The following is a 64,774-nucleotide window of genomic DNA, read 5'->3' as shown; positions in this document are numbered from 1 at the left end:
GTTAAATAATTAGATTCAAAAAATTAGTAATAATAATTTTAAAATTTTACTTACAAAAATTATAAAAAAAAAGCTCTAGCGCCAAGGCTCTTTCTGTCTATTAGATTTACAATCCTTTGCTTGGTGCCTGGTACTTTTCCAACACTTTATACAACTTCCCCTATATTTTGGAGGTATTTGGTGACAATTTACTAGCCAATGTGGGCCATAGCAATATAAACAAAAAATTTTTGATGAATCACCTGTTTTTGTAATTTTAAAAATTTTTATATAATAAGTCATTAGATAATTTATAAACTTTAATTTCGTATTAAATTAATAAATACTAGACTGGTGTAATGGTTGTAGTGGTTGTTGTTGTGATTGTTGTGGTTGTTTGTGCTTGGCAGCCGTTGTTACTAATAATAAATATAATGGAAATTTTTATATTAATAACTAAATTAATAGGACGTTTTTTCTCGAAAGTGAATTGTTAAAAATTTCTTACTAATATTGTAATATGAGATAACGAAGAAATATATTTATCTGTTTCATAACTAAAAAATATATTTAAAATTATATTTAGGAATTTCTTTTTATTTATATTTTTATATTAATTATTTTACTTACGAATCATTCTTTTTAAGTTGCGTCAACAGTAAGTTTATAAATTTCCTTTATTCCATCTTTATAAACTTGACTTGCGATCTTTTGAGCTTCTAACAACAATATCTTATTTTTATCAGTTTTTTCAATTTTTTCATCTTCGTGACGAAACGTCCTACTTTTTTCAGGTTTTTCAATATTAGGTTCATGGTTTTTTTTGTACATTTTAATAGAAATAAAAAAATGTAGGAAAAAAAATAAAAAACACGTACATTTTATCTTTTTTAAAAAAAACCCTTATGAAAAAAAGAAAAAAAAATTGATGTTAAAATGTTAAATTGGAGAATAAACCATTATTTTATAATATTTTTTAGAAAATCATGACGTTATAATTGATAATCTAAAGATTAAGAGCATGATAAACTTAGCTATATAAATCAATAAATAATGCTTTCTAGTAACCAAAAATGAATATCAGACAGTACCACATGAAAATACATCAGGTATCTATATATAATCTTGCGCAATTAGAAATCAAATCGGATACCTAATATGTTGTTAATATGCATATATATATACCCGATATGTATCTAATTGGTTACCAGGTGTCCGATATCTAAATTATTAGTTACCAATATGTTATATAATACCCGATATGTGTATGATTTTTTAATTTAAATAATATTTTGAAATTACATGTTTGTTAATTAAAATTTTGTTCTAATTAATCTATTTCGATATTTTTTATAAGCTTATAATAAATAAAATATAACAAAATACATTGTTTTGCTAAATGTTAGCTAATATTTGGTTTTATGCAGATCAAATCAGATTAGATCTGTTCGATCTAAAGTTTAATCATTCAATTTATTATATAATCCAATAAAGTAAACTTATTTAAGACTAGATTATAACAAGTATTACATAAAAAAAAGAATTATTTTGATTTATGTTTCTTATTTTTTTTTTGATTTGACCTTTTTTGGTTTTTTTTTTCTTTTTTTTTACTAGAATTTGTTCTGTTTTGAATTTCTTCTTCATTATTATTTTCATCTTCAATATCATTATCACTATTATGCTTGATCATCAGTATTATAGTCATATACTGGAATATTGACATTTGAATAGTTAAATTGTTCAAGTGCATCCTGATTAAGGCACCAACTTGGTACACCTATGGGTGGCACGTTAGATGTATTGTATCTTGATTGACTTGATTGAGCTCTTTTACATTTTAAAGTTAATGGTTTCTTTTTTAATAATTCAACTGTTGGATCAATTCGGTCGTGTAATAATCTCAAAAGCTTAAATAAATAAATTATTATTAATATTTTTAATAAATAAAACAAATAAAATAAAAATTATACATACTGCAGGAGAACGCCACCATTTATTATGAATGTATATTGATGATGACTTTGTTTTATAGCTTCCTCAATAATTTCATCATCTTCAACTACTGCAGATTGCATAATAGGCCATTCTTCCTCAGGATCAGTTTCTTCCCACTCTTCTGAGAGGTAACCTGAATCCTTAAGAATCTTTACTAGATCCTCTTCTGGATATCTGAGAATATATTTATTTTTATTCTCTATTAAGTAATTTGTTGCGTGCGCCCTTCTTTTTTTCTTCTAATAATGTAATTATAAAATGCATTAAAGTTAACTAAATTTCTATTTCATATTAATTAAATATTTACTTACCTCTTGCATTCTTGAATTTTTACTTGATCTTCTCTTGTTTTGTTTAACTCTTTCATCTCCTTGATTTTTGATATTACTTGTACGATGTCTAGAACGCCACCGTCCATACAACATTTTTAATAATTTTCTATTCGTAATGCTGTATTTTTTATTTACAATCTTATATAGAGGTGGCAGTAGCTTCGTAACTATATTCTCCTTTTGTTCGACCCAAGTTAGTTTCTCGTCTATTTTATAGATATCTTTTAGTTCTGAGTCGACCCATATAAACACTTCTTGCTATAGAATAATAGGCAAACATAAATAAAATAAAAAAAATCAGAAATAATAAATAAATTATAATAAATAATACTTGCTTTAATCATTTTATATGATGATGAAGACGAAGATAAAGAGGAAGAGGAAGAGGAAGAAGAAGTAGAAGAGGAAGAGGAAGTGGAAGAAGAAGAAGAATTAGATTCCCGATCACTATCCATTATTACTTATATATTTTAGTTGAAATATAAAATTTTGATTGAGAAGAGGAGAAAAGGGTTTGTGTAAATTTATATTGATTTCAGAATCATAAAGACACGAAAAACATGAATACGCAAATGTTATGATAGGATGCGTGAATAAGAATTAAACGCGAACTGATTCTAATCTAAAAAAAGAATTAAACGCGAACTAATTCTAATCTAAAAAAGAATTAAACGCGAACTGATTCTAATCTAAAAAAAGAATTAAACGTGAACTAATTTTAATCTAAAAAAGAATTAAACGTGAATCTGATTTTAAAAGAAAACGTGACCCTGAAAGAATTGAATGTGTAACTGGATTTCAAAAGGTGTTGAACGCGAACCCTGATTTTGAAAAATAAGCTTCATTTAAGTAATTGTAACTTTAACTTTCTTGACACTTACATTTTAATAAATATATTTTAATAAAATGAATAATAAAAAAAGTAAAACCTCTACCTCTACCTCTGTGTCTGATTTAGTAAAACCCAAAAAAACTAAAATTGAAACCTCTGTGTCTGATTTAATAAAATCAAAAAAAAGTAAAGTTAAATCATCTGCCTCTGTATCCTATTTAATAAAATCTAAAATGGATAATTCAATAAAATCTAAAAAACCAAAGATGGTCGATTTGATAAAATCCAAAAAAAGGTACCTGTATCCATGTCTTTGTATTCGTTGTAATGGCACAAAGGTTGATTTTCGCATTCAAGAAAATCACACAAAGGAGAAAAATTTATGGAACTTAGAGAATGCTAGAAAAAATCAGGCAGATACTATTATAGCGAGAAAACAAAGAAAATCCATCATTATTCAAGATGCAAACCCTACAAAAAAGCGAAAAAGGGCATTAAGTCCTAATCCTAATTCTTTCCAACAAAATAATGTCTTTGATCTTTTCAATGAAGAAACTGATTCATCCCAATCAAATAATAATGAAAAACATACATACATTATTTTCATCATCACCATCATTGCCAAATCCTTCTTATTTTCATATTCCAGCACCTGATGAAAATAAGGATAATGATGAATATATATATTACAATAAAGAAAAAGAAGAAAATGATGAATATATATATTACAATGAAGAAGAAGAAGAAAATGATGAATATATATATTACAATGAAGAAGAAGAAGAAAATGATGATGATGAGGATGATAGTGATAATGATGGTGATGAGAATGACGGTGATAAGGATAATGGTGATGAAAATAATGGTGCTGAGAATAATGATGGTGAAGATGAAGGTGATTATAATGAAGAAGAAGATGATGATAATGATGGAAATGATGAGGAGGAGAAGGATGATATAGAAGAATTTTTTGCATCTCCTGAATTTGATAATGATAAAGTATTTGTAATGGAAAGCTTAAGTGATTCTATTAATACTGAGATTATAATATGGTTATTTAAATTTCAACAAAGATTTCGATTACCTGATGTGGCACTTGAAGCATTAATAAAATTCTTACATATTGTACTTACTCGTTTAAATAAATCACAATTTAAAAATTTTCCAGCATCCTTATATCTTGCAAAAAAAATATTAAATATCTTTCAACCAAAAATGCAGTTAACTGTATGTAACAATTGTCATAAATTATATAATGTTAAAAATATTGTTGAATACAAAGAAGAAGGAAAAACTGCTATTGCAAATTGCCTACATGAAGAATTTCCAAATAATCCAGTACCCAGTCGTCGTAATAAATGCAATAATCCACTTTCTATTCTTAAAAAAAGAGAAAGTGGAATAATTGCTGAACCTCGTATGATTTACCCTAAACCAAGTATTCGTCAACAATTAAGTATGTTATACCAACGACCTGGTTTTGAAGATATGCTAAAATTATCAGGAGTTCAAAGAGAAAGAGTTAATATCTATTCAGATATTTATGATGGTAATGTGTGGAAAACCTTTTCTTTTGATGGTAGTCCATTTTTTACATCAGAAACTGCCACAACCAATTTAGGTCTTCTTGTTAACCTTGACTGGTTTCAGCCATTTACATATACACAACACAGTACAGGTGCTATATATGCATCTATTTGTAACTTACCAAGATCAGAAAGGAATAAACCTGAAAATATTATATATTTGGGTTTTTTGCCAACTCCAAAAGAAGTGGGATTAGATCGTATTAATCATTATTTAGCCCCTATTGTAGACGAGCTTTTAGAGCTCTGGAGGGGCTGGAGAGTTCCAAAAACTTACCATTATCCTGATGGTCTAGACATTAAAGTTGCATTAATTGTTGGATCATCAGATATACCAGCCACACGAAAGTTGTTTGGACATGGATCTGCATTAACGAAATGCCATAGGTGTGAGAAACGTAGTGTTTATAGTGAAGAGTATAGAAAAAATCACTATGGAGGAGTTCATACCTATGAATTGAGTAACGCAGAATCACATAGAAAACATGCATATGAATGGTTGCAATGCAACTCAAAAAATTCTAGGGAAAATCATTTTAAAGAATATGGTATACGCTGGTCTGAATTGCTTCGTCTTCCATATATGGATCCCATACGTTTTGCTGTAGTAGATCCAATGCATTGCCTTTTTCTTGGTGTAGCAAAATGGATAATTAAATCTATTTTTGTGAGCCAGGGAAAATTAAGTATGGAACAACTTCGAGTGGCACAAAATAGAATGGATCATGTTAAATTACCTTTTGATATTGGTCGTATTCCTCCAAAAATTGCGATTGGAAGTGATGGATTTTCAAACTTAACTGCTGATCAATGGAAAACCTTTATTATGATTTATTCTACAGCTATCTTGTGGGATATGTTGGATGATAATGACAGAAAGATTTTAGGATATTTTGTTCGAGCATGTAATCTTTTGGTAACAAGAATTATTACTGAAGATGATTTAAAAGAAGCACAAGAGAGATTAAAAGATATGGCTTACCTTATAGAAAACACATATGGACCAGAATTCATAACAAGTAATATACATCTTTCGCTTCACATTCCTGATTGCTGTCGTGATTATGGTCCTATATATAGTTTTTGGCTTTTTCCATTTGAGAGACTTAACGAATATATAGGTAGGATACTTGATGATTTTGTTGTCTTCTGATATCTTTTTTTTTAAAAAAAAAATATAATCTATTATCTTTAGGATCATATCCCAATAGTAACCGAAAGATAGAACCTGAATTGATGAAAATTGTCCTTAAAAATACTTTAGTTAATTATCATCTAACATGTAAATGGACATCCGGCCTTTTAGATGAATCTCTTTGCTTTCTTGTAAAAAAAAAAGATGTAGGTAGTTTGGCACTTACAGCAGAAAGAGAAGAGTTACAATATTTCCTATCCATGAGACATAGCACATCTAAAATATATGGTACTGAAGCAATATCAGGTCAACTGCTTAAACCATCATATTTAAGAGTTGTTATTTCTTCAGAATTGCGAATGTTTCTATGTGAATGGTATGAAATGTTGTATGAGAAAGATCATGATGAAATATTAGGATTTATGGACTTACAAATTAACCAGCATGCAAGATTACAAATTGGCTCAGAAATATTTGGATCTGTAATTGCAGGTCGTCATGAAACAAATTCAACTATTCTTGCGAAATGGAAAGCATTTAGTGATGAAACAATTGACATATATCCAGGAGAGGTTCAATATTACTTTGAACATACACTTAGGTTACCTGAAGGGTCAAGAACTCATCTTTTGGCATATGTCAAATGGTATAAGAATGCACCTTCCTCTGATATTCGGTTTAAACATAGGTTTATAGAACCAGAATTATCGAAAACACTGAATTATGGAAGGGTGAATACTATGAGGAAGGTTGTGATTCACTAATAGCGGTTCATAGAATATTGTGTAGAGCCACAAAAATTAGAAATATTCGAGTTGGTAAACAAAATTATATATCAATAATGCCATTAAATAGAAAATTTAATTTATAAATATTAATTCCGGATTGAATGTTTTTTACAATTATACAAACAATAAAACGTGATGAAACATAATTGACTGAAAAATTCCTTAATAGTTAAACTTGAAACTAAAAATAGTTAGTCTTATTAGTCAACATGTACATCCCTCACATGCAGCACTATAACAGGTATGTCAAATATATCATTATACTGAAATTACTGATATTACTTTTCTTATAGTGGATAAGTATATATGTTGAGTTATACATAATTAGATAATTAGATCTTTTAATTTGATATTAATCTACACCGTAAATGGAACTTAATTCGATCTTAATTCGATCTTAATTTACGCCATTTTAGAATAGTATCAAACAATTAGACAAATGATTGATATACCGATATTACCGATATTTAATATACTGATATTCAATATACTGATATATTAATATAGGTGGTCGAATAAAGAAGTATCTATATTTTTTTAAACAATGACTTTATTAGTGCTGAGAATTATCGATATCTAGTGGCTTGAGTTTTCGCAATACGTTTCCTATATACATTGATACAAACTACACATCATCTTTCTCTTTACCTACAATACCTGCCAATTCTATTTTCTCACCATTACCAACTATTCGTCGCATCAAAATATTATTTGTCTTTCAACGTTCCAGATACGCGGTTATTCAAATTAGTCCACCCGTGGTTTGAAATCCCGTTTTCATTTATCAGCTCGTCCTGACTTCTTAGTTGTAATCCCTTTTTTAATTCATCTTCTATCCCGATTTGATATACTATTCATCATATCTTTTTCATTGGTGACGAATTTCATTCTTAATAACACCACATATCCTTCTTCAAAATCTTCAATTTGAGTTACTTTAAAGTATACCACCCCGTCAGGTCAGCATCATTTAATCTTATTACAACCATAACTTCCTTTATGATGTATTTTTGCGTTAAATGTTCGGTAGACTCATGGATGTAACAGATAATTGAGTTTTTGTTTTTAGTTTTAGTGGAATGTAATAAAAAATGAATAATCTAATGTTGTGAGTTTTATAGCTTTATTTTTTAAAGCTTCCAAATTCTAAATATTACGATTTGTTTATTTTGAAAGAAAAAAAAGGAGGAATGCGAAGCAATACAAATTTTTTCTCATGAAAAAAAAGTGGCTTCGCTATAATCACAAGGAGATGACAGTGAAAAAGAAATTTTACACATTTTTCATAAGTTTTTTTACAAAATCCCTATATCTCATATTTCCTTATAGAGAAATATGAAATTACCAAATCATCATCTTAAAAAAAATACATGTTAAATCTTACATCTTTATAAACAAAAAAAAAATATTTTTTCTAATAATTTACAGAGACGTTTATTTTTTTTAATGAAAAAGTAGTATGAAAAATGGGGAATTTAATTCTTTCTTAAAATGGTTCAGACTCTTATAATTTACAAGGAGTTGATTGCAAGAAAGAAAATTTTTTTTCTTTTTGCAATTTATAACTGGTTTAAATAATCGAAAACGATAATCCAAATTTTTTTTTACTTGTATAACAAACAAATAAAAATGAATTTTTTAAAAAAAAAAATTTTTTTTTTTATTTATAAGACCCATCTTCCCATGAGGAAGGGGCGATATAATTTAAGATTCAATCCAAATAGAAATCGAAAAGGAATAGGAATCTGAATCTGGATCTGAATCGATTACCATATTTTTTCCTATTTTGGCCAGGCAGATCCAACTAAAAAAGAATATACGTTGCAAGTGTTTTGAAGATCTTAACTCGAGAACTTTATGGGAACATATAAAAATAAAAATAATATAGAATCCTTTAATAAAATTCATAAAAGGTATTTGTAAAACATCTCACAGATTACAGAATAAGAAAAAGGCATTATACCTGACGTAATATGCCATAATAATTACAGCTACAAATTTCTTTTTTTTTTTTATTTTTAAATAGTAATGCATTTTTATTAATTATTTATTAGTAAAAATTACATAATTATATAAAAATACTTAGAACCTAATCCAAAAAAAAGATTAACTAAGTATTCTGTAACAAAATCTAAAAAAAATAAAAAATTTTAGTATATACTAAACTAAATGTATACCTTTTATTAATACATTTTAAGAGTAAAAATGAGGTAATTGTTTCTCATGATGTAATGTTTATCAATATCTATTATTATTTTTTTTTGGATAAAAATTATTTATAACTGATAAGGTGCAAATTCGATAAAAAAGAGAATAAGCTCTACTCTATAATCTATAATCGAATCGAGGATTAAGAATAAATTTATAAATCAAAAAAAATCATAATTTTATAATCTAAATCTATAATAAATAGAAGAATATAAATTTTTCGAAGTTAATTTGTCTAGTAAAATCTAACCAAAAAAGAATATACTGGGTAAGTGTTTCGATGATCATTTAGACACTACTCCATAGTAATTAACTTTATTCGTATACTGTAATACATTTTTACAAAGTACAAAACCAATACCAAATAGGAAGAAATCAGTAGCTGTTTTCTATACCAGAATAAAAAAATTTTTTTTTTAAATTTCGGTTTAAAAAAAAAACCGAAAAAAATAGATTTATTAAAAAAAAAAAATTTTTTATTTATTATTTTAATCGTCTTTTTAAGAGAATATACAAAATCTATAAAATAAATCTTTATTTAGTTTGGTAATACCATTACCTCCTTCCATACTAAAGCCATTACACATACAGTAACGTTGTACCGAATAGAAATTTCTACAGAAGAAACTTTATTAAATGGGAATGAAGATTATGAAATGGTTTTAAGAGCCGTAAATGTACTTAAATTTCAACTTGAACAAACAAAAGAAGATATCAAAAAATAAAAGATATAAAATAACGTGCTCTATCAGATCCGGAAATGTTTATTGAAAAATTGCGCGATGGGACCCATGAAAAAATTTCCGAACGCCAGTATATATTTGGTGTTCCACAAGTCGATTGGAAATATCATACCCGGCCTTCACAGTATAAGCCACCGCCACGTCCAGGGCGAGAAGTTTTCAAGTCATCGACAAGTGATGATAAAAAATCACCTGACCCCGCTGAATTTGTTCATAAAAAAGCTCAAGTTAAAGTTCTCCCAAATACGGTTTTGTCAACTCGTACTAAAAGGAAAACTAACCTAGTTTTTGATGATAACACACTTCCACAGAGCATTGGGTCAAATAAAAAAGGAAAACAGTCATTATATAGCACACCAGTTAAAAAAGAGGGGAGATAAGAAATGAATCAGCGAGTGCAGTTTCAAATAGATCAATGTTTAATACTCCTATTACTATTGCAAGCAGAGTTATTCACCTACTTTAACATCATCAAATCGAAGAAATAATAAAAAGAAATCTAGTGATCTCAAATTATCAGAAGGTTCGCCAAAAACGGGAAATTATAATATACCTTGGACGGATGAAGAACAACGTCGACTGGTAGAATTACTTGCGATTTAGAAAATTTCTGAAGCTTTAGAAACAAGAATACCGAAGCAGGTGGCTAGCAGGTTTGCGGCAGCAACAACAAAAAATTCATAACCAAAGAATAAAAAAACTGGGACCAAAATCGATATTACCTTCCGAAAAAAAACCTCGACATTTGAGGATATCTGGATTATCGTATTTGGAAGCTCGACCACCACCAACAGTTTATATGCCCGATGTTGATGATGAAAGTAGTATCAAGAATGTAATGATGTCAGTGGGTCACTAGGACAATGATATACAACAGATGTGTAATTTTATTACGGGACCAGTGCATTATGGTTTTTGTTGTGATGGATGTCATATGGATCCAATAATTGGAACACGATATCTTTTTAATGAATGTGATGAAAGTCTTGAAGTTGTTCTATGTGAAGAATGTTTTGTCGAAGAATCTTTTGAGAATAAATATCACTAGAAAACGCACAAGTTTACATTAATCACAAATCCTATAACACTACATATTGATAAAGATTATGTACCAGAAAATGTTGGAGAATATAATTATTTAGGTGTTGCACCTCCCTCTACATCGTAATATATTCTTACATCGTAATAACGTTTTTAAAAAAAAATTGTGCTATAATAGATGTGATTTTTAAAAAAAGAAAGAAAAAAAAAATTGTATCACGTAATCAGTTTGCCGATCGATCTTTTTTTTTCAATTCGATAAAAAAAGTCTAATAAAAAAAAATATCTTTACTTGAACCTGACTTCGTAAAGTATATTTTTTTTAAAAAAAAAGTGTTAACATTTCGTTATAAATGTTTTTTAATACACTTAGAAAAAAAAAAATAAAAAATTAAAAGAAAGTCTGGTTCATCATTTTATTAGGCAACTTCTTGGAATTAGACGAACTGACAGGTATGTAAGTAAGGTGACGTGCATGTGTTTTTTTTTAAAAAAAGTTTTTTTTAAAATTTTTCTCTTATTTTTTGTAGATATCGGTCCTTCGGCTTTGGACTTTAGATAGTCGTCGGGCTGGTAGTGTGCCTCGCTACGCTCATCCCACCTCGGCCTTGTGGCCTCGCAGTACCTACATCACCCCTCCGTGGGGTGGGAAATCCCTATACATCTGAAACAATATGAAACAAGATCTGAAACATAACAATATAAGCAAAAAAGGATAAAATAAGGGAAAAGAGAGGAAAATAAGAGAGAATCAGAGAGGGTGTTTCGATGTTTCAGATGTTTCGGCAATTTTGGTAAAAGTCAGGTGAAGATAACCCTCCCAGAAAAAGTTTTGATTTTACCCCCCCAGATCCGAAACTTCTGAAACATCTGAAACCGATTCAGGATTCCGTTCGTTTTCTTATTGGAGGCGATTGAGATAGCAAATCGAGTAAACAGATAGGTTAATAACCCCTAGAAGGACTGTAGAACCACAGGAGGGTAACCGGGTAGAAGCGCGGATCTTTGGAAAAAATATATTCGGCAATTGAAGATTAGGTAACTATAAGTAACATACAATGATAAACTTACACGCCGCCACTTCTCTTGCCGAAGACCTCGGGTTTGATCTTGTAGACATCTATGGAATCCGTAAATGGATCCAAATTCAGGCATCACCCCTCAATGACCCGGATATAGTAGCAGAGATGGTCAGAAACCTTCCGGTTAAAGAATTCGGAAAACATCTCAAGATTAACAGACTCTGGTATAACTGTTGTAAAGCCGAGTTGTGGAAGCGGCATAAAGAAGCCGAAGAGGTATACAAACAGGCAGTAGACTACTACAAAGAAGCCATTGACAATTTCAATGAAGCCGATCAGAAAAAATACACCAGGTTTGCAGGGATGGTAGTAATAGAAACCTCCTCCAGATGCGGCTTTATAACGCAAGAGTCCGACTGGGAAAAATGACTCAAATAACGTACAACATCCAATTGCTTAAGGAAGGTCGCACTCCTGACGACTCGGATGATGAATCAGATGATGGAAAGGTATCTCTCGATGACTCAGATGATGAGGAATACTTTTAAAAGGCGGTACTAATCCGTCTTCCTCTTTTTTGCCTCCTTAAGGCATTTATCAATACACTGCTTACACGTGTCATCAGAATCTAAGATTTTCTGCCCGAGTTTTTTGCATTGCCGATTGTACGCCGTCTGATGTCTTTTAGCCGCAGTTTCTTTTTTCTTCTCCTTGGTTTTCTTTTTGATAACCCAGTCTATCCCAGTAAAAGTATTCTTATGCATCCCACAAACTGTGCAATCACCATGCAGCCGGTAACGCCCATTTGTGGTCATATCTTGTATTTCACTAGCAGTCTCGGTTTCCTTCTTACACTTTAGGCAGTAAAATCGTGTCATTTTAAGATTTGAAGTCCGAAATCTTTCCTTTAATTTGTCGTAATATGTCGCAATTAGAGAATTACTACAAATACTACAATCTCTCCGGAGTACCAGCACGAATTCTAAAAGGTGAGGAGCACTACAACCTATACAAAAAGCCCCTAAAGGAAAAGTCATCAGAGCGTTCACGAGTAGTTGTATGGAAACCAAATGCGACGCATCAGGCAGATCTCGCAGAGATGCCAGTTGACCCCAAAGGATTCCACTATTTCCTCGTAGTGGTAGAAGTCGCGGGTAAACGAGTCGACGCAGAGCCCCTAAAGGATAAAACCGCAAATAGAGTTCTAAACGGGTTTGTCAAAATCTACAGAAGAAATCGCATTAAGCCACCAACACATCGAATAGAAACAGACTCCGGATCAGAATTCACCAATGATCAGGTACGTGATTTTTTCCTGAACAGCCTAGGGGTGATGAGATGCGGTTTGGAGAGCCTAAGACACAAACAGCAATCATACGCCGAACGAGCTATCCAAGCGATCCAGGAGCCTCTCCTAAAACGAATGGTGGCACAGGAGTTGAAGACCGGGGTGACATCCGTGGAATGGTCGAAGATTTCTGTGATGTAGTTAATAAAATAGATGAAATCTGGCAGAGAAATCCCCCGGACATTCCGACAGGGTCACCCAAAGTGTCAAAAAAGACGGAACTTCTCTCTGAAGGAACACATGTCCGAGTCAAGTTAGACGAACCTATTTCAGTACTCGGGAATAAACTCCATGGAAAATTTCGTACAGGTGACATAAGATGGAATCCCAATATCCGTGTCATCAAAAAAATGATCCTCTCACCCGAACAGCCTCCTACGTATCTTCTTGATGGACCACACGGGCGTCTAGGTGTATCCAGATGTGCGTACACCCGAAAAGAGTTGCAGATTGTTCCAGAAAATGAACATCCCCCACCGACTGAGTAAGAGTAAGGGGGCAACCTGAAAGATTTGTACGAGCGATACTCCGGCATCGCATCAAGGGTGGGCAAGACCAGTATCTAGTCAAGTGGGAACGATACCCAGATACCGAAGCCACTTGGGAACCCGCTGACCGGTTAGAGGAGGATGTCCCTGCCTTAATCCGCAAATTTTGGGAATAAAAAATAAATATTCCCTATTTTTTTGTCTCTCGATTCACGTCAGAAACTATCAGGGATAAAAACATTCTTCTCCATTTACAAGTAAGGGCGATATGTTCACGTGATTCACTGGACATCATAATTGTAACGTTTCAGACACGTCCGCTCAATCCAATCTCCCTATGCTTGTAATCGCTTAAAACCGCGAGATTCTCGAGTGATTACACAATCAGGTTAGTTTGATTGACACACCTTTTACCATGCCGAATGTCCTACCAGAACCCGGAGCGCCGGATATGTTATGTGTAATACTCTTGTCGATATCCAACCCTAATTCTTCAGCGGCTTTCCTCTGAATAAAAGACGCGTTAGCACAAGTGTCTGCTAAACACTGAATTGCTATCCCATTGACCTTCCCATCCAGCGCTAAAAGATCTTTAGTATTCTCCAAACGAGCTATGTCAATATCCATCGGGTCATCTTCCCTGATATCCTCTTCTTGTTTTTCCTCAACTAGGTCTTCCGGAATCTCCGTACTTTTACGAGCAGACTTTAATTCTTCCCGAAGAATCTCGCGGAGTAATTTTCTAAAATCTGCAGACCTTAATAAACTTAATGAATCATTTTTGGTGACGGCTTTTATAAGTGTGGGCTTACTACTAGTAACCTTCTTTGCAGGAATCTTAATAGGAGTCATTTTAACTGATTTTTTGGAACAGATTTAAGAAGTTTCGAGATACTTACACCCTTATCCGAGTTTACTTTTTTTTTGTACTTCGAACCGCACAAATCCAAAAACCACCTTCCTCATCGGGAACAATTTTCAAGTCATCAAAACTCGCGGTATTAGTATCAATATCCATAGCATCATCATTAAGATCGAGGTTTCTCATTGCTCGGGCTAATTCCAGATCATCGCGTCTATCTTTAGCCTTCTGAAGTCTCTTTGGAAATCTTTTAGACGTCTCATATCCCATAATAAGATCAATAACATGTTGATCATCCTCACTAGTCCACTCAGGGAAAGCATCAGGGTCACCAGGGTCATCACCAAAATTATGATCTACATAACCATCATCCCAATCAGGATCCCATGATCCTGAACAACGCGTGGCCGTGGCTTTGGCCGAACAGGTTTAATCTGTTGTCTATAGACCGGTGGTTTACGAACTGGCTTGATGCTTGTAATTGTTTAAATTGTGCTCTCGGAAATTCTTGGTAAGCCTCGCTTACGCCTCGAGCAATTCTTGTAATCGTTCTTGAGTAATAACGTCTGTCGACCTTTGTATTACAGCACCTTCGTGTGGAGTCACGGGATGAGTATGCCAGCCAATCCTCTCTTTTTAGCCTTTTCAATACCCTGACGCCTTTGTAATCCATAGAACATTTCACCCTTTCGTCGCTCGAAGATCACTCAATCTATCGATTAATATATTAAGAGGCGCCGCCCCGATTCTGGAAGCTTCAATAACGTTTTCCGGCAAAAGTCCTCTATAGAACTGGTCAGTAACCATAATTCGATTATATCCTACAATATCCCCAGCCCCTCTCAACTCGCTTATAGTAAGATCGAACAGGTTCACCTTGTTCCTGGTAAAGATTACTAAATCGTATCTAAAGTCTTTCTTCCACGACGGTTGGAAAATTTGTACGCATATGCATAAATGCTTGATCCAGGAGAATCCCCTGTAAGACTATTGGTTGATTCTGGACAGCAGCATTAAATGGACCTCCATGTATTTCCCAACCCATTAACGGGTTGATGAGTAGGACGTCCGCCCGCACGCCTCCACTGCTCTTCAACTTTAAAATTCGTTCTAACGATATCAGCGCGTGATGGGAAAAATGCATCTCCAACGGTTACCGCCGCATTACCTGCAACCCTTGAATATACATCAGCATCAGACTCGGGTAAGTAAGTACCAACATGTAATCCATTAGCAACCTCGCGAACAGCTAAAAGCTCTGAACGCTCGGCGAGTAGCACCAGCTCCACCATTTGCAGTAGCCACTAACCGAATATTCGAGAGTTCCCAATTTTTTCCAGTAAGTTCTGCATCAAACCACCTCGCCGCTTCATCTCTCATACAGCTACGAAGAACCCCCATCGCTCGCACCCGACCAGGAGGCGCACCGGCATCGTCCAATGGATCAATACCAACGGTATTAATATACCCTAAAAAGTTATCAATAAAAAGATTAAGATCTTCATCTTCCCGACCATGAAATATGGGGGCAGCTATACCAACGGCAGCCATATCGTATTTTGTGGATGGTTGAGAGGAGGTGGAGGAAGGTTCAATTGTCTAATCCGAAACCATTGTACTTGGATACTTGCAGAGCGGCTATTTGTTGGAAAAGTCGATTCCTAAGACGTCCCAATGTCCGAATTCCAAAAAGAACCCGATTATTGGCATATACAAGCCGATTTCGTGCCGCATCACGCCTCGCCTATAGCTCTATTACGTTCACCTATAGCTCTATTACGTTCTCCTCTCATAAGATTATATTGCTGCTGAAGACGACGATTAGTCGTCCGCATACCACCAAACTCACGTTCCAATTCAGCCAAATTAGCTTCTAAACTAGTAATAGTATCTTGTACGTTATTTAGCTCATCTTGTGTAAGACCTAACAAACCCGTTTGAACCTCGAGTTCATCTTGTAATTCATCACGTTCTTTTCGAGATCGATCACGTTCCGCTTTTTAATACATCGCGTTCTTCGTATGTTTCTCTACAGCGACGAATTAATAAATTAAGAGCACGTTTAAGACGATGGTTTGCATTTTGTACATCTCGATTAACAACCATGCGATCACTGACAGTTAAAAAATCTGTTAGATCCTTAATTACCGCAACTAATGGTATATTATTCATATCACGCAAATCCCTAGGAGGCGGTCCAGTAGGCTCTAAAGAAGTATAAATTGCAATTGGTGTCGACATCATATTTAAACTAAATTAGAATAAAATTCAAATGGATCTTTATGTATACAATTTGGACGAGTACACGACCGACTCGCAGTGACGAGTTTGCCCCATCAGTTTGGCCTTCCGTCTTGCCGTATGTATAAGTTCGAGTCGGCGGGTAAGACAACTATGATCATTAATTTGTTAACGGGAGACGTTAAGGCAAAGGAGGATGGCGAAAGGTACATATTATGTGATGCGGTAATTCTAGTTGGCAGATACCTCGATGAACCGAAGTGGGCAGTCGTACGTGATTTTTTTCAAAGAAGAAGAAATTCCGTTTACCGCAGTATCCCATAGTGAGATTCCAAATGTTAAGGACTTCAACTCCACCCAGGCTACTGTGGTAATCTTCGAGGATTTGATGGATGCGCCTAAAAAAACCCAGGATCTCATCACTGGATTTTTTACACACGGACGACACAAAAATATTTCATGTATTTATGTGGCCCAAAGATTCTTTACCATTCCCAAAACTATTCGTGAAAATGTGAATTATATTTCCCTACATGGAGGTCACGGAAGTTTGACCGATACTAAGAGGATCATCCGCCAGTATACAGAAGAATCGGAGTCACTAGCTCCAGTAATCGATGACCTTACTCTGCAACGCGAATTTATAGTATTTGATCTTAGAAGATCCAAGAGCGATCCGTTATCCATTCGGGTTAGATGGGATACTAGTCTCAGTTCGATCACCTGATCAATCTCAGTTCGATCCTAGTTCGAACTCAGTTCAATCCCCGTTCGATCCGAGTTTGAACCCAGTTCGATCAAAGTTTAGTCCTTATGGCCAGAAAGCTGTAGCTGAAGCAAAAAAGTCCTCCCAGCTAATTGAGTTTGCTCGGGAATATCCATCGCCTAAAGAGAGAAAACACCTCCTCGTATCTGGTATTATAGCTAAGAACGCAGATACCTGGATTAAGTACGTCTTTCGGGAAGCCTACGGACTATCTGGTAAAACCCTGGGATCAGACTTCCAAAAATTCTTAGCAAAAGTACGGGATAGGACCGCGAAGACTGAAATTCCAAAATCTGAGACCGTAAAGGAGTTATTCTCCCGATATGAAGTCCTGAAGTCTAGTCAAACTTTTGATAATAAAAATTAATAGAAGGCACGGTCCTTTTACAGATCTTTCTAAGGGTCATATGGACCGTCGAGCATTACGAGTAGGGATCAATAGTATTTTGTAAGAATCTGGTTGCTTTAGCAACCCATCTCGCGAAGTTCAAGTCCTAAGAATCATGGCACTTTTTACGTCCTTCAAAGTCAATCCGTAAAGATCCTAGCTTTCTTAATCCAATAAATTTCTATGCTCGAGAAGCAAAGTTCTTAGTCATCGGATTTCTTACATGATTTACATAGTTCTCATAGAATGTAGTAAAGGGTTCGTCAATACCATCCGTATGTATTCCGTAAGAACTGATATAAGGCAATTTCCCCAATCGTCACATCCAATGGCTATAAGTCGCCTGCCCACTCGTATCCTCGTATGAATCTCCGTCCATAATTTTCATATCCAGTCTTTGTGTGAATAATTGCGTAAAATCCACATTACTTGCCCGACGAATAATCTGGACCAACTTATCCCTGGCAAGTCCCAAGGCGTCAGTAAAGGTTCACTCTCGTCACCAATCTTCTTTATAATCTGTCTATACAACACGCTGGATAATCCTCTATAGCGCCGCTTTTGCAGTAGACACCTACGCTTCGACACTGGTTTATTACGATTGATGTTGACATGGCTATCTTTCTTTGATTATTCGCTCACTTAAAAGATCCTTCACAATCTTTTATATATTGTTATCTTTAAATACCTGTCATTTGTAGAAAAAAAAAATAACTGGCATACATGATCAACTGTTGGAAGACCTGAGACCGGAGCAGACTGACCATTGTGAAGCGCAGTCCTCGCACAACTTGTCCGTTAAGTCATTGGGCTTACAGGTACGAGACATTCCCTACACAACTCAATACGTTCTCCTGTGTTTCGAAGTACGGTCCTCCAAAGTCAGGACGACCTAGCGACCGGATAAGCGTGTCCCGTTAGTCGTATCTTGCTGTAAAGATAAAATCATCATATTCATTTTGGTCAGCCCGAATAGCGGCCCTGATTTGTTGTATATCATTAAAAGTTAACCGCCGTCATCAAGATTTTCCCTCTATAAGCTCCTCCTCTTTCAGAATGAACAAGGTAGTAGTCCTCAACTACCTCGTAAGTCACTTTCAACCAGTCTATGATACGTTCTAGTACCGTGTCAATATAGCGTCCTGTATCTGTATTTAAATATTAAGGCTTGTTCCCGTGGAGTGCGGTACGGTTTGTTCACGGACAAGTCTTCCATCGATATAATCACGATTCCATAACTATTCGATTAAAGGTATCTCCACCAACACGGATTGGACGTCCGGTTATAGGATTAGTTATATAAGTGAAAGACATGCCTTTTTCCGTACGTGTCTACATACCTAATTGTTATCTTCAATTTACAATAACCAAGCGACATCGTCACGCTCCTCATTACGAAACACGATGGCTACTCCGACGATAGTGTTACGTGGTCATCAGTCCTCGTCGCGAAACACGAGGATACCTGACGATAAGGTTACGTGGTCAGTCCTTGTCGCGAAACACGAGGATACCTGATGAATAAAATATTGATATCGGGCTCGTAACGCATTCATTTAAAAATCCATGGATTATATTACGTAAAATGTGAATTGAGCCATGCCACGCGATAATTTAACAAATGTGTAGAGTGTCACGCATTTCATGCGGTACGTAGATCATTTCTTTTTTGGGCGATACCCGTTTCACAAAAAAAAAAATCGCTTTTGGTAAAAATGCGTTTGTAATCTTGTGTAACATAAATTTCCTTTTTCGGTAATCCGGGATTACGCGGTAATGCCGGCCGGATCTAAAAAATACGACTCTGCAGCAGAATTCCTACGAAAGTCAAGTACAAAATGCTTACTCCCGTTTGCTCCATTCATACCACTTCCAGTCCCCAAGGATCGCCTCCCCCACTCCATGCTCACTTAATGCACGCTCTAGCGGTTTCCTCTCTGTGTCCACGACCATCCCATTCCTAAGCATTTTCCATAATATAAAGCTGATCCCCAGCGGTCTATCCATTTTATAAGTCTTTTACATCTTCAAACGTTATCCAGTCAACATTCCCTTTTCGAATGGCTTTCCAAATAGCTCGGACATACCCGATCGTAGTTGGCATAATTTTTCCACTCCCCAGCGCTCAATAACTTCCTGCCACCACACTCTATCTACCTTACTCACTGCACAATAGCATCCGGGATCTTTGCGACAATGTTACCATTATTTCTACTGGTAATCGGTCCAACATGTGGACAAGTATGCTACTTATACTATAGCTATCTTCAATTACTGTACGCCTATTACACATGGATAAAAATATATACTAAATTCGTACAGAATCGTAGACTACGTATCGCTTATGCAAGAAGTTCAGTTAAGGTTTTCTCAGCCTCGTTTTTAGTAATAGCTCGCTTTGGGGACCGGTTGATGAGTCCTTAGTCGCATTATAATACACTAAGAGTGCCTCAAGCTTATCTAGGAGAGCTGTTTATTCTCGTATTTATCTGCGGATTTTGCTATTTTAGCAGTATACGCCGCATTATCCTTAAGAGTTTTCTGGCCACGAACTTCTCACATACGATACAGTGAGACCTACGTTTGGATTCGTCACATAATTTCCACGTGGTCCTGGACGAGGTAACTGGTTAAACCCAGATACTAATGCGATTACTATAGTATCTTTTACTGCGCGGATAATCTTTGTGACAGTTTTCACAGAGACAACATATCGAATGCGCGACGCCTCGCAAATAACCTCCCTCACGGCCGTTTTCAGCGCCGTTAACAATGCTTGCGAATTCTAAGATATGTTGACATGATTCTTTGTACTTTGTAAAAAATATAAATCTTCAGTTACCTGTTCATTCGAACGAGAAAAAATAAATATGAACCTCGGGGTTTACACTTGGGATACTGCAAGACAGTGAAGCGTCGCTCGGCCTTTTGCATCAATGGAGAGCCTGGTCTATATAACCAGGGGATAGCGACTTTCTGGATTATCCTTAGCCGCTTTATTGCTCCTTCTTTCTATATATCTCCTAAAGGCATTCTGGATCATTTCAGCATGATGTAGTATAATAGTCGAAATTAAAATGCTTTGGGCAACTATATAAATGTAAATAATTCGCTGATCCTACGAAAGCGTCAGCTCCCCATCCGCGATCAATAAAAGATTTACAGTAGGTACAGTACCACCTATTTGGTAGTCGCGATACTATTCTCCTAATGTGCACAATATAAGCATATACAGCTTGACGAGACCTTGAGAATGGCCATGCATAAAAACCTATTCTACTACAAGTCTCATAATATTGCACAGCATTCTGAATTGCGCTTAGCCCACGCCAAGTGGTTCCCTGCCGTCTTGTCTACCTAATCCGTCGGTGTTTTGCATTTGGGTATCTCGTAAGATTACATATCCTATAGGTTTATTCAATTATGCCATCACGATACGTCAGTAAAAAATATACATACTCTATTCCTAAGAATCACGTCCAGATAACCTTGCTTCGCATTTTTCACATGGCAGTATCCCGCGGTTTCAAACTTCAAAGTCTTTAGAGTCGTATCTGCATTCTCTGAACAAGTGAAAAGCGCGGGGCTATCTGGCTGTTCTTCAAAATAAATCCGTCTGTATGGATACGCCGTACTTTATCCTCGTACTTGGGTTGAATTGCTCTCGATGTGATTTTGCGACCACGTGCTAATAAGAATGGGGCGATCCTGGATACTCACCTTTGAAGGGATTACCCGGGTTTGTAAACTGGAATCGCCACTGGTCAGATCCTACTGGTATGATAGAGTCGTTCGTATGGCCCTCTGGAAATGTAAATGGGTCTCTGCTTGATCTGGGCAAGGAAATGGCCTTGTAATTACGCTTCCTCTGGCATAATGCTCCCCATAATGTGTCGAGGACTCGCTTGCCACGCGGCCAGCTATGCCACCTGGTTTTTAATTTTGAAGAGGAAGTGTACATACTCACCGAATATTACAGTTCCAGGGACTCGCTTCTCTATCATATATCAACGCATCTGGCTTCCCATCCTGCATTAACTGGTTATCGGCACCAAGTTTTTTTGCTCGCTCGTGTGCCGAATACGAACGATAGATTCCCTTCTGTCGGAAGAGAATATTATTCCCATTTAATCTAGCACGAAATAATCCATATAAGGCATAACCCCTGCGGTCTACAAAGTCATTAAGTGTCTGGAATTTACCCCGTCTGATTGGAAAGTTCGCGTTCGATTGCTGATACTCGCATAACTTGTTGCGCGTATTGTCTTCCATAGCCCTTCCACTCGTTATCTGCCCAGATTAATCCGCCCATCATTGCATCACTTAAAACCACTCATTTCTATCGGGTCAAGAGGATCATCAAGCGAATCCCTACACTTAATCGTTCGAATAACCAGAGAGCCGTTCTTTGTGCTAATTGAAATATAAGAGATGAGCAAGTCGATTCCTAAACCGAACTTCTTGTCTCCCTCGTAGAAAGGAATTCTACCTCGTGGATTCTCTCGATACGCTTCTTCGAGAGTTTCATATACCCCAGTCTTACGGTTTTTCTCGATTTTATTGTTAACTTTAATTCTTAGTTTTTTTGAATCGCTCTAATTGTAAAGACTTAACCGTTTTGCCGTCGTATATTGCGACTACATTATTGGTCTCATCTTCACGGTATTAAATTGGGTAAATTACGCTTTTATCTAATTTACTGGAGTGAGCCTTTCCGGATTTAACGCTGAGTGAGAATGGGGTTTTCCCGATATAATGGTAGCCGCACGTCTATCTGACTACTCTTAGAGATTCGGGTAATCGCCCCACAATATTAATTGCGAGACTTCCTGCGAGTTGTTCAACCTCATCTACGCATGAAACTGGCCGAGCATCGCGATTGGTACCTAATGCCTTTGATATATCAGGCTTTTCGATTACCCTTAGCATTTTTAACGCGCCGTAAATATTTTTTAGGCATTCATACAGGCAATCATTTAGCTCCCCATCCCCTCCTGCGTCGCGACTATCTCTTGCATAAATTATGAATCGTTCAAAATAATCAGGGTCTGCGTCATCCGGTAGTTGTGCTTCATCATAATGGTCTAATAGCGAAAGAGGCTGGCTGGATGGTTTCCTGACGTCCATCCACCGGGTTTCCAGTTTTCATAGTAAGTAGGATCTGAACTTTCTATCTGAATCGCGTCTGAGAGTCTAACTCAGCCTGGCGATAGCCCCTTCAAAAAGCGAGCACCGGAATACTGGAAGCCTTCGACGTCGTGGCCGCGTTGGTAGTTAAGGCAATTCGAGTATTGCATTTTTACGTATACGATTTGTCTTCAACTATAAATACACTTTCTATATATATACGAAAAAAGAAATAATCTCAAATAGCGCTTACAATATGTCGTTGATAGCGCCCTCAGCATCTCTTCGTCCTTACCATCGATTTATCTTACTGCGGCCTCCCATTCACGTTCCATATCAGTTTTCGGACGTTCCTCGTGATCTCTCGCACTTTACTCCTTATCTGCCCTCAGTTTCATAACCAGAGGTGCGATAACTTCAGCATCACGATTATCCTTGCATACTCTATTAAATCCGCGAGTTCTTTACGGCTAAGGTTTTATGAAGTATCCATTATATTCGATCCAAGCCCCGAAGCGTTTCCTCTACATATTCCTTAGCGTACGGCATTTCGTCCTCAATACGTTGCGGGACATTCCTCTATTTCAAACGCGAGTATTTCCCAGTCATATCTGCCTGACGCGTCTTGGTACTTGGCCCATAATTCCTTACCCGTATTGTGTAGACTACTGCCACCTGGTCCTTTAAATTTTTAACCTTGGCCATTGCTCATCGGCGTCTTTCTTGCCAAACCCAGTGCGCTCGGAAGTTGCCTTCCTCGTCTGGTGATCCTGTCAACTTCTGGTTCTGTGTCGGGTTCTGGGATAAATTGTTTTTCAGAAGCCGGTTCTGGCCAGGCGATGACATTTAAGATTCTGCGATACTCGCTGTCGTTCGCAGCCTACCACAGCTGTAAAATCCGAGCCTAGATAGCAAGTCATCTAAAACGTCGTAGCTTATCTGCCTGATAGGTTCTTCTTGGTCGGGTTCCTTGTCAGATAGATAACAATCTGAGTAGTTATCTATAGATTTATTGCGTCAATTTGACAAGATCTTCATCGGGATCTGGTTGCTCTTTTCTTAACTCTTGTTGACGTTCTTTGGCTTTGTCGTCGTGGAAGCGGTGGAGGAAATTTTGCGAATTACAGGTGCAGGTTTTTCCTCAGCGGGTTCGGTTTTTTCTCAGCTTTGCTTTTCCTCAGCGTTCGGGTTTTTTCTCAGTGGGTTTTTCCTCAGCGGGTTTCGTACGTCTTGTTGATTGTTGGCTGGATTATATATCGCGCAACTTCTCCAAGCAAAGGCTCGATGCGGGTTTTTTAGAAGTCTCTTATATCGATTCCTTCGATGCTCATCTCGTCTGTTTCGTGGATCCAGTTTTTTGCCAGCACCAGGAGGCCCCTCCCTGATAGCCAGAAACCCGTGGTGTTTTTCCACCTCGCGTACTACTTTGCTATTTATACCCAACTCACGTGATGGGGACTTTAGAAGCGTTTATCTTTGATAGGTATGAAATGCAATGAGTTTCGCAATGTATATATACCCTATGTGTCTTTGAATGCGCAGGCTGTCATATAATTTTTCACTACTGGTAAAAGGTCTTGGAGAATTGGAATAGCGCGAAGAGTCGGTATGATATGTTCCTGTTTGGATGTTGTCATAGGTGGCGGATTTCATTAAAGCCCGTAAGCATCCGCGATGGCTCTCAAATAAGCATAAAACGCCTCACTGGCGCCGCATTTCATAATAACGTAGCTTTTTGAAGTAGTTGGAGGCCTCCCTTATGTATGGCGACACATCCAAGCAACACTCATGCGCCTCTATCATCGTTCTCCACTCTGAGAAAGCATTTTCGTTGGTTAGGACGATAAGCTGACATAAAGTTTTTGTAATGCGTTGGCGTCTTGTATTTTCATGGATTTTTATTATGTCACTCGTTACCTTATCCTTTAAAGAGCGATACAGATTATTCCACTGGCTTTTTTTCCGTGGGCATTTCCTCGAGCAGAAGAAGAACTCACCTCTGTAATCGCCCATTGAAACTTCCAAGACCGTTTGGAGTGATCGCTGGTCTTATAAACGAGCTTGAAAGGCTCAGACGCCGCGCTGAACGCAAATCTGTTATAATACCTGCCTAACCCCGTCCAGATTTCAGGTAAAGGATCGAGTACATCTTCCACCAGCAGATACGCTAACCACTTGATGATATACTCGAGTGAGATTCCAATCACCCGAACACCAGATATCCTGAATGTGAGAGAAGATAAATTTAACCGCGAGGTGAATTGTAGACTCAAAGGTAGATATCGGACGTAAGACGTGGAGGAATCCCGGGAAGATATTTAGATAGAGTTGGCCGGTTAAGGATCTGAAGATTCGCTGTTTATGGGGATCACAGGTTGCATTACATACATCGGTATTCTCGACCATAAACCACTTGTAGATGTTGAACTCGGTCTTTTGAGAGAATCCTTGTTCAGGTTGTGTGTAGAATGCCTTCGTGATTGGACAGATAAGTTTACCAATATTTTTGTCAATAACGTGTTTCAAACTTTTACTATCCGGGTCCCACCAGAAAACCCCATGAGGATCTGCACAGAGAATGAAATAACTGCAAAGATACCTCTTGGCTTGATCGAGATCATTCATACTCTTTGCAGCGACAATAAACCGTTTAAGCTCATCGATACTGAAGGCTTTCGTTTGTTCACCGAACTTGGGGATAACTTGAGCTTGAGTGGTCATTTTTTGTTCTATCAAATCGAGTACTAATTTATAGTTACCTAATCTTCAATTGCCGAATATATTTTTTCCAAAGATCCGCGCTCCTACTCGGTTACCCTCCTGTGGTTCTACAGTCCTTCTAGGGGTTATTAACCTATCTGTTTACTCGATTTGCTATCTCACTGCCTCCAATAAGAAAACGAACGGAATCCTGAATCAGTTTCAGATGTTTCAGAAGTTTCGGATCTGGGGGTAAAATCAAAACTTTTTCTGGGAGGGTTGTCTTCACCTGACTTTTACCAAAATTGCCGAAACATCTGAAACATCGAAACACCCTCTCTGATTCTCTCTTATTTTCCTCTCTTTTCCCTTATTTTATCCTTTTTTGCTTATATTGTTATGTTTCAGATCTTGTTTCATATTGTTTCAGATGTATAGGGATTTCCCGCCCCACGGAGGGGTGATGTAGGTACTGCGAGGCCACAAGGCCGAGGTGGGATGAGCGTAGCGAGGCACACTACCAGCCCGATGACAGATATTAACTTCTTGGACTTCGGTTGGATTTCTCGACGTTGGGGCCTTCTTTTGTAGGTCGGCAATGAATTGGTAAGTTTTGAAAATTTAAATTTATTTATTTTTGATTTTTTATTATTTTGATTTTATTTTGATTTTTTTTTCTTTTTTTTTGCAGGTATTGAACTTTCTGAACTCTGGATGATATGATCGGTAAGTTTCGAAAGTTTAGTTTACTTTTGAAACATTTCTTGAAATTTTTTTTATTTTGTTTTGAAGAAACTAACCGTTTCTTCTTTTGTCTATTTTGTAGGAATTGTCTTTAAGATTTTTTGGATCAGCTTTTCAAGTAAGTTTCGAAGTTTCTCTTCGAAACTTTTTTTAAAAATTTTTTTTAAAATTAATTTTTTTTTATTATAGGTTGTACTTATAATTAGACGTTATAACTCATGATGGGATCGGTGAAGTGTTTGGTAATGGTGACTCCAGTAAGGCACAGAAGCATATGACGACGAGGATGAACCTGATATATCTTGATCCAGCTTGAAACGAAACTGGACTTTAAGGTAGTGAGAAATGGGAAAAGGGGGTTTTTTTGTTATTTTAAATTTAAGAAACGAACTAACGTTTCTTTTCATTATTTTTTTTTTGTAGGACGCGTACTAGAAGGGCACCGGCTTGAATACTACGACGGACTACTTTAAGGTAGTAAGAACAGGAAAAAGGGGAATTTTTTTATTTTAAATATGAGAAACGAACTAACGTTTCTTTAATTATTTTTTTTTGTAGGACGCGTAGAAAGGGGGATGGAGGAAGGTGATTTTGTTAGAACCAAGATTCTTATCTTGGTTTATTTATTTATTTTTTTATTTTATGGAACGGTTTACTAACCGTTCCTTTCTTTCTTTTATAGGTTCGGGTAAACATCCGACGAATGGAACCAAGATTCGTAAGTATTCCGAATCTTAGTTTTTTTTTCTTTTTTTTAATATTATGAACAGTTACTAACCGTTCCTTTTCTTTTTTCATAGATTTGGGTGGGTTTCCAAAGAACCGAAAGAAGGAACCAAGATTCGTAAGTATATACGAATCTTAACGGATTGGTAAGTTTCGAAGTTTTACTTCGAAACTTTTTAATTAAATTAATTTTTTTTTATTAATACTTTTATCTTTTTATCGTAGGTTGTATTTCCTGGACGAAGATTGGTAAGTTTCGAAGAATAACTTCGAAACTTTTCTTTGTCCCAGAGTATTGAGTTAATTTAATAGACTTTAGTATATAGATTGTTATAGTGTAATTTAATGTATATAGATTGTTTAATATAGTGTAATTTAATAAAATAATTTGTTATTCAATAATATTTAGCATCGTTATATTAACATATATAAATAATAGTAAAATATTGATATGATGTTTATTATCTTTAAAATAATGTACATCGTAATGTATGGGTAATGAACATTTTGAATTGGCGATGAATATCAAATATTGTGACATCGGTAGTACATTGCAGGTCAGCATTTCTTTATGATGTACATCAAGTGGCCGATGTACATTTGATGAACATTTTTCCCGTGACTAATTATGTCAGTATAAATGAATTACGTTGCAATTCGGCATTGTGCCGTAATATTACGGCATTTGAAAATGAGAAGTATACTTATAAATATGTAAATTAGGATATATGGTTAGAATAATCTCATACTGTGTTCTTATGTAACCGATCTGCGCCAAGCCTAGATATCAATATTGCAAATCAGTGACATATTGAGTATGACTAGTACTTCATTATTAGACCGGTGGCGATATTTATTTATTTTTATTAAGAACGTTCACACAGTAAGTTTTTTTCGCTCCAATCCTTCTATTTCTTGCATTTTATTCTTTTAATGTTTCTTTTTTTTATGATATTTCAGTCTTCCAGTTGATTTTAAAACATGTAAATTTATTATTTTCATTTATTTTAACTTCTTTGTTCTGTTCCTTATTAACTTTATTTTATTTTACCTTGATTTTATTCTTTAGTTTGTCTTTTGATTTTATTCTTTGGGTTTGTTATTTTGATTTTGTTCCTTGGGTTTATCCTTTACTTTAGACTTACTTAGCTTCTTTTAAGAAAAAGATGAAACGTTCAAGACATACCAAATACAATGCAAAGAAACGATTACAAAAGACATCTATGGTACTTTTCATTTTACTTCTAAAAATATAAACAATTCCACTATAATCTAATATCAGAATTTTATAATTAAACAGCAAGTTCAAGATACGAATTCTTCTTTTCAAACAAATGCTTTTGATCTTATAGAGGTATATGATATTATCATTTATAAACTGGATGATTTACTGATCTAGTTTAATATATAAATGAATCAGGATGATGATCCATTTATATACTACTAGATCTAATACTTATATAAATAAGTAATTTAACGAGACAATTTTTTTTTTTAATTTATAATTAAGCAACAAACTCAAGATGATGTTAGTTCTTCATCTGTTAGTTCCTCCTCGCCTGTTGAAGTAAAAACAAACATAGTATTTAATCCTTTGCAGGTATATATTATCTTTGATATGTCATAAAATATAAAATATAAATAAAATAATCTATATTGTATAATTTAAGCATCGAACTCAAGGAGGTTCCAGAGATTTAAGTACCTCAGATATAGTTCGATATATGAAAAATGAATGGTCAAGTGTTCCGCTTTGCGCTTCTTGCCGAATATCTTCTAATGTAACAACAATTTCAATTATGAAAGATATTTCAGTAATGGATTTATTAATTGAATGCTTAATAAGGGAATCAAGACAATCTAAAAATAATAATGAAATTCCTGAAATTCCCTTAGAATTTTATAATCTTGCTAAAAGTATTACTGAATCAACTAATGATCAATTAATGAACAATAATAATAATATGTGGATTAAATTTGGTCAATGGTTGGAATTAAAAAAGCCAATTAGTAAAAGTGATGTACATCAACATCTTAAATCACAATGGAAGAGACTTTCACATGCTGCTGAAATTCGAAATTCTAAAGTTTTGGAAATATCCAAAGAAATTTTAGAAATTGAGAAAAAAAAATCAACTATAAATAAAAAAAAAATGATTGTATCAGCACAAGATAATAATATTAAGAACTTTCGTTATGTAACAAATTCTGAGTGTATTGTTGATGGTTGTGGTAAAACTTTGGTTCATCTGGATGGACTTGATGATTTTAATGCTGTCATTGAAGCAACCAAAGCCATAAATAGTTATTATTTTCATATGTTGGACAATCCAATCCATCGAAGTAGAAGTTTTTGGAAAAATCTTGCTGAATGATTTGGAGCTTTCATTAGTTATGGTGATCTTCCATATACTACTTCTGATACTGCCAGCTCTCATAATATTGATCATCAGAATTGTGTTAACGATCTACTTTTTGCACTACAACCAATATCAAATAGTGTAAACAGATTTGTTAACAAATATTATGAACATTATTATACAAAACTAAGCAAGTTAACAATGGGACCATTTGTACCGAGAACTTTTGGAATTTTTCCCACAATAGCTATTAATTTTAACGTAATCAGTAATTACCATTGGGATAGTAATGATGATCCAAATGGACTTTGTTTTTTGGTAGCTTTGGGAGATTTTGAGGGAGGCGAATTATGTTTTCCTCAACTTCAAATCCTGGTAAAATTAAAACCAGGACAAATTGTTGCATTTCCTTCTTATTTGCTATTACATGGCAACCTTCCGATTATTAGAGGGATAAGATTCAGTATAGTTTATTTTGTGCATGTGAATTTTTTATCTAAAAAATTTGAGGATTTTCATAAAAATAATGATAATGATACAATCATTAAAATACAAGATCTTTATAATTCTCAAGGTTATAATCCAAAACAAATTTTACTTAAAAAAGCACAACAATTTCAAATTGAGGAGGAATCATCAGAAAATTCAACAGATAAAAGAAGATACAAAGATGGTAAATATATATTTTTATTGTTTTTTTTTTTTAAATAAATAAATATCTAATTTGTAAATTATTTTAGATTTGATAAAAGGACGAAGAGGTTTAAGACATGAAGATCTTTTGGAATAGAAATCATAAATAAAATTAGAAATACGAAATTTTCTTTGAAGATTGTTTTGCTGTTTATGTTTGATAGGGTAAATTTCTGAATTATTTTTCAAGTAATTCATGGTAGGTACTTTGACTCCTGAATTGAAATTTGATAAAGTAATTTACTTAGTCACAAAATAAAAGAACAGTCTAAAAAGAATTTTTGATTAAGTCTAAAGTAATAGGAGTAATCATTTTATGTTCTTGGGGACGATTATTTCCTCCCATGCGACTTTTATTATTTTATAAACTTTTTTAATTTAATTTTTATTTATTTATTTTTTTTTATTCTAAATTTTTATTATTAAAATTATGATTCATTTAATTTAGCTGTACTTATTAAAGAATATTAAAGAATTATAGAAGGGTTGATTGGCAAATAATTAAATTTATTCATATTTTAGATAAAGAATTGAAATTTCACTTCATTGCTTTTTTTATTATTACTTTTGCATTATTTTAATTGTTAAATAGAAAATTTAATTTATAGATTAATTCTGGATTGAATACGTATTTTACAATAAATTATACAAACGATAAAAAGCGTGAAACATAGTTGATGAAACATTTCTTAATAGTTTAAACCTGAAACTAAAATTAGTTAGTCTAGTTAGTCAACATGTACATCCCATCACATGCAGCACATATGAATTCTTTCATCTGATATAACTGGTCAAATATATCATTATACTGGAACTTAATTCGATCTTAATTTACGCCATTTTAGAATAGTATCGAACAATTAGACAAATGATTGATAACAAACTTATAAAATTAACTACACATGAAATTCGTATTGTCTTTAGTTGACATAGCGATATTTAATATACTGATATTCATATACCGATATACTAATATAGGTATAATTGCAATATAATTAAGGAATATGACTTAAAATATTACATTTTTTTTAAAGAAAAATACCTCTTAAATATAATTGCTTTGTTTTACAATCGATGAATAGCAAAAATATATAATTACAATTATTGCTATAACAAAAATATTAACTCTATATTTTTATTTAGATATTATTAACATGTTTCAAATAAATTGATAAATAAAAATATGTGTACTGTATGTGTAATGATCAGTTAAATATTTTTTAGTTTTATTGTAAGGTTAAAATTAACCAATAAAATCACATTGATCTTTATGCATAATGTAATAATATAAACCAATTAAGATCATTTTGATTATATGCATATGATATCTAAAAATAGATAAAATTTGTGTTTACTAATGCGTGATTTTTTTTGTTTATTTTCAAAGATACACTTTTCTTTCTTATTAAAAATACTATACTTTTCTTTACAGTATTTTTGTTTGTCACTTCTTTTCTCTTTTATTCAAGTATACTTTAATTATCTTTTACAATATTAACAATACTTTACCACTTTAGTTTATATATTCAACATAGTAAGACATATCTATTCACGAAATGTACCTACCACTCACATACGAAAGAAGAGAATAAAAGAAAAGAAAAAATGTACGAATCTACCCACATACAAAAAAGAGAAAAGCTGCTTTTAAATAATAGTAGCGCTATTAAGCGAAGGTATGAAAATAGGATATACACGTATTTTTCATATTTTTCTTTACAATATGTTGTGGTTTGAGTCTTTCTTTGTGGTATAAGTGTGAATATATTTTTCAATGGCCATGTATCTATTGCTTGTTAAATATATTTGCAATTTCTTGTCTTTCTTTCTTTGTTAGACTGTGGTATTACAATATGAAGTGTAAATATATTTTTCAACGGCCATATGTATCTATTGCTTGTTAAATATATTTACAATTTCTTTTGTAATATTTGCTTTAGCCTGGAGGAAAATGTTATGAAATAGGGCTGGATATTTTATGACATTTTCTGCCTTCCAATTACTTTGTCCGGGGGTAGTCTGACAATTTGTCGTTGTCCGTCAGTTGTAGCAACCAGCATTTTTTTACAATATTATGATTTTAAGAAACAAAATTTTTTCAAAAATTTAAAGAAAGAACTAACTTAAAAATATTATTTTATTATTCTTTACAAAACGATGGCGCTGGAGTTATTTTTTTCTCTCACTTATCAAATCCCAACATGTCCAAAGACTAATCATGTAGTACGCTGTGGTCTGGAACCACCCAAGATTTTTGACTACTTAGGGATGAAGTTGTAGGGATGCTTATTACGATAGGCATCCTCCTCCTCGACTTGAGTCTCATTAATCGGGCACGGAGGTAGCCTGAAGATCTTCCACATCAAGAGCGGACATTTTTTGATACTATACATAAAGATGGTAATTCTATATCTGCGAATTCAAGTTAAAAAAAATCTAAATCAAAAAGACGTGGCAAGTAATCTAAACATTCTTTTAGAAAAATTTAATCAAAGTTTAATTTGGTTTATATATAGTAATTTCAAGAAAAAGAAAATCTAATCATGTATTTTTAGAAGAATATGGGAGTAACGCATATCAAGGTAATTTAAATATTTATTTTTTTATTTTATTAAAAAAATAAATTAATATATTTAATAGCAAATTTCAAAAAAAGGTGAAATAAATATAAAGGTATATTTTTTACTAATTTTTATTTAAATTATTAATATTTTTAATACTTCTTTTCTTTTTTTTTAACCTACTAATGTTTGTTTTTACTAATATATTTTACTACTAAATATACTAACATTTTCTATTACTACCCATTTTTTATGTTTCTTTTTTTTTATTAACATTTCTAATATCATTCCTTTTCTTTTACAAATTCGTTTAACAATATTTATACTAATATCTTTATTATTACTAATATACTTTACTATTTCTATTTCTTTTAAATATTAAAAAGATAAAAATAAGCAGCAAATAACCGAACACATTATTTGTAGATAACAGATATACATAATTCTAATTGTTTATATGGCTAGAATAATTTTTATATACTTTTTTGTAATTTTATTTTTTTGTAATTTTTTATTATTAATTAAAAATAATAAAACTTTTAGTACTATTAAATAAATTAATATTATAATTGAATTTAAATTATGGATTTATTAGTATTTATATTATTGCATAAAATAAATATTGTACAAGTGTATAATATCTATCCGATATTTTACTATAATATACCGGGTACCTGACAATTGACTACCCGATATGTATATGATGTTTATAATATATGTCACCGATTTTCTATATTTCTACTACATATATCAGGTACCTGATATGTGTAGTATTGTTAAATATCATACACATATATCACATTTATTATACACATATCAGGTATCTGATATGTACCCAAGTTTACCAGCAATTTTGACCAGTGATTCTATATCTATCTGTCTGATATCTGTATGATATCTGTATAATATATATATGATATATATCATAATATATTGGGTACCCAATAAGTCTATAATATGTGACCAATATTTAACTACCCGATATATGTAAGATGTATATATGATGTTTGCAATATATGTCACCGATTTTCTACATTTCTACTACACTTATCGGGTACCCGATATGTGTAGTATTGTTAAATATCATACATATATATCACATATATTGTACACATATCAGGTACCCAATATGTACCCGATAGCATTAATTTTGACCAGTGATTATAAATCATATACGTGTCCGTATAACAGTTAAAAAATATATATTGAAAATGAGAGCAAGAAAAATAAGTGTTTTTCTGTTTTTTTATAATTTTACACTATAATTTTTGTAATAATCAATAAAAGTTATTTCATTTTTACTTAGAAAATTTTTTAAAAATATTTTTTTTGACAAATTTTACAGTAAAATTTAAAAGTAAAAATTCCGCGTATTGGTGGCGTTACAAAAAACATGAATAAATCCATAAATATCTATTCAATCATGATAAAAATTTATATGTTAGTAGATTCGAACCTGCTTAACAACTTTACTTAAGAAGGTTTTGGATGTTCCCTTTGACTAAAGTGCCTAAATTACGCTCTGAAGTCACAGAACAGATATACGAAAATATTAATAAGAAACATTTATAAGTTGTAATATTACAAAAAAATAATAATAGCTTTATCCATACATTATTTCAAAAATTTTTGTTTTTTTAGTTTTTTTTATATACATATTTTATAAAAAAAATTATATATAAATATATATATGTCATAAAATAAATTGCTTAGCAGTGTAAAAAATTTATGGGTTAGATAAAAGTTTGCTTAGCAGATATGAAAAATATTTGCTTATTGACCTTAGTAAATTTTGAATTTTTTATCTGACCTATATATATATTGTTCGGGGTCCTATTATATTAATCATTATGCAAATGGTTCATGATGTAAAAGAAAAGATGGACAATGTAGTATTTTATACTTTTTTGCAAAATCAACAACAGATAAAGATGATGATATAAATAATAAAAATTCAGATGATGACTGGGATAATTGGGAGAGTGAAATAGAAGATACAATGGATGATGATGATATTATTACAGTAAATGAAGTCAAAAATGAAATTAGTGAAGAAAATAATAATATAATAATAAATCCAACATATATTAATCAAGTATTTAACAAGAAAAAGGGATGTTTAAGGTTCTGTTTAAATTTAATTACAAATTATGTTAATAGAACACCAGCAAGTTATGGTGGAGCTTATTATATTGAAGTAATGGCTAAAAAAATGTTTCCAAATAAATTTCCTTATAAATTTACAAGAAAAAAACTTACAACATCACAAAAGCGTGCATTAAATCAGAAAATTTATGCAGAATCTCAATGGCATATTGATAAAGAATGTGAGTTTTTTTGGAAGGAAAAAATTAAAAATTTAAAAATTTTTTTCTATTTAAATAATAGATGTTGCAGTACATGTTAAAACATGCATGTTAAAGATAATGATCATACAAATATATGGATTATATTAGCAGATAAAACTATTCATAATGTTATTAATGTATTTAATGAAAAACCTGTTTTTAAAGGATTATGTGAAATAATGATTTAAGCTGCCATTCATAAAGATAATAATAAAGGCAAGCAAAATTTCACATATAATAAAAAACTTACAAACTTTCTCATTATATTAGGAAGTTTTAGCACTCAAGCTCTTGATATTTTTTGTCAAAATTTGAAAGGATCCATAATTCAAAACATACAATATGATCTGCCACTTATTTTATTATTTATAAAAAGTGTGTTAATTTATTAAAAAATTTTTTATCCAAATAGAAAACTTCATACTAACAATAAAGATACACTTATAAATCCTACTTTTTTATTTAAAAATATCGTCAAATTTAAAAGGCTAGTTGATACATTAAATTATCAAAGGCCTATATATAGCTGCTATGTCTGACATTACTAAATTAAAACCTGCTCTTTGGTATCATTTTGGTTTAAGATATATTGTTGGGTCGATACTTTCTATTGAAAAAATTAAAATTAATATATATAAAGATATTCCAATAATTATTAATGATATTAAAATTAAAAAAGCTATTGCGAATGACATGCATGCCTATATATTGCAGGTAGTATTTATTTATAATAAATTGTATCATTTATATACATACAATTCGTAGTCATATTTATTTCAATTATTATTATTAGGTACTATTACCAAACTTTCTGCCAATAGTTATTGTATTAATTGCCAATATTAGATCTAATAACCAGTTAATTGTAACGAATTTTCATCAAGAATTATTGATTCAAATGACATTATGGCTTAATCTTTCAATATTATCAATTGGTTTAGATAGCCATATTGTTGAATTTAAAGCTCAAACTGCAATCTAAATCCATTTAACAAATAAACGGCTAGTTTTTCAGAATGACAAATTTGGAATTAATTTCAGCTGCCTGATTTTTCTGAATGTAAGACCTGTTGTTCATATACAAGATTTTAAGCATGCAAAAAAAACCAGCCGCAATACTATAATGTCTGGTGTATGACTTCTTACTTTTGGAAATTCAACAGTATGATTTAAGCAACTATTAAAGTTATCTCATATTCCAAATTTGGTAATGTATCATTAAGATATGATAAAACTTGACCATCAAAATGATGGTGCTGCATACTGTGTATTTTGTTCAGAGAATTTACAAAATTGTTATGGTATTATTAAAAAGGATATGCAGAAAATTTTTGTATACCTTTTTATTATAGGTTGATAATTTATTATTATATGTAATTATTATTTTTTTTTGCTTTATTCATTCAATTTATTAATATATTTTTGAAATTAGAAGAATTCATTGCTAGTTATTTAAATTGAGAAATAACTTTGTTAGAAAGAATTAAAATATTAATGACAGCTTTTTTCTTTTTACAACTTTGAAAAAGCATATACACAGGTAAACACTGATCAATCGGATATCTACTCGATTGGTAACTTTTTTTTGATTGGTCACCTGATTTATTCAATAGTTAGAAATTGGTATATACTTCAATCAGGTATTAATCAAGTTAATACCCGATTGATAACTATCTTTTAGTTTAAATTTACTGATTGATAACTATCATTTAATTTAAATTTACCAATTGCTCTCTTTAAAACAAATTGTGACTGATTGTTAGTAATTTATAAATTTAAAACAAATTGTAATCCGATTATTAGTAAATTATAAATTTATTTATCAGATAACTTATTTTAAACATAAATGAACTCTGTTTTATTACAAATGAAATTGTTTATTAATTGGTATGACTGCCATATAAGTAAGGATGATGCCAGGACTAAGGTTGCTTGTCTAAACCTCTTCAAAATCTTACGATTAGTTTCGTCAAAATTTTACTATAGATTTATTATAGTTTCGGCAGAGTTTCAGCAGTTTTGGCATTTATAATAAGTTTTGGCAGTTTCACCTTTCTCCAAAGTTTTACCAGTTTTTTAATATAACTTTAATATAGTTTCGGCAGAATTTCACTTTTTGGTGAAACGCCATCTTGCCTAAACCTGTTTGGCAATGCAATAAGCTGGACTGAACAATATATATATAGGTCAGATAAAAAATTCAAAATTTACTAAGGTCCAATAAGCAAATATTTTTCATATCTGCTAAGCAAACTTTTATCTAACCCATAAATTTTTTACACTGCTAAGCAATTTATTTTATGACATATATATATTTATATATAATTTTTTTTATAAAATATATATATAAAAAAAATTAAAAAAACAAAAATTTTTGAAATAATGTATGGATAAAGCTATTATTATTTTTTTGTAATATTACAACTTATAAATGTTTCTTATTAATATTTCATATATCTGTTGTGACACGCCGCCCATAGGATAATAAATTATCTTATCAGGCATTTACTAATTGGTGATTTATGTTAGTACAACCAGTTACTAAGCTGTATAATAAATACCTATTATGTAAGAAAGCCTCTTGATAAAACAGACTTAACCTGGCATAACAGCGATGCTCATCAATAACTGCGGCATCTGTTGTAAGCCTTTACATGTATTTGCAATAAGAATATGATCAGTAAAATTTACTGAGCTGCACTCAGTATTCAGTAAATCCCACCAATCATATTGCTTATTGCAAATACAACAGTTACTCAGCACTTCATGCCAAGTAACTATTAAGTATGTTGCCACCGACGTGTTGAGTTCGAATAATTTCTATTAAAATTAAAAATTAATTACAAAAATTACAAAACAAAATTTTCTTACCGAAATTTTAAATTGCGATAATTTCTCTAAATTTATTAATTTTTATAATAAATCATTAATTATTAATCGTTGTTCATAGTGAAACCACTATGATAACTCTTTATTAATAATAATTTTATCTTGAGTTAAGATATTAAATCGAGACTGCCGAATTTCCTATCGAAATCCACTTGTATTTATACATTTTAAGAAAAATATTTCTAATATTTACTATCTTTTTCTAATAAAATTTGAAGATCTATTATCATATGATTATCTCGTTACACTAAACTAAACTATAAATATAATTTTATCGGCTAATTATTTATCCATTGGTAAAGTTGCCTGCCAAAATTAGGGAGTTTCAGCATGTCAAAATTGTCGAAACTATTTCGATATTTTGACATTGGCTCTCTGATTTGTCGAAATGCTGAAATAGTTTCGACATGTCGAAATTGTCGAAACCTAAAAATATTATGTTTCACGTAATAACTTGGCATCTAATGATCGTAGTAAGCACCGCAGCTCCGTTGAATCGTCTCATAACGACGAGTCGAATGGTGATTAGACCGTCTTTTTACGATCACTGGATGCCGAGATATTTAACGAAACGTCAAAAATTGGCATTTTGTATTTTGCGATACTGTGCCATTTTACATTTCACGTAATAACTTGGCATCCAATGATCATAGAAAGATGCCCCATAGCTCGTTGGAATCGTCTCATAACGACGAGTCGAATGGTGATTAGACCGTCTTTTTACGATCACTGGATGCCGAGATATTTAACGAAACGTCAAAAATTGGCATTTTGTATTTTGCGATACTGTGCCATTTTACATTTCACGTAATAACTTGGCATCCAATGATCATAGAAAGATGCCCCATAGCTCGTTGGAATCGTCTCATAATGACGAGTCAAATGGTGGTTAAATCATCTTTTTACTGTAAAAACAGTCCATGACTTTATCTTTTATTTATATTTTAAATCGAAAATTTACAAGATCGAACGATATTACAAAAATAAGAAAATAGAATAAAAAATAAAAAGAGTAGCTTCACGACTCATACAAGTAAAGAAATCTAAACTAGAACAAAGTTAAAGAAAAAGAAAACTAAACTATTACAGAATCACATACACAAGCTTTGCAGAAGACCGGTGTGGTCAACTTGTCCAAGATCCCGAAAATCCAAATGGGTACGATTCTGTTAGAGAGAAATCCTAAGAGGTTGAACTGTTAAGCGGCGCAGAAAATCCAAGTGCGAAATCCAAGATCCACCTCGAATTATTGAAGAGGATATCCAAGAAAACCAGGAATCCTGAGAGACTGTCGCCAAAGAAGAGCCAAAAGTGATGTGAGGAGAAGGAGAAGAATGAGAAAAAGGAAAAGAGTGATTATTTGCAAGATCAGAATTCTGCAATTGCAGTCATAGATGAAAGAAAATATTGCGAGGCATCCAAATGTCCCAATATAGTTGTTCATGAAGATCAGATAAAAGTGAAGTTAAACTTCAAAAATCGTTTTCTTAGGAAATATTTGACGAAGATGTTGTATAAGGTCAACAGGGAAAAGTCCACGAGTTAGCCAAAGACAGGAGGGTGAGGGTGTAGTAAAATCTCAACAATCAAGAGCGAAAAATTCAAGTAAAAAGTTATCTGAAAGAAAAACGCATTCAGAGAAATTAGTAATACAAGCATCATGAAAAAAAAGTAGGAGCCTGTGATGAATTGACCTAGGGCTGGCATCAGGAATAATGTAAGTACAAGTCCAAAGATGATTCATGTCTTCAGAAGCTGAGTGGCAAAGAGAACATAACCAATCGGGAAGATAAAGAGAAGGTTTACGTTTCTGAAGGACAGTCAAAGTAGGTAACATATCCAATAAAACTTTAAGTCGAAACGCGAGGAGTCCTTTGTGATGAGTAGTAAAAACTTTTGAACGAGATAACCAAAAGAGAATACCCTTCCAGTCAAAATTATCAACTGGAGCAAGATGAGAAAACCGAGAAAGAGAACTGAAATCTAATAAATTTTTAGCCTCATAAATAGACCTAAGAAAGTGACGAATATTTTCATCAATAAGAAGAGAGTCAAATAAAATGATACACGGAGCATCTAACAAAGATATAGGAGTTATAGTCGGTTGAGGTGAATGAAGAGCTACTTTAGCTAGAAAGTCCACTTGTGTATTATATATATCATCTTTGGCAGGGACTTTCTGGAGAGTGATTGATAAATGTTTCCTGTGTATATAGTGTCTAATAGAGAGCCAAAGCAAATGATTAGGTTGTCGTAGAAGCTTTGGCAAAAAGGGTTTATCAACAAATTGATTCCAAGTTGAAATCAAGGAAGCACAATCAGTATTAATAATTGTTGAAGAATAAGAGGTTAAAGCTTTAAGTGCTGATAGGAGGGCAAACGTTTCAGAACGTAGAGTAGAAGGATAAGTTGATGGAATAACATCAGAAGAGGATTTCAAAATAAGGTTATTTTCATCAAGGGCAAGCCAGGCTGAAGACATAAAGGGAGAATTTCCAGAAGACAAATCAAGAAAGGACCCATCTGTATATAATTCACATGTAGAACTAGGAGGGACAAATGGAGAATCATCAGATGGGGGAGCAAAAACTTCACTCGAAGGTCGGTTGAAGTAAACCATAGCTAAAGAAGAGGCATAAGTTAAAGAGGTCGATAATCTAATAGGTCGTCCTGTGGTAAAAACTTTGGCATTCTTGGTAGGGTAGGCGATAGTATCGGTCAGTTGAACCTGGAAAAAACAACGTTCACTAGTACAACGTCGTTTGATAGCAGAAAGTGTTGCATATTTAGGAATATGACGAGAGCAACCAGAATAAGGGTGGAACGAGGTAGAAGCAGGGCCAGCGGTAGGAAGCCAATGGGACATTATAGCAAATCCTTTTTTTGAGTACGTGATACACACACGGCCAACAAGTAAAGATTAGGTAATGCGATCCTGAGAAAGGGCCCATAAAATTGGCGGTGGCTATTAGGCAAAGATCCTAATAAATAATTTATTATTAATCTTTGCTAAATGAAATAATATAATTTGAAAAATCGATACAATTAAATTTGAATTACCTAATAAGCCATTCATTCGTTCAAAGCTAAAGCACCAGAACGAATACAGAGGTCCGTAATCGTAAGAGCACTCGCATAGATGTAATGATAGGTGGAGGTTTGGCGTTATTTTTTCTTCGCCATAGCATTCTTCGATCAATTTAATTATCTTTATCAAAAGTTCATGGGCTTCTTTCATATTGTTAATCTCCACAATTCGTCTAACCAAAATTGTACAAACTCTTACGAAATACATAAGAATTTTGCGATCTTTACCTGGAAGATGATTCCATAAAGCAACAGTGGCATATATTAGGAAAAAGTTGCGCCATTAGTCAGCGGTAAAGTTAGAAAACCCTTCACCACAATGGATTTTACCAGGAATTAGTCCCAAATCTGATGGTACTTTAAATTCGTCCATTTTCTTTTGAATTGATTGAAGATCTTTTTCTGTTAATACACCTTCGTCAATCCATATTCGTTTTGTTATCCATTTAGCAATTCCTAGAAAAAGGCAATGCATCGGATCTACAACAACAAAACGAATCGGATCAAAATACGGCAGTCTTAATATTTCAGACCACCTTACGCCATTCTCCTTGACGAATCTCTCTTTCTGCGTTAGATTTGCATCGTCGCCATTCTAAAGCCTTTTGACGATGCTCGACTGGATCTTTCATGATAAACCAGTCGCTCATATCCGCCATACCACCAAAATTGCAATTATTGGCCCTTTTTTCGCATCGATAGCATGATGCAAGGGCAGAGATGTGCCCGCATAATTTTTGAGCTCCAGGAATATCGCACGAAGCAATTATTAATGCAGCTCGAATATCTTTGCCATTTGGACATTCATTAGTGCGATTAAGATTCACGCCTTCCCAAAGTAATTCTAATTCCGTGATTATTGGTGAAAGGTAATGATTTACTCTATGTAATTTAACCTCATTGGACCCCGGTAATATGCCGAGTATAAGCATATTTTCAGGCTTAAATCGAACATCCCGAGGTAGATTACATATATATTATTGCATATATTACACCTGTACTGTAAATCGTTTCTTCGTACGGCTGGAACCAATCCAAATTTATCATTAATCCTAAATGAGTATCAGCCTTGTCCGGTCAGAAAAAGTTATTTGACCCTTGTTCGTTTGATTCCTTAAGATTTTGCCAAATTTGCCCGTCGTATATGTCTGATAAAACATTATCAATTACTGAACGACGAGTCCAATGCCGCAATAATTCTTCAAATCTGGTCGACTTGAACATACTTGAAAGCTGTGTTGTATACTCGAGACCGGATGAATTAATTCAGGAACAATTGATATACTATTATTTAAAGAAATTTTCTTTCCTAAAGGAGTTTGACATTGCTTTAATCTCTTTTGTGGCCGAATTTGGAAATTCGACATGGCTGCATTTCATAATAGTATTATCATCATTTGATATTATATCCTCTTTTTTGTATAATTTGTGGCATTTTTGGCAAGCTGCAAATTGCGTAAATCGATCGATAAGTCCTAACGCTTTCTTAACATATATAATGAATTTGGAAATGATTCGGGATTGATATTTTTACACACTTTCAATATTATTTTAATAAATTGTATTAATTCTTCAATTGCAGTATTTGGTATGTTATGACTCGACCTGAACTTCATAATCCATATCAAAATCCCTTTAATTAGTTCATCTGTTGGTAATTCTGAAATATTCGGTGTGTCTGAAATATCTGGTATGTCGAACATAGGATGAGAATAATTCTCAAAATTACTTGAAAATTCGTTATCATCATTATTAGGAGAATCTTCTTGTGCTGAAGATTCACTAGTGTAGATATCATCCGTGTCATATTCAGTTGATTCAGCGACTTGCTCAACTTCAGTAATATGATGAAGTGTGCCTGTTTTTGACCTTTTTTTACGTGGAAGAAATACATATTGTTGTTGCTCATACGTATCATTATCAGAATATATATCAATAGATATTGTCGTATCTTGTGGTTCTACTAACGGTATTGTTGTATCTTGTGGTTCTACTAACGATATTGTCGTATCTTGTGGTTCTTCTAACGATATTGTCGAATCAATCAGTTCTACTAACTCTTGAGACATTGGAGCCTTATCGGAATTTAATAGTTCTAAAGAATTCGTTTGCTCGTGTCTCTCCTTTGTACGCGGATCAATCATTTTCCTATTACAATTGCTGCAATAGCACGGAACCTTCGATCTTGGTTTTCTGGTCGTAAATTTGGCATAAGTTCGTTCAGAGGTTGAAGAACTCGGATTATTATATTCGTCCAAAATATTAGCAGCAATGCGTTTTCTTCTCCCTTTATTCATTTTTTGATAAAAGTCAGATATGATAAAGTTGTAATATGTTTTTACGTTGAATAAAATTGTAATTATTAATATCAAATTTTTAGTGATGTCAAATTTTTAGTAATATTGTGATTTTTTATATTCCGTTTTTAAAGTGATATTGATGGTATAATTAAAAAAACCATACGAAATTTGGACGAAATAGACAAAAAATTGAACGAAAATTGAATAAGTATAGAAATTTAAAAATAAAACATACGTATCACCATACTATTTAATTTGATTTAACAGTTTCATTAATTGAAAGTCTAATTTGATGCGAAAGTTTAAGTCTGATTGATGAAAAAGTTTAAGTCTGATTTGATCTGTTTAATTAATTGAAAGTCTAATTTGATGCGAAAGTTTAAGTGTAATTGATCGTTGATTGTTGAGAGTCTAATTTGATACAAATGTTTAAGTGTAATTGATCGTTGATTGTTGAGAGTCTAATTTGATAGTAAAAAATAGATATAAAAGGTGGACCAATTTCCTTGTCCGTACAAAAATCTCTTTCTTTTTTTTTTGAAAAAAAAAACCAATAATGACTCGTAAGAAACCATCGAAACCAAATACTCCTCCACCAAATATTGCTGAATCGTCAACACCAGCACCACAAAATATTGCCACTTCGTCAACACCAACACCTCCAAATATTGCCACTTCAACACCGGCATCACGATCGTCAGCATCAGCATCATGAAATATTACCACTTCGTCAATATCAACACCACAAAATATTGCTTCTTCAACAGCAACACCTCCAAATATTGCCACTTCGTCAACACCAACACCTCCAAATATTGCCACTTCAACACCGGCATCACGATCGTCAGCATCAGCATCACGAAATATTGCTTCTTCAACACTGGCATCACGATCGTCAACATCAGCATCACGAAATATTACCACTTTGTCAACACTAACACCACAAAATATTGCTTCTTCAACAGCAACACCTCCAAATATTGCCACTTCGTCAACACCAACACCTCCAAATATTGCCACTTCAATACCGGCATCACAATCGTCAGCATCAGCATCATGAAATATTGCTTCTTCAACACGTAATATTACCACTTCGTCAACACTATCAACACGTAATATTACCACTTCGTCAACACTAACACTACAAAATACTAATACTACAGTTTCTTCATCTCCCTTTAAACTCGTTATTCCGCCAGATATTTCAGCCTCAATAGGTCGAACTCAATCTCAATCTCAATGAAATTTAACGGCTTTGGATATTATTAAAAAATATCTTAATATTAATGTACCAAAAAGTTATCGTTCACATCATAAAGAAGGAGCACCAAGAAGTGATCGACCAAGTAATGAAGAAGCGGGTAAATCGAATTTGTTATTTTTATATTTTGATATTTATTATATTACATCTGTTTGTTACATATCCTTATAATTTAAAATAGGTAATTTTGAGTTAGGAAATTTAAAAAAAGAAACCCTTCGACTACAGAACGAATTAAAACAAGAAAAGTCCAAAGTAGCCAGAATAAAACGAAAAATAGATAATTTAGAAGACCATGTTCGTAGGATCGAGGAGGAGAACTCCATGTTACGGGATTTTAATGAAATTTTTAGTAATGAATCGAATGAATTATGTGAAGAAAATAAAGCTCTCCGAGAAGAACTTCAACAATCCAAACAACTTCACATACCTCGAAAGATTATTAATCCTCCGCAGCAATATTCACCAAAACGTCCCAATAAAAGATTAAAATCGAGAGAGGAATCTCCTGATGAAGTTGCCGCTACAGATGCAAGAGTAAGAATTTTACAAGACTATTTGCAGCCGAATTGTGTTAATGTATATATACAGCTTTTATTATTTTATTATTTCCTCTTATTGTTTAGGCTGAAATGAAAAACCTCTTGAAAGGTCAAATACCCGAAGAATATCGGTTGGATTATGGTAAGACTTTCAGTGAACAGACAGCAAAGATATACGAAAAATTGATACCTGAATTAAAGAAGTTGATGAGTGGACATTATAATCCGTCGGTAACCCAATTGTCAGACTGGTTATGATCGATGCACAAGCATAAAAGAGATAGACAATGGAAACGACAATCAGGCCAATTAGACAAAGTAGATCGAAGAATGCACGTAAATGCGTGATTGTCCGAAGTGAGGAGTATTTTATTTTAATACACTTCTTTTTTTTTTAGTCATTTGAAATTAATCTTTATATATTCGACAGAAAAAAAATAGACGAGTAAAGGCCGCAATAAAATTATATGAAAGAAATGATGCTAACATACAGGAATTCGATAAAGATGAATTATTACTAATGCTCCTACAGAATGATTGTCATTCGATTGAGCAATCGGATTCCGAAGACGAATCAAGACAGAAATTGCCTAATAACAAGCGGTTCCTGCATGTATACGATCGGGAATGGCGTTCGAACAAGGTATTAAAGTGATTATTGCTATTAACCTATTTTAATATTTATTTGATATATAAAGTTTATCTTTGTTTTAAATAGTTAAAACACCTATTACGAAACGTATTGGACCCTGAAGCAGAATATATTCAACACGCAAAAAGCAAAGAGAGAGAATTTATGATGATGACATGTATTTTACGTCTAGTGAACCTCTCAAGAATGCGCCTGAATGGGCGCTCGATAAAGCGAAAATGTACGAAACTGATGAAACCAACAAAACAAACGATGTTAGCGAATATGACGCGGCTGATGATGTGATTGATGATTTGATTCAATCTTACGAAGATTGTGAGCCAATGGAGCCAAATTTAACGGATCCATATTCGGATTTCTTGTTAAATTCAGCGGAAATGAATTCGATTAGACCCGAAGATTTGGATGAGATTGGTGAAAGTTCGACAACAGTAAGTTGAATTGTTTTTAATATTTTTACATTGCAAATATCGCTAATTAATTTTGTTTATATCATATTAGCAACAAAGAGCTGAAAGGAATCGAAAAGGCAAAGAAAAAGCCACAAAAGAAGCAAAAGAAGACGAGGAAATTTATGAAATCTTTGAAGCCGACGAATATTATTAGTATATTTTATATTTCTTTTTTTTGGTTGGTTTATTGGGTTTATTTTTTATTATATGGTATTATTAGTATATTTTATATTTCTTTTTTTGGCTTAATATGGTTGGTTTATTGGGGTTTATATATTATTATGTACATGGGTTGATTTATATAATTATATTACTATACGTCAATATATATAAAATATAAAATAAACGGGTTTTATTTGCTTATACTATGCTTTATTATTCGTCCTTGAAAACTCTATTTATCAATAATATTCAGGTTACATATAGAAGTCAAATATGGTTTTTTTTTAGGGTCGAACAAATATGTAATAACGTCCTAATATAGGTCTAATTTTAGCCGAATATCCTTTCCGAATTTGAGACAATTGGCACCCTAAATGCGCCCGAAAATTCGACCTTAATTTGACACAGGTTAGATCGTCATTCGACCTATATTCGACCTGGTCAAATTTAGGTCGAATTGTCCTATTTTGACCAGTGTGAAGGTAAGAAATAGTGTGAGGATAAAAATTGACAAAACGCATGTTGAATAGAAAAAGGTATTTTCAAATATAAAAGTGCCAAAGGAGTGGTAGAAGCCAAACCAGCTTTTTTCTTGATAATCGAAAGCATCAGGGAAATAATAGATTGAATGATGGATTCAGAAAATAAAGAAGTCTGTAATTGAAATTCTAATCTTGGAAGAAGAACAGCATTATACAAGTAAGTGACATGTTGAGCCAATAATTTTTTTGGTGCAAGAAGAGCAGCCATATTTTTGACCATAGAACGAGCTTGTTTAAGTACAAAGTGTGAAGAAGCAGAGAGCGAAAACCAAACTCCTAAAAATCGAAAGGAAGTATTAAGGGCTAAAGAAGTGAGAGTAAGTGTAATATCTGTAATTAAAGGAGATGGGGAGAGTCTAAAAGAAATTACTGAAGAGGGATCAGAAGAAGAAAGTAGAACATATTTAGCAGAATTGGCTTGAACATTATTGAGGGTATAAAATTTTGCAGTAATAGACAAACGGTCTTCAATGCCAGATTTCGAAGACGCGATCAAAGTAGAATCATCCATAAATGTGAGGTGCGACACTGGTAATGAATGATGTTCAAATTCCATAGGTGAATAGTCCAGAAGAGCAGAAGATTTCAAAATAAAAGGATCAGATGCCTCTTGATTTAGTACTGTAAGCAAAGGATCTAAATAGATTACCTATAAAAGAGGGAAAATGATTTCTCCTTGGTCAATACCAACACGCACTCTATACCTAAAAGTATCGCCATGGCAAGTAATAATTTTATTATTTCGTCGAGTAAATAAATTGAGAATGAAGCGCACTAAAAGTGCAGGAAAATGTAATCTCTCTAAAGCTAGTTTAAGCATATTAAGATCCATAGAATCAAAAGCTTTAGAAATATCCTGAGAAACGATCCATAAATCTTGGTCATCAGAAGAGTCATATTTATGTTGATGGATAATAGCGTCTAGCATTTTGATAGGCACATCTGTAGAACCACTGGGTAATCCAGCAAAGTTACGTCCTTGGAGAATTTTGTTGTCAGCAAGCAGATGTGAAAGGCGATTAGTAACAACCTTAACAACGCATTTGCGAACAGTTTCCAAAAGGGTAATAGGACGAGTATTTTTGAGTTGAGCGTCAAAATCATGAGGTTTGGAAATAGGATAAACAACAGCTTCACGCCAGTCAGCAGGAATATCACTACGTGAAAGACAGGAGTTGGCAAGGAGAAGGGAAAATTCTAAAGCATTACCGAATAAATGTTTCAACATTTCATAAGAAATCTTAGAAGGACCGGAAGCTTTGTTATTAGGCATGGAAGAGATGATGTGTGACCATTCTTGCAATGAAATCGGGGATAAGACAGGGTCGTATAATGAGGCAGATATATCAGAAAGAGGGGTATACGCCTTTTGCCAACGAGGAGGAAAGGAATTCTGTGAAGTATAATGTGTTAGAGGTGGAGAAACCACTGACTGGAAGTGCGCAACAGCGGCTTGTTTAATATCTGTTGGATTCGTAAGGAAAGTAGGTTTTGAGTCCAAAACAACCAGAACCCGGTCAAGAACAATTGAACGCTTTTTAACGGAAAGAGCCGAATCGATGAAAGTGCTAAGAGAAGATGAAAAATAATCATCACGTAAAGCAGTGTATAAGGTTGCTTGTCTAAACCTCTTCAAAATCCTACTATTAGTTTCATCAAAATTTTACTATAGATTTATTATAGTTTCGGCAGAGTTTCAGCAGTTTCGGCATTTATAATAAGTTTCGGCAGTTTCACCATTCTCCAAAGTTTCACCAGTTTTTTAATATAACTTTAATATAGTTTCGGCAGAATTTCGCTTTTCGGCGAAACGCCATCTTGCCTAAACCCTTAGGTTTCGGCAAGCAACCTTAGCAGTGTAATATTCAATTGAATCAGAAGCATGTTGAGCAAAGCGGACAGATAAAAAAGCTGAGACCAAAGATTTCTGAGACCGTAAGAAGGATTTAAAGGTGGACAACAGTGAGGTTGTATAGTTAGGGATTACATAGTCTGGGATTAAAGTAGCAAGGTCTTGTAAATGCCTAGGTAAAGCCAATATCATTTGTAATAATTGAGTGGGACGACTAGCACTGGTCGAAATTATTTCTTTCAGCATTAATACCTTTCATCAAAAGTTCGTCATCATCGTCACGTGATTCGTCACACATTCGGCTAATTACAAAATTCAGAAAAATTTCGGCATAAATCAACTGGTCGATTTTTGGTCAATTTTTAGTTGAGCTGTAACATAAAAAAAAACCATAAATCGACCAATACTTCTTTTTTATCGATTTTTATTAATAACAACGATCGACTTAAAACTTTTTTGACGATTTTTAACCGATTTTTTAATTAATTTTAATTAATATCAATAAATAATAATGACATATAAGTAAAATAAGAAAACACTGAAGTTAAAGATTCGTCAAATTTTATTGTAAATCAATTTATTCGTATTATTTATTATTAAATAACCAATTCCATAAAATTCGTTAAACAATTATTGTAAAGAAAAATTCTGTAACTTTTAGTAAATTACCGAATGTGAAACTTGCGATTTAATGGATTTATCGCTAAATATTCAGTTGCGTTGCGGTTAGAAGAAATTTTATATTTAGCGGGCACAAATCGGCAAAGAATGTTGTGTACTGGAATAATACAATCCCTACTTTCAGGAAAAAAATCTGTTTTCCATAATTCAACATTGCATGTTTCTGTTTCTTCGGTATCATCAATACTAAAATGATACTGAATATTTGCTGTGTCTGCTGGTCGGTACCACCTAATAAAAGCCAAATAATGCTCAGTAGGTCCATTTGGCAAGTCAATTTCATGCTTGAAATAATACTGGACTTGTCCAGGATAACGATCAACTTCTCCATCAGTCGTTATGAATTTGGCTAATACATATGAACTTTTATGTGTTGAAATGACAACGCGGAGCCAAACATCTCAGATCCAATACAACATCTTCCAAATTTATCCATTTTTACACGAATAGTTATCGCATCTTGCTCTATAGCATCAGATGGTTTTCAGAAATTATACATTTTATATGTAGCAATATAATAATCAATCATTAAATCGAGCATCGATTGTGATAATACTACATTTTCAGAAGTAGGTCTTAACATTTCACCAGGAAACGCTTCGCATCCAGTAACAGTAGATTCCTGGATATTTTTTGAATTTAGCCAAAACCTTTCCATTTCATCTGAAGCGAATTGGTCATTTTCTGATAGTGATCCAACGGTAGGATGATTTTTTCGAGTAATTCAAGACCTTTCATCTGAGCACAAGTGTAATGATATCTCTCGATTCGGTTATCATTCATTAATCGAAGCATTAGTTCTGGTTCAATTTTTCTGTTACTGTTCGGTAATGATCCTAAGGGTTGTACAGTCAACTCTCTTTATAGTCACACATTTGGGACAGTCCATATTTGGTGATTATAAAGAGATGTGACTATATAAAAAATTTCTTATATTAGTATATCATAATTCCGGCCAAAAATTAACATAATTTTAGCCAAAATTATACTCAAAACTTTATTGTATCGTAACTCCGCCAATATTAATCGTAGAGAGATGATTTTACCGCCATTCGATTCGTCTTGATGAGACGGTTCTAATGGTATAAAATACATCGAAATCTAATCACTAGATTAATTTCCGAAATTAAAAAAATATTAATGGTTTTTGTGTAATAACTCTGCCAATATTGATTCTAGAGAGACGATCTTACCGCCATTCGATTCGTCTTGATGAGACGGTTCTAATGGTATAAAATACATCGAAATTCAATCACTAGATTAATTTCCGAAATTAAAAAATATTAAATGGTTTTTAAGTAGTAACTCCGTCAATATTGATCACAGAGAGATGAGCTTACCACCATTCGATTCGTCTTGATGAGGCGATTCCAACGAGCTATTAATCGTCTTTTTGCAATCACTAGATACCGAGAAATTTAGCAAAATGTTAAATGGCACAGTAAACGTAAATTAAGAAATATAATAATGCCGATGCTTAACATTTTGTTGAATAACTCATCAGCCAGTGATCGCAAAAGGATAAAACTACCACCATTCGATTCATCTCAGTAAGACGATTCTAACAAGCTATGATACATTTTTGTACGATTATTAGATGCCAAGTTATTTAATATATTCTTTATATAACTGTGATTATAAACGGTTTTTTTTAATATAAGATTTTTGAGGATAGGTGTGATAGTGACTATAGATAGATTGTGACTATATAGGATAGTTTTTAATAATAAAGTGTTTTGAACATTCAACTGGTGTGACTATATAGTAGAATGTGACTATAACGGGAGTGACTATAGAGGGAGTTGACTGTATTTAAAAGAAAATTTAAAACCAATAATAATAATAATAATAATAATAATAATAATAATAAAGGCCAGTGTATCTTACCGAGTATTCCATTCATGCGTTCAAATGAAAAACACCAGAACGCATACAATGGGCCGAAATCATGACAACATTCGGACAAATGAAGCGAGAGATGTAGATTCGGCGTAATTTTATTCCTGCCGTATTGTACCTCAATGAGCTTTATTATTTTAACAAGTCGTCTATGGGCTTCCTGCAACATGTCGGATTCTATAATCCAACTTACCAATATCGAACAAATTCTGACAAAATGAGTCAGAATTTTTCTATCTTCAGCTGAGAGATGGTCCCAAAGCGATACTGTGGCATAAATTGTGAAAGAATTTCGCCACTGGTCAGCAGTGAAGTTAGAAAATTCTTCCCTGCAGTCAATTTTGCTAGGAATTCGACCCAAATCGACCGGAACTTGAAATCGATTCATTTGTTTTTGAACTTCATTGAGCATACTTGAAGTTAAGATTCCCTGATCGACCCAAATTCGCTTCACAATCCATTTTGCAATGCCTAAAAATAGACAATGCATTGGATCGAACGATAGTGAAACGAATTGGGTCGAAATAAAATAAAAGCAGCGAAGTAGTTCTGACCATCTTACTCCAGTTTGTTTAACGAATCTCTTTCTTGATGTGTCTGAATTACACTGTCGCCAGCCAAGTGCGTTTTGGAGATGTTCGTTTGAATCCTTGGCAACAAACCAATCCTCCATATCTCCCATTCCAGCAAAATTATGCTGATGATTTTCATAATTTGCCTTTTTCTGGCATCGGTGGCAAGAAACCAATGCAGAAACGTGCCCACAAATTTTTCTCACAGCGGGTATATCGCACGATACCATTATCAACGCTACACGAATTTTTTTCCTAACTGATGCTCGTATGTTCGATTTAGAATAATCCCTTTCCAGAGGGATGTCAGCTCATTAACGATTAGTGCAAGGTAATGATTAATTTTATGTAGACTCACTTTGTTCGGACCCGGTAGCATTCCAAAGAGCAGCAAGTTTTCTCGCTTAAATCGTATGTTACACGGCAAATTACAGATAACTGCATAAATGGCTCCAGTACTATGATTAGTTCCATCAAATAGCTAAAACCAGTCAACATTCAACATGAGGCCAAAATGCGAGTCGGCAACCTCATTTCAGAAAAAATTTAACGAATCATCGTTGTTTGTATCTTTGAATTCTTTTCATATTCGTCTATCATAAATATTGGATAAAATATTATCCGAATTTGATCGATTTGCCCAATGTCGGAGGGATTTCTCGAATTCAGGTCGACAAAACATATCAGAAAGTTGTTGTCGAAATCCAGCAAATAGGTATATTGATTCGGCTTGAACTCTTGAAACATCGATTTGTCGTGATAAAGGTGTGTCACAAGTGCGTGTACTTCAGCGAGACGAGTTTGGGAACTCGATATGGTGGCATTTCATAACCGATAAACTCTCATTTTGATGAAAGTTTTCTACATCCTGTTTATTATAGAGTTTGTGGCATTTTGTACATGGAACAAATCTCTGAAATCGGTTTTTTAGGCCAAGTACTTTTTTCGCTAGGTAAAGAGAATCTGGAAAAGTTCTAAAATTTTCACCACTGATTTCGTTTAGAACTATTTTCATGAACTTTATTAAAGATTCAGTTGCCGTTTCTGGGATATTGTATGTTATACGGTAGTTCATTATCCACAATAAAATCCATGAAAAATTATCATCGATCAGATTTTCTTCGGCATCCATGTTGGCTTGATACGGAGGAGGTGAATAATCTTCAAAAATTTTGTTGTAAGATTCATTATTTAATTCGCTACCCAAAAACATTTTAGTGTTTTGTTCGCTAGTATTATATACGTCTGATTCAATATTCAAACTTGTTGATTGAGGAATAGGATGGCTTGTATATCTTACGCGCCTCCGAGATAAAAAAGAATAATTAACATCTATGTCCCCAGGTATTTGTAACCTTTGACTTTCAGTGTATCCCCCGAAATCCGACCCTGATGTCGAAGTCTGATGAACGTCAACATTTACTTGAGGTAATTCAATATTTTCAGTAATGTCTTGTTCACTAGTTTCTTGAATTATCGAAAGAGCTTCGTTCTCACTTGATTCGTCTTCATTCGAATCATTCGTTTCGCCTCCTGTCTCATGTAGAAGCTTTGTTCATTCCAATACCAATTTTCCATTACAATTATTGCAATAACAAGGAACTTTCTTCCTTTTGCGAGGTTTTTAGAACGAACGTCTACGTTCATTTTTTTTTTGATTGCCAAGAATGCTTGAAACCGATCTCCTTCTTGTCATTTTCAATTGATGAGTTTTGAAGTTAATTGCTTCAATAAATCAAATAATCGTTTAAAACTTTACTACAATTTGTAAAAATTTAACGTCAATTCGATTAATTAATTAATTTAACTGCAGTCGTACTAAATCGAATATTTTGATATCAATTCGATAAATTAAATTGGTTAAAATTTGCAAAAGTATATTGTACTCGATAAATCATTTTTAATTAATTAATTGATTTAACTGCGGTCGTACTAAATTGAATATTTTGATATCAATTTAATAAATTAAATCGGTTAAAATTTGCAAAAGTATATTGTACTCGATAAATCATTTTTAATTAATTAATTAATTTAACTGCGGTCATACTAAATCGAATATTTTGATATCAATTCGATAAATTAAATCGGCTAAAATTTGCAAAAGTATATTGTACTTGATAAATCATTTTTGTTGCAAAATTAAAATCAATGATCATTTCAGTTCAGAAGACACAATAAATAAACTTTTATTTATCAAATCAGCTTGTGAAAGTTTGTTAAAAGCTTAATAATAAACTTATAAATTCTATAAAAACTCGTCTGATCATTAACTCGTACGTTCTCTTTCTCTTTTCTTCTCATCTCATTGAAATTTAAGATAATTTTATTTCATTTTCATAATAACTGGTAATTTGTAACTTTCGACCATATGATATATAATTACTTTTGATTTGCAATTTCCTATTTTAACCGTAAGAAAATTTATTGATATATAGAAATGAGCTGAAACAAGAAAAAATCGTCAAATAAAAGAAAACTTCACAAAGCATCTAAGAAAGTGAATCGGGACCGAACTTCAACTACTCCTAATACCGGATAAACTTCAACTACTCCTAGTACCAGACAAACTTCAACTACTTCTAATACCGGACAAACTTCAACTACTCCTAATACTGGACAAACTTTTACCCCCCAAAAAAGTCAATATATTGATTGTTTTGCGTTATTTCATTCCGTTATTCAAAGGTGTATCATTTATACTTACTATACCAAAAAATTAATTAATACAGAAACGAATCAATACGAAAAATCTGCAGCAAAAAATAAAACACCTGATGAAGAAATCGTCGAAGTAGATCGTGGACAAGCTTCAACTACTCCTAATACCGGACAAACTTCTACCCCAAAAAAAGTCGATATATTGATTGTTTTGCGTTATTCCGTTCCGTTATTCAAAGGTGTATCATTTATACTTACTATATCAAAAAAAATTTATTAATACAGAAACGAATCAATACGAAAAATCTGCAGCAAAAAATAAACCATCTGATAAAGAAATCGTCAAAGTGGATCGTGGACAAACTTCAACTACTCCTAATATCAGACAAACTTCTACCCCAAAAAAAGTCGATATATTGATTGTTTTGCGTTATTCCGTTCCGTTATTCAAAGGTGTACTTACTATATCAAAAAAATTTATTAATACAGAAACGAATCAATACGAAAAATCCGCAGCGAATAGAGATGAACTGTCTGATGAAGTAGAAATCATTAAAGTGGCTCGTGGACAAACGTCAACTACTCCTGCTACTGGCCAAGTTTACCAAAAAAATTATCGAGATCCATTTGTCCTTAATATAAGTCAAGTTCTAATGGAATCTCGTCAAAAGTCAAAAACAAGTCGAGATCTGGAAGAATCCCATACCGATAAAGAAATGGCCAGTGCGCATTTTTCAAAAAGTTCTTTTGAATATACCAGAACTATTAAACCACTAGAATTGTCTTTATCTCAAATGCCGCACAGGGATTTCTTATCACGAGAGTTTTTACCATATGATTTTTCTTTAAGTTCCATTGAACCATCAGAATCATTGGCGTATAGATACAATAATAGTGATTATGAAAAGTTGAAGAGAGGTAATGAATTGTAACACATTTTAATGTATTTAACGAATTTTTATCAAATATTTTACGTTATTTAGAACATAGTCGGCTCCGTGACGAGCATGCTTATTTACAAGGCAGAATGTGCGAGGTCTATAGAGAGTTAAAAGAAATTAAAGGCGAATTAAATGAACTTTGGCAAGATTATATCAAATTACATTCCCATAATAAGTATATCAATCACGAAAATGAAGTTCTTCGAGCCAAGATTAATAATCTCAAATCACAAATATCGAGCCAAGATAATGCTGATGTCGAATCATCAGAAAGTGAAAGTAACGACAATGATAATAGACCTGGCAAAAAAAGAAAAGTCGTGAGACGTCAAATTGATCAATCAGATGACGATTCTGAAACTGACGAAGAAAATGCTAGAGTTCGTTAGAGATCGACAGATTTTGCATTTTACACGATTTGAATATCCTTCTTACGAATCTTTTATAAATTATTATAGACTGAAATGAAGGTAATATTAAAAATGATGCCTCCCAAATTAACGTTAAGATACGACGAAAAATTTACAAACGAGACGAACGCAGACATTTTACGACAATTAATACCACGATTGATTGCTTCCATGAAGCCTCGATTTAGTCCTTCGTATAAGCAGATAAACGATTGATTAGCTGCCTTACACAAGCATCATAGAGCATGACTTTTATATGTTGAGCGAGGTGTAATTGATAAAGATAACAGAAGACTGCATAAAAACAACAGATTGAGCGAGGTAGAATCTGTCTTTTTACTGTCATTTCAAAATTGATACTAAACATTCATTATATTTCAGAAAAAAATCGCGTAGAGTCCGGTGCTATTTCCCTTTTTAAACGTAATGACGATCGAGTAAAGGATTATGATAAGACAGAGGTCCTAAACATTCTGAAAGATACTTGCTACCATTCACCTGAAGACTCAGAAATGGATAAAGAACAACTGGATGGTAAAAGAAAAATTATCGTTTATAACCTTAGTTGGCGTTCCGATGAGGTATAATAATCTTTTTTTATCGTATTTTATTAAAAACATCAACTAATTTTATTTGTTTTAATTACTTTATGACTTTACAGCTTATTAATTTTCTCCGAAACGTCTTGGATACTCACGTATTTTCTCTACAGACGGCGCAATTAACGAGGGGGAGAAACTATGATGACGAAAGCTATTGTATCACCTTACGACACCCTAAAAATGCTCCGAAATGGGCATACAAAACTCAAAATACGCCCATCGATACTGATTTTTCTGGTCCTGATACTCTGGCTGAAAATCGTGAATCGCAGTCACAAACTGATGATAATACTCAAACCGAACATAATGATTGATTCATTTTATCATTTTATGATAGATTTATTGCGAAATATTAATTTCTTATTATTGACTGCTTTTTGGTAATAAATTTAATAAATTTTATTAAAATAAATATATAATTAATTGTTTTGATTAAGGTTGCTTGTCTAAACCTCTTCAAAATCCTACGATTAGTTTCGTCAAAATTTTACTATAGATTTATTATAGTTTCGGCAGAGTTTCGGCAGTTTCGGCATTTATAATAAGTTTCGGCAGTTTCGCCTTTCTCCAAAGTTTCGCCAGTTTTTTAATATAACTTTAATATAGTTTCGGCAGAATTTCGCTTTTCGGCGAAACGCCATCTTGCCTAAACCCCTAGGTTTCGGCAAGCAACCTTAGTTTTGATTTATTATTGAATAAAATCGGTTATTATTATTATGAATAAACTAAATCCGGCATTTCAAAAGAAATAAATTGGTAATCTTTCGTAAATGTGTTTTGAGATCGATTTGTGTATATTTTATAACTAAAAGTTTGACAAATAGTTTTGTTTCCGAATTTTGCTGATAATAACGAATTTTTACCGATTTGTGATTGCCAAGTGGCAGGCGAACTGTGCAAATCGTCCATAATAATTTTGACGATTTTTTTGGCAACGATCGGCCAAAGTTAGATCAACTTTCGTCCAACATTCGTCAATTTGAAATTTGGACGAAATGGACTATTCTGACTAGTGATCGCAGATTCATTATCTGTAGTAAGTGCTAACGCTTTACCTGCTAAGTTGAATTCATTAAGAACATTAGTGATTGCTGCTGCCATATTGATTCCTGTATGACGAACTTTAAAGGGAATAATATCAAGTAAAAAATGCCGAAGAACCCAATTTTGGTCAATATAGTGAATTGTTAGGCGGTATGCTTCGCTACTTATAGTTGATGTCCACATATCGGCAGTGAAGGAAACTTTACTAGATATTTTTTGTAAATCATAGCCAATATTAGAATGACGTTCATTAAATTCATCAATAATCATTTCTTTTATTTGATGTCGATCAGGAATTTTGTAACGAGGATCGAAAATATGCATCATTTCAATAAATTTTTCATTTTCCACAACACTAAAAGGTTGTTGGTTATCAATAATCCAAATAACAACTGCTTTATCTCGCTCCAATTTTTCTTTTGCAGGCCAAGGGTCTGTACATTTGAAATTTAATGTTGTTTGCTTTCTAACCTTTGGAATTATTATGTTGTGCTTATTTAAAAGATGCTGTTCAATAGTAGTATTACTTGACTTAATAGAAAATACATAATTGCACCTTTTGCATACAAGTACTTCCGGGTGAGCTAGGCTTTTGCAATCTACATAATTCCATAGAGGTGAAGTTTTTCGAGAACTTCCTTCAGTACGTAATATGTTATCCAAAATGTCATTACTCTCCAAGTCAACAAAATCGAGCCTTTGTCATCCCCTAAAGCTTCATTGTGTAAGTTTATGCAAACAAAAATTAAAAATACCGTGTAATATATATACCAAATGTAAGAACCCTTTTTATTGGTTAGAACTCATTTAAGACTAACTCCTTATTAGTCCAAAAAATTGGACTTAAAGATCTGCAGACTCAGTCTTAAGACTGAGTCTTTAGGTCCGAAATAAGAACTTTACCAACCCTAATTGTTCTGGCGTTTTTATATAAAAAATAATTAAAAAAAATGCTGGAACCCATAGTTCTAGCATTTTTACATAAAAAAAATTAAAAAAAATGCCAGAACCATAGTTCTGACATTTTTATGTAAAAAAAATTAAAAGAAAATGCCAGAATCATAGTTCTGGCATTTTCATATAAAAAAAAATTAAAAGAAAATGCCAGAACTATAGTTCTAGCATTTTCATGTAAAAAAAATTAAAAGAAAATGCTAAAACCATAGTTCTGGCATTTTCATGTAAAAAAAATTAAAAGAAAACGTCAAAATTATAGTTCTGGCATTTTTATATAAAAAAATCAAAAGAAAATGTCAGAATCATAGTTCTGGCATTTTTATGTAAAAAAAATCAAAAGAAAATGCTGGAATCATAGTTCTGGCGTTTTTATGTAAAAAAAATCAAAAAAAATGCTGGTACCATAGTTTTGGTATTTTTATGTAAAAAAAATCAAAAGAAAATGCTGGAACCTATAGTTCCAGCATTTTTATGTAAAAAAATCAAAAGAAAACGCCAGAATCATAGTTCTGGCATTTTTATATAAAAAAAATCAAAAGAAAATGCCAGAACTCATAGTTTTGGCATTTTTATGTAAAAAATCAAAAGAAAACGCCAGAATTATATATAGTAATGGCATTTTTATGTAAAAAAAAATTAAAAGAAAATACCAGATCCATAGTTCCAGCATTTTTATGTAAAAAAAATTAAAAGAAAATGCTAGAACCCATAGTTCTGGCATTTTTATAAATGTACGAAGCTGACAGTTATGGGCAGCAATTAAAATTGCAGAATTGCAGGCTACTAACCGCAATTCAACTCCAAAATCCACAATATTGCAGAATTTGAAAATCATTTGCGGACCCATTCTTACATATAAGTAGTTAGATTTCGTGTACTAACTGTAAATTTGCTAGGTAAGAATCGACTGTATATGTTATAAATTAGCATGATGGCATCTCTAGATAATTCGTAAAAATCATATATTCACAATTCAATATTGCAACTTTTATCATTCTAATTGCTGATTTTGCAATGAAACCTTGTTTTCTCATTTGGTACCCATAAATACCAGTTGACAAAAGCAAGCTGATGCGATTGGCAGCTAAACCGTATGCTCAAAATAATACTGAACATGACTAGGGTAAATGTCTATAGACTAGAGGTGCGCTCCGGATGAATCTGGTCAATCCGTCATCCGGATGATCACGTGACGGATTAATCCGGATTAAAAAAATCGGATCATCGGATTATCCGCGGATTGACCGGGTTGATTATAATTCCGGCCGGAATTAAGTAATCGGCATAGAATTATCCTTTTTAGGGTATGAGTAACGTTACGCAAATCCAAAAAAGGCAATTTTGTTTCCCAGCAAAAATGAAATTTTTGGTTTCACAAAAATCCTAAAAAGGAAATTTATCGCCGATCATTTAATTTCAGCCGGAATTTATGATTAGGTATTTAATTGTTGTCACGTGACTCACGGGTATGTCGATCATTTCCATTTATGGCGATACCCATTCCACAAAAACCAGTTTTTCTAAATTTAGTTTCCGGTCGTGTAACATAAAATTTCCTAAAAAGGAAATTTTTTTGTCGATCCCGTATAGGATTGATCGGATATCCGGTCATCCATCCGGTCTATTTGACGGATTCATCTGATCAATCCGAATCCGCCTATTAGACGGATTGATCCTAGGATGACCGGATTGACCAGATTCGGAGCCTACCTCTACTATAGACTCATCGTCCTATATAAATTTGGCCAGAATATATGAACTTCTTTGATATCAGGATGCACTTTTTGATCCAAAAATTTTGGTAGCAATCTGAATACAACCAAACTGGGTTACGATTGGCAATACAATGATTGATTGATTGGAATCTCCTGACGATAAATTACTCAAAGTTAAATCAGCAATTGATATAAAATTCCAATCATATGTATTATTATAATATTTACCAATAGTTTATATATGGCATTTGATAATGATACTCGATTTCTTGGAGTAAGCATCTCTCCCAGAAATTCTTCATTACCAGTAATCGTGTTATTAATATTTTGATGAAAATTTTGCATAAAATGGTAAAGTTCATTAAAATCAAACCTATCATAAGCTGCCAAACTTCTAGTTGTTAATCGAGATTAACCAAAGGTAACACTAGTTAAAATAGGATAATTCAGCCTAAATTTGACCAGGTTGAATATAGGTTGAATGATAATCTAACCTGTGTCATCAAATTGAGGTCAAATTTTCAGGCACATTTAGGGTGTCAATCTTCTTAAATTCAGAAAAAAAATTCAACCATCATTAGTCATTACACTACCATTCGACCTAAATTTGACTAGGTTAAATTTAGGTTTAATAGTGATGTTAAATTGAGGCACAGTTTAGATAATTATTCGATACAAAATTTTAAGGTCTCAATATTTATTTATTAATTTAGTTTTCATTTCAAATTTATTAATTTATTAAAACACTTAAATATACAGTACATGTATATTAGCATCTATCTAATGTATAAATAAAATAATTATACACAATTTCACAATCACATGATCACATCTTGGAAAGAACGAATATTAAAAGTCGTCTCATTATAACTAAAGAAAAAAAATAAAGTCCAAGTCCGATCGGAAATAAAAATTTAGAAAAACAAAACCTTAAAAAAAAAGTTTCAAAATAAACCGTTTTGAAACTTATTAATCAATCCTATTATCTGGGATAAGGAAGCCAAAATTACAAAAAAAAATAATAAAAAAATTAATTAATAATAAAAAAAAAATTTTTTTAAAAAGTTTTTAAGTGAAAAACTTACCAATTCGATCCAGTAAGTGGGAAACTGTTGATTTTTACAAATTATAAGATAAAAAAAATCAATAAAAAAAATCAAAAATAATAATAAAAAAAACTTACTAATTCCAAGATGCTAATTTACACGTCCTACTAAAGTAATCTACTGAAGCTAAAGAAAATTCCAAGAAAATGTTCTACAAAAGTAAGAAATAGAGAAATGGCAGGGAAAAATGAAAGAAAAGAGAGAAGGTGAGAGGAGAAGAGCCCTGGAGTTCCTACAAAATAAAGAAATAAAAACGTTAATACATTATAACGTTTCTTTTTTTTAAAAAAAAGAACTACTAAGATTCGTAATACTTACAAATCTTAGTTTTTTTTCATTCTTCAGAAGCCTACTGAAATTAAGGTTGCTTGCCAAAACCTCTCCAAAATCCTGCGATAAATTTCGGCAAGATTTTACTATATGTTTACTATAGTTTTGGCAGGGTTTCAGCAGTTTCGGCAAATGGGGGTTTCAGCATTTCGGCAAAGTTTCGGCAGGATTTTTAATATGATTTAATATAGTTTCGGCATTTTCCATATAGGTTTCGGCAGTTATTAAGAAGGTTTTGGCAAGCAACCTTAACTGAAATCTATAAAAAAGAATAAGAACAGTTAGTAACCATTTATAATAATAATAATAATAATAAAATAATAATAAAAACCAAGATTCATACTTACTTACGAATCTTAATTTCTTCAATCTTCAGAAGCCAATCGAACCTATAAAAATAAAAGAAAAAAATAGTTAGAAACCGTTCATAATATTAAAAAAAATCTAAGGTTTATAACGAACCTTAGTTTTCCTTTTTCCGATCCTTAGAAGCCCACCCGAACTTATAAAAAAAAGAAAGAATGGTTAGTAAACCATTCGTAATAATAAAAAATAAAAAAAATTAAAGATTCATACTTGTACTTATGAATCTTTGGATTTTCGTTCTTCAGAAGCCCACCTAAACCTATAAAAAAAAAGAATGAATGATTAGTAAATTATTTGTAATAATAAAAAATAAAAAAAAATTAAAAATTTGTACTTATGAATCTTTGGGTTTTTGTTCTTCAAAAGTCCACCTGAACTAGTGTTCTGCATGAATAATTGCTCATGAATAATAAAAACGTATTTTGTGAATAACTTTTGATCTAGCAGTCCAATTTTAATGATCTTTTTTTTTATTTTGATCAGGGAAACGAGACCTATTGATTAAAAAAAGATCATTGAAATTGGATCACTAGATCCTGAAATAATAATTTTTGGAGGTCAAATCAAGTCTGAATCGAATCAAATTTCAGAGGAAAAATTTGATTCGTGCAGAACACTAACCTGAACCTATAAAAAAAAGAATGAATGATTAGTAAACCATTTGTAATAATAAAAAATAAAAAAATTAAAGATTTGTACTTACGAATCTTTGAGTTTTCATTTTTTGAAACCCACCCAAACCTATAAAAAAAAAAAGAAACAATAGTTAGTAAATCATTCGTAATATTAGAAAAAAAGAAATAAAACCAAGATTCGTACTTACTTACAAATCTTGATTCCTCCGTTCTTCAAAAGTCCACCCAAACCTATAAAGAATGATTAGTAAACTGTTCATAATTATAATAAAAAAACCAAAAAAAAACCAAGTTACAAAACTTGGTTTTTTCTGTTCTTCAGAAGTCTACCTGAATAGCCAAACCTATAAAAAAAATGAAAAGAACAGTTATTAGTAACCATTCATTAATATTAAAAAAATATATAAAAAAAAATAAACCAAGATTCGTATTTATGAATCTTGGTTTTTTTTTCCCAAAGGTCGGAAACCCACCCAAAGCCTAAAAAAATGAAAAGAACAGTTATTAGTAACTGTTCATTAAGATTAAAAAAAAATATAAAAAAAATAAACCAAGATTCGTACTTACAAATCTTGGTTTTTTTTTCCCAAAGGTTGGAAGTCCACCCGAAGCCTAAAAAAATGAAAAAAACAGTTATTAGTAACCGTTCATTATATGTAATATTAAAAAAAAAATATAAAAAAAATAAACTAAGATTCATACTTATGAATTTTAGTTTTTTTCGTCCTTCAGAATTCAGAAGCCACCGAACCTAAAAAAAGTAAAGAATGGTTATTAGTAAGGGCAGTAACATTTATTACGTAATATTTTAGGGGGTGGGAGGGTATTTAAAGGTCATATAACATATAAGTGTAATGTAAGATTTTTCATATTACATAGGGGTGGGGGAGTATGGGCTTATAGTAAATGGATATTACGTAATAAATGTCACTGCCCTAACCATTCATTAATATTAAAAAAAAAATAAAAAAAATAAAATCAAGATTCTTATGAATCTTAGTTTTTTTCGTCCTTCGAAACTCGAAAGCAACTGAACCTAAAAAAAAGTAAAGAACGGTTATTAGTAACCATTCATTAATATTAAAAAAATATATATATAAAAATAAACCAAGATTCATATTTATGAATCTTGGTTCCTTTTTCCCAAAGGTCAGAAGCCCACCCGATCCTAAAATAATAAAGAAAAGAATGGTTATTAGTAACCGTTCATTTATATTACAAAAAATACAAAAAAAACCAAGATTCGTACTTACGAATCTTGGTTTTCCATTCTTTGGAACTTGAAAGTCCACCCAATTCTAAAAAAAAAGAAAAGAATGGTTATTAATAACCATTTATAATATTAAAAAAAGTAAAAAAATAAGATTTGTACGTGAATCTTTGGAGTTTTCCGTTCTTCAGAAGCTCTTTCAAGACACCGAACCTATAAAAAAAAAGAAAAAGAACAGTTAGTACTGTTCATAATATTAAAAAAATAAAAAAAACAAAGATTCGTACATGAATCTTTGGGTTTTCCGTTCTTCAAAAGCCCTCCTAAGACACTGAACCTATAAAAAAAAGAAAAAGAATAGTTAGTACTGTTCATAATATTAAAAAATAAAAATAATAAAGATTTGTACGTGAATCTTTGGGTTTTTCCATTTTTTGGAAGCCTTCCTGAAATACTGAACCTATAAAAAAAAAGAAAAAGAACGGCATTTTGGCACTTTTTTTACATATCATATATTACGACAAAATGTTTTTTGCATCAGGTCAGGTTGGGTATCCGAACCAACCCATTGATGTTTAAAAAAAACGTTTTTCATTTTATTTAATGAAAAAATGTTATTTATGTTTCTTTTAATGGAAAAATGCCAAATTCAACATTTTTTCATTAAAAAACTTTTTTTTTTGTTTCATTTAATGAAAAATATCGGGCTCAGCATTTTTTTATTAAAAAACTTTTTTTTTGTTTCTTTTAATGAAAAATGTCAGGTTCGGCATTTTTTCATTAAAAAAAATGGTTTTTTTGTTTTTTTTAATGAAAAACGTCATGTTTAGCGTTTTTTCATTAAAAAAATTTTTTTTCTTTGTTTCTTTTAATGAAAAATGTCATGTTCAGCG

At 32.6% G+C, this 64,774-nt stretch overlaps 12 protein-coding genes across 12 annotated transcripts; 6 read left to right on the top strand and 6 right to left on the bottom strand.

The window, feature by feature from the left end:
- Positions 1-9,618: 9,618 nt before the first annotated feature.
- Positions 9,619-10,649, top strand: OCT59_017625 (uncharacterized protein; the record flags this gene model as incomplete). The annotated part of the gene is made up of 4 exons (XM_066137614.1): positions 9,619-9,960; positions 10,046-10,183; positions 10,266-10,422; positions 10,504-10,649. 4 exons carry the CDS (start codon positions 9,619-9,621, stop codon positions 10,647-10,649), a joined length of 783 nt encoding a protein of 260 aa, XP_066004175.1.
- A 5,446-nt stretch (positions 10,650-16,095) lies between these two features.
- Positions 16,096-16,925, bottom strand: OCT59_017624 (uncharacterized protein; the record flags this gene model as incomplete). The annotated part of the gene is made up of 2 exons (XM_066137613.1): positions 16,096-16,358; positions 16,913-16,925. The coding sequence occupies 2 exons, from the start codon at positions 16,923-16,925 to the stop codon at positions 16,096-16,098; spliced, it is 276 nt and encodes a 91-aa protein (XP_066004174.1).
- Positions 16,926-21,076: 4,151 nt separating this feature from the next.
- On the bottom strand, positions 21,077-22,069 carry OCT59_017623 (uncharacterized protein; the record flags this gene model as incomplete). Its single annotated transcript, XM_066137612.1, has 4 exons — positions 21,077-21,162; positions 21,246-21,373; positions 21,725-21,889; positions 21,960-22,069. The coding sequence occupies 4 exons, from the start codon at positions 22,067-22,069 to the stop codon at positions 21,077-21,079; spliced, it is 489 nt and encodes a 162-aa protein (XP_066004173.1).
- Positions 22,070-22,527: 458 nt separating this feature from the next.
- On the bottom strand, positions 22,528-22,884 carry OCT59_017622 (uncharacterized protein; the record flags this gene model as incomplete). Its single annotated transcript, XM_066137611.1, has 1 exon — positions 22,528-22,884. One exon carries the CDS (start codon positions 22,882-22,884, stop codon positions 22,528-22,530), a length of 357 nt encoding a protein of 118 aa, XP_066004172.1.
- Positions 22,885-25,011: 2,127 nt separating this feature from the next.
- OCT59_017621 (uncharacterized protein) lies at positions 25,012-25,605 on the bottom strand (the record flags this gene model as incomplete). The annotated part of the gene is made up of 1 exon (XM_066137610.1): positions 25,012-25,605. One exon carries the CDS (start codon positions 25,603-25,605, stop codon positions 25,012-25,014), a length of 594 nt encoding a protein of 197 aa, XP_066004171.1.
- Positions 25,606-28,220: 2,615 nt separating this feature from the next.
- Positions 28,221-29,429, top strand: OCT59_017620 (uncharacterized protein; the record flags this gene model as incomplete). The annotated part of the gene is made up of 4 exons (XM_066137609.1): positions 28,221-28,280; positions 28,355-28,408; positions 28,565-28,654; positions 28,725-29,429. The coding sequence occupies 4 exons, from the start codon at positions 28,221-28,223 to the stop codon at positions 29,427-29,429; spliced, it is 909 nt and encodes a 302-aa protein (XP_066004170.1).
- A 186-nt stretch (positions 29,430-29,615) lies between these two features.
- On the top strand, positions 29,616-30,204 carry OCT59_017619 (uncharacterized protein; the record flags this gene model as incomplete). Its single annotated transcript, XM_066137608.1, has 2 exons — positions 29,616-30,087; positions 30,155-30,204. The coding sequence occupies 2 exons, from the start codon at positions 29,616-29,618 to the stop codon at positions 30,202-30,204; spliced, it is 522 nt and encodes a 173-aa protein (XP_066004169.1).
- A 4,463-nt stretch (positions 30,205-34,667) lies between these two features.
- OCT59_017618 (uncharacterized protein) lies at positions 34,668-35,075 on the top strand (the record flags this gene model as incomplete). The annotated part of the gene is made up of 1 exon (XM_066137607.1): positions 34,668-35,075. One exon carries the CDS (start codon positions 34,668-34,670, stop codon positions 35,073-35,075), a length of 408 nt encoding a protein of 135 aa, XP_066004168.1.
- Positions 35,076-42,522: 7,447 nt separating this feature from the next.
- OCT59_017617 (uncharacterized protein) lies at positions 42,523-43,289 on the bottom strand (the record flags this gene model as incomplete). Its single annotated transcript, XM_066137605.1, has 2 exons — positions 42,523-42,529; positions 42,598-43,289. 2 exons carry the CDS (start codon positions 43,287-43,289, stop codon positions 42,523-42,525), a joined length of 699 nt encoding a protein of 232 aa, XP_066004167.1.
- Positions 43,290-43,721: 432 nt separating this feature from the next.
- OCT59_017616 (uncharacterized protein) lies at positions 43,722-44,464 on the bottom strand (the record flags this gene model as incomplete). The annotated part of the gene is made up of 2 exons (XM_066137604.1): positions 43,722-44,394; positions 44,454-44,464. 2 exons carry the CDS (start codon positions 44,462-44,464, stop codon positions 43,722-43,724), a joined length of 684 nt encoding a protein of 227 aa, XP_066004166.1.
- Positions 44,465-44,578: 114 nt separating this feature from the next.
- Positions 44,579-46,353, top strand: OCT59_017615 (uncharacterized protein; the record flags this gene model as incomplete). The annotated part of the gene is made up of 6 exons (XM_066137603.1): positions 44,579-44,653; positions 44,782-45,090; positions 45,180-45,326; positions 45,526-45,738; positions 45,876-46,178; positions 46,249-46,353. 6 exons carry the CDS (start codon positions 44,579-44,581, stop codon positions 46,351-46,353), a joined length of 1,152 nt encoding a protein of 383 aa, XP_066004165.1.
- Positions 46,354-54,055: 7,702 nt separating this feature from the next.
- OCT59_017614 (uncharacterized protein) lies at positions 54,056-55,497 on the top strand (the record flags this gene model as incomplete). Its single annotated transcript, XM_066137602.1, has 4 exons — positions 54,056-54,067; positions 54,225-54,253; positions 54,464-54,804; positions 54,878-55,497. The coding sequence occupies 4 exons, from the start codon at positions 54,056-54,058 to the stop codon at positions 55,495-55,497; spliced, it is 1,002 nt and encodes a 333-aa protein (XP_066004164.1).
- Positions 55,498-64,774: the final 9,277 nt, after the last annotated feature.

The sequence above is a fragment of the Rhizophagus irregularis genome, chromosome 26 (genome assembly GCF_026210795.1).
Source record: "Rhizophagus irregularis chromosome 26, complete sequence".
In the NCBI taxonomy this organism is placed as follows: domain Eukaryota; kingdom Fungi; phylum Glomeromycota; class Glomeromycetes; order Glomerales; family Glomeraceae; genus Rhizophagus; species Rhizophagus irregularis.
Note: the sequence above shows the minus strand (reverse complement) of the source record. Positions and strands in the feature narration are given on the sequence as shown.